Genomic DNA, 72,089 nt, shown 5'->3' with positions numbered 1-72,089 from the left:
GATTGTAACAATATTGCTCTCCTTTCCAAAACCTTGTCCCCAATGAGCTTCAAAACACATTCACTTGCAAACAAAAGTCAATTCCTCCTTACACAAAGAAAACCATAGCTCTGATGCCAACTTGATATGAATTGTGGTAGATTAGTAATGTTGTGCTGATTCCCCTCATCAGAATATAAAAACGTACTTGAGGTTTGACTCCAAAAAAGCAAGTAAAAGCATGAATTTTATGTTTTTCTACTTAAGTTAGTTTCATGAAGAAAACTTAAAACATGAAACCAAAACACTGAATGGAAGCATGCATCAAAAAAATAATACACCAGCCATTGATAAAGGAGTTCACCCCTCCTGGGCGACATCTCCTTGGGTCAGCTCTAAAGGCATGACCCCTTCTCATTATGCTCAAAATTCTTCAATGGTAAAGAGTACATAAATGTGATGACAAAAAGAGTGGCTAGTTTCTCCTTCAAGGAAACATTATTCTGTAAAGAATTCTCACTCTCAACATATGACAACTTACAGTTAGTCATGAAAAAATCAATAAGCTGAGGGGTCTCAAATCAAGACCCCATACTCCAACTACCAAGAGCATAAACAAGTACAACAATCCACTTGAAGTACTTAAACAAGTCTCTTTCTCCCTACACATATAGAGCAAAGAAGAAATAAAGCTACAACACTACTGCAATGGTTGTGGTAGAAATTACATGGAGGTTGGAAGACCCCTGCAAGGTCATCTCCATCTTCAAACTCCTCCATAAACTGAATCAACACTCTGGTTGACTGGGGCACCCGTAGGCTTCAATTTACAAAAATCCTATCCATAAGTGTTCCTTCAATCTTGAAACTTGTTCCAATGGGTTCAGAATGCCCAAAAATGGAAATCTAGTCTATTTTTTCGACACATTTGGTCGCAAATTGCCCTAGTTATGATTTCTTCTAGTATCTCCACAATTTTCTCCTCCAAATCTGGCTTACTACCAGTTAAATTAAATTTCCACAGTTAAAACTGGAAGTTCCACTAAATTCGACAGTTCCACCATCATTCCTGCCTATCTTGTAGTTAAGGGTCAGGTGGTCACATGCGGAGTGGTGGTCCAGCGGTTAAGGCTATGGTTCCGAAACCCTGTCAGATATCACAATTGCAATCAGTGCTTGAACCTTCAATGTATCAACCCATCTTGCATTCTATAATAACACGGTCCCACTGGGATTATAAATCTCAATGCATAAAACATCGCATCCAACATCCCTATCATAATCAGCACTTTACCTTGTTGGATATCAAAGTCCATACTCTGTGAAAGCAGTGGATCCGTCGGGGCTATAAAATATAGTGTATAACATTATCAGGTCTAAAAGTCCCCCCATCGCAAATCGTAATCATTTTCTGAATAGGACTTTTGTAAAGTGAAGCCTATGGGTTCCCTGGTCAACCAAAGTGTTGATTTAATTTATGCAAGAGTTTGAAGATGGAGATGACCTTGCAGGGGTCTTCTAGCCTCCATGTGCTTTCTGCACTAGCCATTGCAGTAGTGTTGTAGCTTTATTTCTTCTTTGGTCTATATGTGTATGGAGAAGGAGAGTTGTTTAAGTACTTCAAGTGGATTGTTGAAATCTTTTATGCTCTTGGTAGTTGGAGTATGGGGTATTCAGTTGAGATCCATTAGCTTGCTGACTGTTTCATGGCTAACTATAGGTTTTCATATGTTTAGAGTGAGAATTTTTTATAGAAGAATGCTTCCTTGAAGGGGGAACTAGTCACTCTTTTTGTCAGCACATTTATGTAAGTCTCTTTACCATTAAACAATTTTGAGCATAATGAGAAGGGGTCATGCCTTTAGAGTTCATCCAAGAAGATGTAGCCCAGGAGGAGTGAACTCCTTTATCAATGGCTAGTGTATTATTGTTTTGATGCATGCTTTCATTTAGTTTTTGGTTTCATGTTTTAAGTTTTCTTCATGAAACTAACTTAAGTAAAAACACATAAAATTCATTTTGTTACTTGATATTTTGGAGTCAAACCTCAAGCACATTTTTATATTATGATGAGGGGAATTAGCACAACATTACTAATATGCTCCAATTCAAATCAAGTGGTCTGGAAGTTAAGGCTACGGTTCCGCGTCCCTATCGGATATTGCAATCTCAATCGGCAATTGAACCTTCGGCATATGAACCCATCTTGCGTTGTGCGATAACACGGACCGGCTGGGATTATAAATCTCAATTCATAACACATCACATCTGATAGTCCTGTCGCAATTTGCATGTGCTCTCGGCAGATATCAAAGTCCATACTCTATGATAGCATCAGACCTGTCAAGGTTATAAAATACAACATATAACAATATCACGCCCAAAATCCCCCCCATCGCAAATCGCAATCAACTATCGGTGGAGAGATGGACATCAACACTCCTTCAGAAACTAGATTGTTGATCTAGCGAACCCGACGAGTAATAAATTAAAACTATAAAAACATATCATGTCCAGGACTTATCACAATCAGAACTCATCGCATTTTACTATCGGCGATCATTGCTGGAACCATATCTCAAATCGCAATCATTTTCTCTGATTTCATATGCGATAAATCACATCATAGCTGGGCTTCGTCGGTGGCCGATTTTAATCATTACACGATATGCGATTGCGATCGCATCGCATCGCAACCTGCTCTGCACCGAGGGATGATTCTTCAGTACTTGTCCACCTCCTATATGTGATTTTTGGGGGCCAATGGAAACCTGCCACTTGGTGCCTCCTAATTTGTCGGGGCATTTGCCATGTCATCCAATTAACCCTGAACTTTGACTTCCTCTAACTTCTGCATACGAGCTTGGATTTGAGTTTCGTTCACACCTTTGGATTCAGGATGACAAGATATTCAATATGAATCTAAGCTTATCAAGATTCTAATACTTTGAATTTTTCGCAAGTTTTGAGCTCCTGATCAACTGTGTGTTTGAAATGCTTGAAGACAACACTGCTCGATTAGTTTTTTGAAGCTGACTGCCAACTCTGTAGACTTGAGAGAGTTGAGAGTTGATCTGTGACCAGGAGACTGAAAATAAGGAACCACGATGACAATGGTTAGGTTGTCCCTTCGGTGTCTTGTTTTTGGAGATTTGTGGGTAGAACCAATGTATGATAATGGGAGGTCTGTCCCTATTTGTAAATTTTGGTGTGAAGACTGGTGTCAAGCATACTGAGTCATCTGTGGCTTGGATGTTGAGAATGGTGTGTGGATTGGAGAGCCCTTCTTATTCGTTGATTAAAGAAGCACATTTCACATGTCCATGAGAAGACAACAGTCTACTAAGGAAAGCTAAGAGAGAGCTGCTCAATGGTGAGAGGAGACCTATGTTTTCTGTGTGTTGTTTTTATGTGAATTAAGGGATCTAATTATGGCTTTAGTTGTTGTTGCGATCCGCATTGGTGTGGCTGCATTTTGCTACCATAAAGTGGCCCTTTGAAGTCACCCGCCGCTGTGTGGAGTTGTTGTCAAATTGGAGTTGAAGCTTCAGAACGTTGTGCTGAGCGTGAAGGTATGTGTGAATTTTCACCTTTGGTGAAGTTTGTATTTTTTATTGTTGTTGATAGCGCACTTGATTATCCGTTAAGAGGAGTCTACATCGCGATTTGAAGCTCGAATGGAGGAGCACACCATCTCTGTTATGTGGAGCCATATTGAGCGCTCTCGTGCCGCCGAATAAGAGATCTCATTCAAGAAAAGGTTGCATCATTATACTTTAGCAAAAAGGCAAAAACGAAAGCCCTGTTATCAAATTTTTTATGTACTGTTGTAAGCCTTAGCTGAGACTGAGACCAAGAGGCATGTTAAAGTTTAGGTTGTGATTAAGGGGAGGTGTTAGAGTATTAATCATGACATCATTCGTGATTGTTCATGTGACGACAAACCCTGTTCATATGACAACAAGTTTAGTATTAGTCGGTTAGGTAATTAATATCCGGTGGAGATCATAGTTCATCCTATGGCTCATGGATGTATAATAATGGTGATCACTTTGTGAGGCTTCAAGTTCTAATTGAAATTAATAAGTAGACTTCAGTGATATCTAAAATTGAAATTTCATTATTTTTGTTGCGTTATGTCTCGTCCAAGCAATAAATATACATAAAATAATAGGTAGAATTCACATGTATAAATTAATAAGTAGACTTTAGGATTTAATGTAAGATACTTTTGCGTTTTATTCACATCAAATAATTCATAGTCAAATCGCTTTCCTTGAAAGAAATATGTTGACTATTTTGAACCAATGAGAAACGTGTAGACTTGTGTTGGTCTCTTCGAGGATTAGGTACCTTGTTACTAGTAAGGGTGTGTTGTTTGATTCTAAGGGATTTGGATTCCGTGTTCCTAGAATAAATCATATGTACCAAATCTAGAGCGTAGTATGCCCTAGTTTAACGAATTCGTCTTTTAAACTTTTTAAATATTTTTGTGGAATTGGGCAATTCAATTAGAAGGGTGTTGTTTTTTTATTTGGGTGTGTTTTAAACTTTATGTTTTAAATATTTTGGTAGAATTGGAAAATTTTATTTAAAATGGTTAAGAATATTTTTCTAAGAGATTATTATTGGATATATTAGGAACTAAGATTTCAAGAATATACTGAATTGGAAATACAACAGTGAGGTTGGTAAGATTTTGGGATATTCCAAGAATTTATAATCTCATGCCTAGAAATTACAGGTTCAAATCTAGAGAGTGGTACAATATGTATACTTTGTGAATTTTAATAGTCAAATCCCTGTATAGAGTCCCATAGGATATCATACACTATTTAGAGTCCCATAGGATATAATACACTATTTGGATGTCTCGCTAATGTCTACGTCTTATATTCAAATGTAAATATTTTGGAAAACAATTTTTGAAATGATTGTAATTTCTTATTATCAGTCCTTGCCAAGACGAGACTCTAGTAATAGATTTTTCCAGTTGATAACACAATGTAAATTATAATGTTTTATTTTAAAAAATAAATATTTAATTTTCAATATATTAAAAAAATCAAACATTTAATTATACCATACCTTAAAGGTCTTATTGCAACCTTTGCACAATATAATGCCATGTGGATAACTGCCTCAGATATTTTATGTTATAATTTATGGATATAGTTGCAATATTCATGCATGGTTTTTAGATATTTGTGTAGTTGTTTTTTATTCTTAAAGCTTGGTAGGAAAACCATCCAAAAATAAATTCCTTAAAAAGAGTTTATTTACCATCTTTATTTATAAGATGTAAATAAATATATTTACGAGTTATTTGCCATCATTATTTATGTTTTCCGCACTCATATAGGAGCAAAATTGTAAATGTGTATATTTACTAGTGATTACTATCCACCAAACATTTTTTCTCAAATCATAATTTCTAAATTGAGTGGGAGGGAGTAATTTTCCAAGAAATACTTGTTTAAAATGAGATTTTAAATGGGAAAATAATTCAACATTGTGAAAATATTTAAGCCCCTTAAATTTGGCAAACTACATAACTCAGACTTATTATTTCAGCAAATTCCTATTAACCAAACAAAATATTTAAAAATTGAATTTATGAACAACGAAACCACATGATATTAGTAAAACCTAACGTTATTCTCGATCGTAAAAGGTGTATAAAAACCGAAGAAAGGATTTTTGTAGCCCACGGAAAGCCCAACACATCATTTTAATTTTTAACAATTAATTTATTAAGGCACATCCTTAGTGTGAGCTCCACATTTCATCCTTATTCGAGAATGATTTCAACTTTCATAATATGTTGTTATTCCTATCTCTACACACCACACATTTTCCTTCACTTCCATACAACTATTTATGTACAACTAGTCATTTCGGTATTCATTTGTTATTAATCGCTAACCACCATACAACTATTTATGTACAACTAGTCATTTCGGTATTCATTTGTTATTAATCGCTAACCATTTTGCCTCTCGTTCATAATTATTAGTTGTTTTAATTAAGATGCTTAATATGAAGTGTGAAGCATCTACAATTCTTTGAATCTCCACACAATGAGTCATCCTTTGCATTGTTATCCTCCACATTGTTCATATGATTTCACACTAAAAACTCTGCATCTAGATATATATATGTTTTTTGGAACAACTATGGGAGTGAAAATTTTTGTTTCAACTCGACAAAGAAGAACACATGAGATGATACTCATTTTCCCCATGGTCATACACAGATTCTCCGACCGCAAGTTTTTGCTTTCTGAATCCACTAAAATTTGTCAATACGCATAGGATTAATGCCTCAAGAAGTAGTCTATGACTTTCAATGATATTTCTTTGGATATCATAGCACCGTGGAAATTTTCTCCATTGAGCCATCTCACAATTCTAATTTGTTAGGTCCCTATAATACTAGTGTATTCCCTCATTGTTATTCTGAGTGTAGTGCCCTTATTATTATTGTTGCACCCATGTAGTCCCCATATTGCTATTATTGTGCCCCATAGAAGCCCACTGTTGTTATCGTTGTGCCCTTACATTATTATTGTTATGTCGACTCTGATTATATTGTGACCCCTTAGACTCTTATATATAGAAAGGAGGTTTTGTCTTTTTAATCATCCAAGAATTTTTCATTTATGTAATGTGAAGGAGGTTTCCCCCTCGAAGACGATAATTTTTAAGCTATTGATCTATCTATTTGTGAGTTGGTTGCATAACATTTGGTATTAGAGCTTTGGATTCTTGGGTTTCACTTCTTCAAACATGTCATCTTGGAATTTTCTCTATAAATTTTCTCTATGAGGCTTCAGAAGCTAAACATTTTACCACGTGGAGCCAAAATCTCATAGAACTTCGTGTAAACATTTCAGAGTTTTTTCCCTATATTTTCGGAGATATTCTGTGAGGAAGTTTGGGTTGTTGTGGGCTCCATAATTCTATCTCAAACAGGTGAGCTAGGGAAAATTGTCATAACTTTCGTTTCAGGCATCAAATTTAAATTCTATAATAAGTGTTTGAAAGTGCACAAACTGTTATTTTATGTGTAGCAATTTCAGGGCCAAAGGTTGAAACAGTGACACGTGGCATACCGTACAACTTCGCTCGACTGAAGTACTCCATAATCAGGTCATCGTGGGAGATTTGGCATAACTCTTTCTTGAAGAATCCAATCTCAATCAGACTTGTGGGGTTGGAAAGAGGACTTAGAGAGCTACCACATGAAGAAATTTTAGAACTTGGAGATCTAAAATTACATATTTACAATCATTTCAATATCGAGCTCCTAAAAGAAAGAAAAATATGTGTATTTTTTTTTTAAATTGCATTACTTTTGTTTGAAAAATCAATTTGAAGTGATTCAAAGGGCATAATGAAGCATAGATATCATTGTTTGATTTCAAAATGACTCGAATAAGGAAAATTAAAAAACCTAGTAAGCAACCATAAATCTCTACTATTATGCATGAAGAAGAGGAAGAAATGCAACATGATATATCGAAATTACGAGACCAAGTGCAACAAATTTCGCTCTCACAAATAGTAACCAAAAATGAAATGGAAGCTAAGATGTATGGTTTGAAGAATAGTTTAAAATCAGACATGGAAGGTTTGAAGGATGATATATAAGAAAAAATGAAAGGTAACATGGAAGATTTGAAGAATGAGACCCCCATGCTCAGTTCTCTTGTTAAGACCTATAGATTTCATATTTGTGATATGTTTGATGAAATGCATGTCATGGCTAATAGGTGTCCAGTCTAGTCCTTGTTGGTGTTTTTGCAAATGTATCTTTGTTCTACTGTGAAATTCCATTTTTGAAGGTGTCATTGAGTTCTGGGCAGTGACTTGGGCTCTGGGCCTGAAAAAGTGGCACAATTCCAAGAGTCGCAGGCACAACACTGGTAAAAAAATCGTCGGAAACACCCTTGCCCTTGCTATGGAATATTCTAGAGCCTCTGAGATGTACCCTTGACCATATTAAGGGAGCATCTAGGGGTTTGATGCACTAAAAATTCAGTTGGTCTCAGGGGCTGGTTACCTGAGTGGTTGGGATGGCTCCTGAGAGTTCTGTTGCCAATGTGGAAGGTTTGTGTGATGTTTTCCACTGATTCTACTTTCTTAACTAACACATAGGGATTTGAATCATATCATAGTAACTTCTTGTCACATGTTTACACTAGTTGGTCAGTTACTTGGGTAGATATGGGAGGATGGCATTACACACACATTTTGTACTATTATCTCAAATAGAGCCCGAAAGCTTCAATGACGCTACATAAGATAAATTTTGGGTCATAGCAATGAATAAAGAATTAGATCAAATTGAGAAGAACAATACTTGGGAGCTTGTGCTAAGGCCAAAGGACAAAATCATTATTGGAACAAAGTGGGTGTTCAAGAACAAGATAGATGAAGAAGGTAAAGTTGTAAGGAGCAAAGAAATACTTGTGTTGAAATGGTATATTTAGGTAGAAGGTATTGATTTTTATGAAAATTTTGTACCTATAGCTAAATTAGATGCTACAAGAATGTTTTTATCCTTTGCATGCTACAATAAAATTAATGTTTATCAAATGGATGTAAAATCATGTTTCTTGAATGGTGATCTAGAAGAGGAAGTTTATATAGAGTAGCTTGAAGGTTTCTTATTGGGTGATGATGAGAACCTAGTGTGCAGGTTGAGAAATGCTCTTTATGGCTTGAAACAAGCTCCAAGAGAATGGTATGCAAAGCTAGACAAACATTTACAACAACAAGGCTTCGAAAAGGGATCACGGACATCAATTTATATATCAGATTTGAAGGTGATTATTTTCTAATAATTTTTGTGTATGTAGACGATATTATTTTTCGAAGTGATTTGGAGAATATGTGCCAAAATGTTTCACAAGAAATGAAAAAAGAATTTGAGATTTCAATGTTGGGTGAGCTTACTTTCTTTCTTGGCTTGCAAGTTACTCAAGATGATAAAGGAATTTTCATTTCTCAATCAAATTATCTTAGAAAGAAATTAAAACAATTTGGCATGGAATATTTAAAACTAGTATGCACCCCTATGGTAATCTGTTGTAAATTGAGCAAAGACGATGAATCACTAGAAGTAAATTAGTCCATTTATCGTTCCATGATTAGAAACTTATTGTATCTAACTACTTCTATACCTAATATTATGTAAGTTTTAGGATTGGTCTCAAGATTTCAAGCTAATGCCAAGGAGACTTATCTTAATGTTGTAAAGAGGATCTTCAAGTACTTTCGAGGCACTCTTGACTATGGATTATGGTATACCAAATGTAAACATTTCAATTTGATTACTTTTGCTAATGTTGATTGGGTTGGTAGTATTTATTATAGGAAAAATACTTCAAGAGAAACTCACTTTTTTGGATATTGTTTGGTCTCTTGGGAAAGAAATAAACAAAATTCTATCTCTTCGGCTAATGTTGAAACTAAATATATAGTAGCAAGCACTTATTGCACACACATTTTATGCATGAATCAAACTCTTCAACACATGCATGTTGACTATGAAGAGCCTCTTCCCATTATGGTAGACAACACAAGTGCAAGAAGAATCTCAAAAAATCTGGTTCTTCATTCCAATACCAATCACATACGAAGCACATACCAATCAAATATCATTTTCGAAGAGAATAAGTGGTCAACAAATTTGGAAAGTTGGAATATATTGCTTCAAATGAACAAATTGCAGATATCTTCACCAAGGCACTTCCAAGGGATCCAATTTGAATATGTTAGAGAGAAAATGGGTGTTGTGCCTTTTCAAAGGTATTGAGGAGTTTTTGATGGAGTTAGTTGTTGTCATATGGATGCCACCAAGAGCACTTTCAACTACAAAATTTGTAGAATGGGTGGTGATTATTTATTTGCATTATTTTGAAGGAATTATGAATTGTTTGCTTACTTCTTCTTGCTTCTTCTCAAGATGGATTTCTTCTTCATGTATATTACTTCCTAAAGATGGTGTGGTCCCATGTATATTCAGGGGGAAAATTCTCAACATATCATGGGGGGTATTTGTTGCACCTCTTCAGGGGGAGTACTTAATTTTTCCTATGTATCACATGGTTGTTATGTATTTTCTCTTGCCATGTAAAACCCTTTGTCATTGATGTAAAAGGGGGAGAGAGATTGAGTTATGTATGTGCTCAACTTAAAATTGTTGTATGTGAATGTCGTATTTATTTTCCAGAAGCTATAAGTTGACATCATTTGAAAAGAGGGGGTTTGTTCACATGTCTGTGTTTCCATTGATGTCAATTGTTGAAGTTATGCACTCATGAGTCTCTATGTATCATCTTGAGTTTGTTTTATACTTATTGAGAGTTTTCATGCTGATGTAAAATGTTGTCATAGTCTCAGAAGGTCTGTAGGGGAGGTGTCATGAGGTAATAAGGCCTCATGTGAAGCTGAGCTACATGATTGCTAGAGGTCTAGTTGATTATATGTGTTAGAGTCTTGTTGAAGTGATGCAGTTGGTTTCTTGATGAGAATTTGGGCATGGAAGGATAGTTTGTAGGTCATATCAATCCCCTAAAGTATTTGCAAGCTCGAGGACAAGAACCCTTGCTTTACCTTATGCTCTGCCCTAGTCATATGGATAAATGGTTATGGAAGTGACTGAAACTTCCCATTCATTGGTTTGATGTGTTGTCTGAGCGACTAGTCAGATTTTCTCAGTTTTGTCCATGCGATTGAAGAAAAACATGAAAAAATCTCAATATTTCGTGCGCTCATTTGGAATTAAATTATTTTTTGTGAATTCTATTGTTGGAATTTTCTAGAAAACGATCGAGACAAGTTGTGGGGCATCTGGAAGGTAATCAAAGTTTAATTTATCAAAAGGCTAGTGGAATGAGTGGCTTGATTTGGTTAAAAAATCCAACTCAATCAAACCTGAAGCATGTGAACATGTTTTGGGTGAGCTCCATTACCTGAAGAATTAATTAATCTCAAATATTACAAATATGTGGAGAAAGGTTCCTAATTTGGTTGGTTCTCTAGTACTGTGAGTAAGTGATTGTGTATGAAGTGAAAGTGAACAACTAGTGAGTTTTTTAGCGAGTTCAGAATTTCCAGAATTGAAGTTTGCTTTAGAGATTATTCTTCAGTAGTGCTTCATATTTGTGAGCAAATATTGAAGATTCGTTTGAAGAGTGTGTGTGGAGAGAATTGTTCTCTCATTTGGAGTGTGAAATTATGTTGCATGAGTGTGCTCATTTGTTTCTATTCTTATTTATGCAGTTGTATTTTTTAGTTTTGAATCATATTTTCTTGTAGGAGAATTTTTTTACTTTGAGTTGGGGCTTCAAGCTAAGTGTATGTTGATTTTCTATTGTAGGAGTGGGTGTTGTAAGTTGGTTGTGGCTAGAATTTATCATTTCAGTCAAGGGGTGGGTGCTCCATTGCTACTGGTGGCTAGCTGATGAAATGTAAATGAGAATATTTTGAAGAAGTAGATAATAAGAAGAAACAACAAACAATTTGGTGGATTTTTTCCCTAGAGGGGGGTTTTTCCACCTAAAATACAAGTGTCTATATGTGATGTTTTCTTTTGTTTTTCATGTGCATGTTATTGTTAAATTTGTTGAAGTGAATTTTTGAATAAGTTTTTAATTGATATTTTTTTTTATAATATTCTCATAATACTGACTCATCCCCCCTCCCCCCTCTCAGTATTACTTTTATCTAACATAAATAATTGTACATCATGAATTACTACCATAGATAATGGAATAATGAGTTTAATTTCCTCATGATCAATGAAAATTATACTAGAAGTGAATATAACCATTCCTTGTACCTCAACAATTTGAATTTTATACTCATTATCCTTGTGTTAAATGATGACATTATGCATGTTGCAAAAAAAATAATGGATGAGATCAATATTTTAGAGCCTTTGATGGATAGGACCTTTGATATCAAGGATATAGGAGCAACAAAACAAATCTTGTGCATTAATATACACAAAAAAAAAAAAATGGTAAGCTCAAGTTTTCAAAAAGGAAGTATATTCAGAAAATACTTGTAAAATTTGTGATAAATAACGTGAAACCTATGAATATCAATTTTTCATCCCATTTTAATTTTTCTTCATGTTTATGTCATATTAGTGTCGAAGAAAAGGATTATATGACTTATGTACCATATGAAAATGCAATAGGAAGGTTGTTCAATTCCACAATATGTACTAGAACAAATATTTCACACGTAACAGATGTTGTTAATAGTTGAATGGAAAAACTAGGAAGACACAAGTGATTATTGCATTACCTTTAATGGTAGTATTGATTCTATATGTGCTTATGTTTATCCATATTTTATAAAGGTTTTGGACAAGAGGAGATCTACTTCAAGTTACTTAAATTTAAAATATTTAGGAAGTAATTTCATTATCCACTACAGAAGAAGAGTATATTATGGTCTCACATGGTTAAAAAGTGGCAATTTCTTAGAAGCACCTTTTGGCTAAGATTGGAGGAGCACAAAATATTTTAAGTGTGTCTTATGATTGTTAGAGTGTTACTCATTCTACAAATTCTTCTTATCTTAGAATGAGTAAGCACATTAATATTAAGTACCAGTTTGTAAGATAGGTCATTGATTAAGGTTGATTAAAACTTAAAAAGGACGACATTCAAGAAAAATTTTCAAATATGTTTACAAAGCCAATGTTATTAGATAATCAATGATGGTGTTTGGATCCTATTGGCTTATTGAAGAGGTGATGAATGGACTTGGGCAAGGTATCAACTAAACTTTTCTTAGGGTGAAGAATGTTAGAATGTGACAACATTTAGTTAAATAAAAATATAAAATGTAAATTTACTTAAGAAAAACAAAATTTAGGACCTGATAGAACTTCCTAAAGATATAAAAGTTGTTGGATCTAAACTGTTACACAAATTGAAAAAAGATGTTGGTACCAATGTTGAAATGTGTAAATATAGAATAATTGCAAAAGGTTACTCTCAGATGGAAGATCTTTTTGGCAGTTGTTAAACTTGCATCTATTTTTAATATGTTGGAGCTAGTTTTTTGCTTCATTTGGACATAGAGAAATTAGATGTTAAAACAACTTTCTTACATGAAAATTTAGATGAAGAGATACATGGAATACCCATAATGTTTTTTGCAACATCAAGAGAATAAGTTAGTTTGTAAGTTGAAGAAATCAATGTACATCATCGTGTACTTCCATAGAGAATGGCATAAGAAGTTTATTTTTGTAATAGCCCTCGTGAAAATTCCATGTAATAAAAGTAAATAAAGGAAAAATAATAACCACAGATGATGGAACACTTATTCCAAGCTGAATGTTGGGTAGAATCCTAGTGATGGGGATCACTTTTGATTGTTTATGGCTAAGGAAATTTGCAAAGGCAATGGCATTTTTGGCACAATTATTTATGAAAATAATGGAAACTAGGAGAAAAGGGAGGTGAAAGGTCATAGGTTGCATGTGAGGAGGAAAATGAAGGAAAATAATGGAAAATGAAGAAAATATAGGCTCGCCCATAAAAAGGCTTCTGAGGGTCAGTTGGTAACCTTTTGTTAGTTTAGTTTTGGAGCTTTCTCATCATTATCTCTGTTAGGTCCCTATACTACTAGTGTAACCCCTTATTGTTATTATTACAACTCCCTTATTATATTGCTTTTCCCATGTAGTACCAATATTGTTATTATTGTGCCCCATAGAAGCCCACTATTGTTATTATTGTGCCCTTACATTATTATTGTTATGTCAGCTATGATTATATTATAACCCCTTAGACTCCTATATATAGAAAGGAGCTCTTGTCATTTGTATCATCCAACAATTGTTCATTTGTGTAACGTAAAGGAGGTTGCCCTCTCGAAGAGGCTAAATTCTAAGGTGTTGATCTATCTTTTCTATCCTTTTGTGAGATCGTTTCATAACATTTGGTATCAGAGCTTTGGATTCCAGGGTTTCGCTGCTCCAAACAGATCATCTTGGAATTTTTGTTATAACTATTACGCTACGAAGTTTCAGAAGCTAAAAAAAAAAAACCATTTTAGAAGAGATAGGTCTAAACCTCGGGTCCGAATTTTAGATCTTGTCTCGCTATATTTTCGTAGACATGATCTAAGGAAGTTAGGGTTTTTGCAAGCTTCGGAATTTCATCTAAAACAGGCCATCGTGGAAGTTTCGCTATAACTTGTTCGCTACGAAGTTTCAGAAGCTAAAAAAAAAACCATTTGAGAAGAAAGTGGTCTGAACCTCAGGTCTGAATTTCAAATCTTGTCTTGCTATATTTTCGGATATATGATCTGAGGAAGTTAGATTTTTTTCAGACTCCCGAATTACATCTTAAACAGGTGACCTTGGGAAAAGCGTCACAACTTTCTCTATGCACATCAGATTGAAAGTTCGTAAGAAGTTACAGAAGGAGGATGGACTATAGTTTTCTGTTTATATTTTTTAGATTCGAAGGTCAAAAGAGTGACACGTGGCTCTTCATACAAGTTCACTCTTCTGAAAAGGTATATAATTAGGTCATCTTGGGAAATTATGCATAAATCTTTCTTGGAAAATTTAATTTCGATCAGAATAGTGGCATTGGAAAGAGGATGCAGAGGGCTACTGCAGGTCGTGATTTCACAACTGGAAGATCCAAAATTAAAGAGTTACAGTCATTTCAAGATCCGGTAGATTGGATACTACAGATGGAGCGATATTTTAATCTACATGAGGTGTAACTGTTATAAAAAGTACGTATTTCATCTTCATATTTAGAACCAGATCAATTTTTATGGTATAAAGGGCTTTGTTCGCGTAAACCACTTGTTATGTGGTCAATTTTCACAGAGGAAATGATAGCACATTATGAGGATACAAAGAGAAACAACTTCTTTAGCCAATTAATAAATCTCAAAAAAAAGTTTTCAATGGCAAAGCACATTGAGGACTTTCAAAAATTGAATATAAGGGAAAATGATATTCCAGAGAAGCATAGGATTGATGTCCCCATAGGGACTTTAAAGGATAACATTCAACATGAGGTTTGTCTTTGGGAACCTGATTCTTTAAAGAAGGCATTCAGGTTGGCAAGAAAAGTGGAAAGCAAAATTATGGCAACAAGAAATTCTACCCCTCACAACTATAAAGATGGAAGTGTTGTTTCTCCTAGCATTCCACAACCTACAAGGTTGACACCACAACAATTGGAAGAAAAAAGAGCAAAGGACTTTGTTACAATTGTGATAATAAATACATTAAAGGTCATAAGTGTGCTGAGAAAAAAATATTTTACATTGATTGTGAAGAGGAGGAAGAAAACAATCAAGAAACATCAAAAGAAGAGGATATACACCAGGAACCAACCCCAGAGAAATAAGAAATGAATCCAACCATATCTTGTAAAGCATTGGCAAGAATTACCACTCCTCAAACTCTGAAGATAGAAGGACATGTCAAGAAGAAAAAGGTTCAAGAAGTGAAAGATCACATCAAGAAAGAAGAAATGAATCCGACCATATCTTGTAATGCATTGGCCAGAATTACCACTCCTCAAACTATCAAGATACAAGGACATATCAAGAAGAAAAATGTTCAAGAAGTGAAAGTTCACATTGAGCATCAAGAAATGAATCCAACCATATATTGTAATGCATTGGAAGAAATTAACGCTCCTCAAACTCTCAAGATAGAAGGACGTATCAAGAAGAAAAAGATTCAAGCAGTGAAAGATCACATCGAGCATCAACAAAAAGTTCTCCAACTTTTAAATGATAACACCACTTTGGTGCAGAATCAAATGAAACAACAAGTAGATCAACATCACAGTGAAAGAATTTTTGATGTAGGTGATTGGGTATTTTTACGGCTACATCTCAAGCAAGCTATTTATGAGAAGGAAATGTTGGCAATACTACATGCACTTAAGAAATGGCAACCTTACCTAATGGGAAGATACTTCAAGGTAAAAATGGATCATGATAGTATTAAATACTTTTTAGAACAAAGATTATCTTTAGAAGAACAGAAAAAATGGGTCACAAATATGTTGGGTTATGACTTTGAAATCATCTACAAAAAAGGGAAGAGAAATGTTGTTGCAGATGCACTCTCAAGAAAGGATGAGGATGTGGAAGCATTGTTTTGTGTTACTTCTATTATCCAACCAGATTAGATAAATGAAGCAAGAGATGAATAGAAGAAGGATGAATAAGTGTGGCCACTTATTCCAAAGTTGCAGAAGATCCCAATTCAAACAATATTGCCAGAACTTGACGAGGAAGGAAAAATAATATTGGAACCTGGAGCAGTCACAGAAACAAGAACCCAACAACTACAAAATCGATCAATTTTAGAGTATCTCATCAAGTGGAAGAACTTACCCACTGAAGATTCCACATGGAAGGACAAGAATTTTATACAAAAGCATCAAGAACTACTCAAGCGTTGAGGACAACACTTTTTGAAGGAGAGGGGCATGTTAGGTCCCTATACTACTAGTGTAACCAATTATTGTTATTAGTACAACCCCCTTATTATATCATTTTTCCCATGTAGTCCCCATATTGTTATTATTGTGCCCTTACATTATTATAGTTATGTTGGCTCTGATTATACTATGACCCCTTAGACTCCTAAATATTGAAAGCAGGTCTTTTCATTTGTATCATCCAACAATTGTTCATTTGTGTAATGTAAAGGAGGTTGCCCCCTCCAAAAAGCTAAATTATAAGGCGTTGATATATCTTTTCTATCTTTTTGTGAGTTGGTTTCATACTTGGATTCTTGAAGAAAGAAGGCAAAGGAAGAGAAGGAAAGTGTAAGAAGGCATCAGGATCAACAACTACATGAGATTTTCTTGAAGGTACCAAGTTGCATGTATGTTTCCTTAACTAGTTTTGGCATGCATGGCACATGCATGTGGTTTCTTGGTTGTGATTTTCATTGGCAAGGAGGATTGCCTGGATTGATAGTGGATTTCCTAGCCTTGGAATTTAATGGATAGCCATGGTGATTATGGGTTTACTTTCATTGTATGTGTTTTGTTAGTTCTCATGTTTCCTTAGCTTGGGTTAAGTTATTAGTTCTTGGAATCCCTCATTGGACAAATGCTCTAGAAGCCCTATAATAGCTTGGTTTGAGTTACTAGTCATGGAAGCCTTGGTTGGACAATCGATTTGGAAGCCCTTGGTGGGTTGACTTACTAGTCCTCGAAGCCTTGGTTGGTAGTTGTGGGTTGAGTTACTAGTCTTTGAAGCCTTCGTTGGAACAAACACTCTTGAAGCCCTAGAAGGCTTGGATGGAGACTAGTCTGGTGATGGTTTTTTGATGTCTGGTCGTGAGGTTGAATCACTGTTTGATGGGTTGAGGTGGATGGCCTCTGTAAGCCCTGGATGGTTTTTTATTGATGTGCTCTATGAGATCCCATGATCATGCTTGGAATATGGCATGAGAGTGAATGGTTGAAGAGCTATTTGGCTCAGCCATTCTACAGTCGGGTGGAAAGTGGAAGTCCCATCCCAGGTTTTGATTTTGCATCATTAAAGAAAAGTTATTTCTCCTTGTATTGCTATGAGAATTTTGATGGATTATATGTGTTCTATATGGCAGTACTTTCATGAGTATTTTTTGTTGTTATTATGCTGGTCTTGTATGTGTTTTATGACAGCAGCCATGTGTCCCTCTCATCATATGTAAATGAATGATTAATGTATCTATGAACTAATGGATGGAATGGTAGTTGATGAGTTGAGGCATCAATGGTTCTTAACAATTCTTAGCTAAGTATGAGACACATATGCTCAGAATTGTTAATTGCACCTGTGGATTACACATTTGCAATATGTTTGATGAAATACCTATTGTGGCTAGTAGGGGTCCATTCAAGGTCTTAAACAAGTATTTTCTTTAGTACTATCATTTCCATGTTATTTTACTGATCTGAAGAGATGGTTCAACTCTGGGTAGTGACCTAGGCTCTAGGCCTTAAAAAGTGGCCCAAATCCTGGAGTCACTACCATAGCACTGACAGTTTTGGTCTCTGGTCACGGGCAGCCAAGCCTGTTAGAGCGAATTTAGGTTTTTGGTCGCCCTCATGCCCATAGCATGGAAGTGACTAAGGCTGAAGTTGTCCAAAATTTTAGTGGGACCCCAACATAAGTTTTCTAAAGTATTAGATTGGTTCACTAGGGTCCTCTAGTTGATGATTAATGTCTATATGGTGTGTTTCTGTCGGTCCTACTTCCTTTACGTGACTTAGGAGGTCGAATCCTTTCATAGTGGCCTCTTGGTGCATGTTTACGCCGGCTGGTCAATTGCTTGGGTAGATGTGGGAGGAGGGTGTTTTAGAGTGGTATCAGAGCATGATTCACCACTTGGACTTAATGGGCTATGTGTTGGTCATGTATGCATGTCAGGTTGATGTGTGTCTCTCGCACTTTCATTCCATGTGCTTGTTGCATTTGACTGATGTTGTTCATGCTTGTAGTGACGTCGTCATGTGAAACTTGAGGTTTTTCTGGTGGAATGCAACGTCGTGAGTGTATGACTGGTTACATCTTGATTTATCTTTCTTACATGTATTGTTGTAGTATGCTTGATTACATTCTTTGTTGATTGGTTACATTCTTGTGTGCTTGGTTGCATGTACCATTCTTGTAGGTTTGATTTCAAGTATTGTTCATTCATGCTTGATCATACATGTTTAAGCATATGTGTGGATGGTTATTCATCACTTATGCATGTTCATGGTTGCATTTGGTCAAGTGTATAGTGACTTAATGATGTTTGTTTTCATGCATGAGGTCGTGGCTTGTGTTGTTATTGAGGTCATGCATTGATGACTGGACCCTAACTAGAATGATGGTTGCATGGTCATATTCTTATGTTTTATGTTTCTATATGCTATCATGATTATGCTATACATGTATCATGTTGATTTGATGATCTTGCAGATAAGGTATCGTCCCCAAGCTATACTAAGGTACGTTGGTTTATTGTAATTTTGTTTAGCTATAATGATACACCTTGTAATAAGTGTTGGTAAGGTAAATCCCCTCTGCGGACAGAGGCGATCCCACTAGCCTATCACAGAACTAGCCACAAACAAACCACGCTGCTACGCAAGTTCCTAGTTATGCATCAAGGGTGAATCAAGAAGACTAACCTAGAGTCCAATGCTATGATTGAAGCAGAGTTGATATCCTCGCTCCCTTGCTCCAACATATCATAAACGAACACCTGCACATGCAAAGGAAGAGACAGATACCAACATAGAAACTACCAAGGCACAACTATATTTCAGTCAGAAAGGAAATAAATCAACATATCACCATGACAGATAATGAGATTGGAACTATAATAGCAGTCGCTCATCAATTAATAAACAGGAAAAGTTACAACCATTGTTCTGACGTCGACCCTTCTCCTGGCTGGGTGAGTAACTATATGTGTCTTGACATGCATCTCCTCTCCGGCAGCATAACCTCTCTAGCACTCATTAGCATTCCTCCAAGAACTCAACATCTAACACTCCATGACCAATAATCATCACTATTATAACTCAATCACCAAATCACTAGCATAACACTAACACCAACACTCTCTCTGGTCCAATGCATAATGACAAGCTTATATAGATGGAGAAGGGAGGAGGATGCAATGATCCTGGACACCTTTCGCGGATTAGCAAAAGCCATAAAGATGGATAAAGCTCGACAAAAGACTGATTTTCTATCCTCAGAAAAGCTCCATGTAATGAAGGAAACAACAGTCAGACGTGCATTAAGGAAAAAAGCATGACTAAATTCAGTTGGTGCGACTGTTGCTCTAAGACAGAGCGCCAATGGTTGCGCCCCCTTTTGAGGATCTCCATCATTGGCGCGAGTAGAATACTGTGGACTTGCGCCAATGGAAAAATAGCACTTTTTAGGGATGATCTGCAGAAGGTGTCTTCAGGGAACATGGAGTACATACTCAGGGGAACATAATGCAAGTGTTTTTAGCCTTTGTCCCTTCTTATAACTCCCGGGATGTGTCCTCCAAGGTACGACAAGAGGAGTAACACGGATGGTGACAAATTACTGTGTAACAATAAGAAATATAAAATGGCTAGCAATATGGTTGACTACAAAGACTCTCCCTATGAACCCGAAGAGTAGTATGGTGTTGGGAACTCTTCTAATTTGATAGTTACAATGAGAATATTAAAGGAAGAAATAAGGAGTTGTAAGGCAACTAATGATAGAATCATGCAGACGCATGAGAAACAAGCAGAGGTAAATGCAGTAATACTTCAGAGTTTCTCAGATTTGTAGCGACAGGGACCACATCAGATCAACTGTGAGGAGTATAGAACTAATGGGGCAAATGGTATTTAGTTGCATGGTGGTCACATATCAGATACAGATGACACAATTAGAGACAGAATATTGTTGGACACTCTGAGTAAGAGAGGTGATAGACATAGGTGTTATTCTAGTTTTGATTCAAATAGGCATCACGATTATCATTGTTATCATCTTTAGAGGAGGAGTGATAGGGGATATTTACCAGACGATTTTAATAAAGAAAAGCCACCAAAATTTTATGGATATATGAAGAAACCATAGGATTCAGAGGCATGTTTGCTTGGCATGAGAAAATTCTTCAGGTTGCATGACAATTCAGAGAACATGAAGGCTAGAGTGGCTACCTTCGGTCTCAAAGAAGTCCGAGAGGTGGAGAGGGGTGAAATGCTTTACAAGAACACACATAAGAGCACATATAAGAGCACATATAGTTACTGCCGCCGAGGAGCCGTATTAAGAGACATGACTGATAGTTCAATTACAAGATGTACGTGGTATGGTCGCAGCCATCCATAAGAGAGTACATAAATAATCTAGATCCATAGTATGGACGCAGCCATCTGGTTAGGATCAATGAACTGACTCAGGTATGGTCGCAGCCATCCAGTGAATGAGTCAAGTACCAAGAATCACGCCTGGACTACAACAGACACAATCCAGGGTCTTGCGCTCCATCTCGACCCGAACAAGAGTACAAGTTCAAGCATGTGAATTTATGAGCTGAAGTCGAACATGCATGAACATCGTCTGATTACCAGTCAATGGTGGGAACTGTTAACAGACGCGAGAGGTACCACCAATAATGACAATGGCCCTCAAGGTACTATAGGTACAATCTACGGCGTGTGAATCAATTAGCTGAAGTCGAACACCCGTAGAATCATTCGATCGGAGGCCAATGATGAAAACCTCACGTCGAACACGAAGAACCTGCCATTGAGGCATGCAGGCTCCAAGGCACCGGAAGGGAGTCTCTAGGTCAACTTCCTGGATAATGAGCTGAAGTCGACAGGGAGTGACCTTGATCGAAGGTGGGCCATAATGTTTCCCACATCAGCGACACGAGACAGAGAGATAATGTCGTGAATCAAGATTGTACGAACTATCAGAGGGAGGTTGTTTATTCAGAGGTCAACTTCTCTTGAACATATCGGCGGCACATTAACAGAATTGGCAGTATTTGACATCAATGTATCAAAGGTCATTATGGCGAGGAAATGAGTGAATGAGAGGTCAAATAGGGTACCCAAATACATGGAAGCAAGTGAAAGATATGAGATGAAATATCCCCACCCCGGACACGAAAACAAAAAGTGCCATGTTCAAGAGCGACATACTGCCTTTACGGTAATAATTATGGTTCAAAATTTTCTTTTCCCCCCGCCATTTCTGGCGAGTACCCCAGTTATTTTTAACAAGCTTGATGGGGATAGAATATGCTTGTATTGTGATAAAATCCGATGTCATTAAGTTTTAACGAGTCTGACAAAGGAAGAACTCGGCGTCTTTTCATGTTTAGAGAGTTTGAAAAGACAACAGAAAAGGAAACTCCAGGGATGTCCTTTTTCGTAAAGTTGTGTCTCTCGGGCCCGAAAAAGTATAAAATAATACTCGAAAGAACCGCCCGATCATTACGATCGAGGAGTACTTTTCATGATTAGTGACTTTGACCTGAAAAAGTAAAAAAGTGGTCAAAATCACGTCGTTTCGTAACCACTAACGAGTTTGAAACGACAAAAACTCGGTAATCTTTTTATGTTTTGACGGTCGACAAAAAAAACTTAAAACGACCACCCCTTATCATCATTTAACGAGTCAAGAGGAGCGACTCGGCAATCTTTTCCTCTTTAAATGGTCAGAAAAGAGCTGAAAGCGGACCTCCATTTTTATTTTCTTTAACGAGTTAAAAAGGGAAAAATACTCGGCAATCTTTTCATATTTTACGAGTCAGAAAAGAGCGTAAAGGTGACTCGTCCTGAAGGAATGAGTGGTATAAGGGATAGCAACTGGTTCCGGTAATGGTGGAACTTTACTTGAAACACGCAAAGGTTAAGAGGCTGGCTAATAAGACCACTCATCGTTGCGGTTCCTCAGGAAAGGAGAAACAACCAAGTGAAAGCATATGATCGGCCAAAAAGATGGTGGCGAAGGAATGAAACAACCAAGGCTCATCTAGCAGAATTTTAGTGGATAAAAGGCAATCACGGGATGTAAATGGGTTCATTTTTACACAAGCTTGAACCATGGAGAACTTTGCTTGTTAAAAAATTTTGTTGCATGCCCCTAGCATGATTATACCAATCGAGGTACATGCCCCCCAAGCTTCATGGCATTCACGGAGTGGATGGATTGAAGGTTTACTTGGAAAGACTCGATTGGAGGATGCCCACGGGCTTCAGTCACGTGCCCGGGTGAGCTGCCGTCATCAGAATGACGGGGTGGGTGCTGGGGCATTTCCTGTGGAAATAAGACCATTTAGGAATGGCAAATGGCTATATGTGAAGTGTGAACCGGGGAATGAAAGTTGGTCTATGACTTTGATCGTTCTTCCTTCATGCGGAAAACACATCACTTTGAAGAGTGAGGACACAATAGCACGTATGCGATAAATATAGTCTCGTCCAAGGAGTAAATTGTAATCTAACGGACCTTGGACTACCATGAGACCCATTTGGATAGTCTTCCCTTCTAACGTGATAGGTACATTGGGAAGAATTCCTAAAGGTCGAGTGATTTCTCGATGGAAACCTACAAGGCTTCTCATCTCAGGCAGAAGCAGTGGGGAACCAAGTGCTTCCCAAGCTGTTGAAGAAAGGATACTCACAGGAGATCCTTCATTAATAATTGTACCAGCCATAACCATGCAATAGACTTGAACTATAATTCGAAATGGTATGGAGGCTGGTAACCGAGGATTGACTAGTTGATCCCAATTAAAGGAAATAACTAGGTTGCTCGGAGGTGGGACTGGATAGACAGCCGGATATGCCTCTAATGGACTTTCTTCCTGTTGTGAAGAAATGAGAGGGATGCTCACTTGATCATTAACGTCTATGTCAATGAATAGAATTTGGACGGTGGGTTCGTCATTCTTGGCAGTGATAACATCATCTGAGGAGGTAACTTCTGAAGGCGAAACCGGGTCACTTGTAATCCGGACCGTTTGACTGTTGTCTGGTTTGGATTCAGATGTAGGATCATCTAGGGGTGGAAGTTCTGAAAGCAAAACCGGGTCACTTGTAAGCCGGACCGTTTGACTTTTGTTTGGTTTAGATTCAGATGTAAGAGCAGCTAAAGATGGAACTTCTGTAGGCAAAACCGGGTCACTTGTAAGCTGGACCTTTTGAAAGACCGGGTTACTTGTAAGCTGGAACTGTGGACTTTCGGTTGGTTTGGACTCGGGGGGTTCATCTTTGATGATCAAGTGGTGTGTAGATGATGAATATAAATCACTTGTTCCGACCAGGGACTAGTCTGGAGCACGCGGAGCACAGGTAGGTTCAGGAACAGAAAGTTGGAACAAAGAGGAATCATGTTTGATCACTTGGTTAGTGGAAAGACGCTCTGCGGGTGTAAAAAGACGCTGATATCCAACGGGTAGTTGGGGTAAGGAATCCGACAGACTTGCCAAAAGACGGGAAGCTTCATCCATAAGTGGACAAAGGCGAAGGAGGTGATTACCTTCACAAAGTCGACAAGGGAAACGAACCTTCCCTCTTCTGTTACCAACTAGTAAGGTATCGTCGATTTGCGACAGTAAGGGGAGAGTCGGGTCACGGGACCATATATCTAGGATCCTGGGAATGCCAGGACAATCAGAAAGAAAATGGTCCCCTTTGCATAATCGACAAGGAGACCGGAGCTTCCGCGGAGGAGCAGAAGGTGGTTCCATTTCTGATAGTTTCGTGGTAGATACGACCTTTCCCTTAGGAGACTTCTTCTTTTTGGTCTTCTTCTTCTTCTTCTTAGCCACCTGGTTAGCGAAATCCAAGGTTTCACCAGGCGAAGTAGAAGATGAGGACGCAACAATAGGCGAAGAAGGGAAGGGGTCCACCTTAGAATCAACATGGTGTTGTTCGGGTGGAGGAGGTGGTGGTGGGACAGGAGTCATCACACTTGAGACCACCGAGTTTGAAAACAACCATACGGGTAAACCAATGGTCAACCCAGGCAAAGACAATGTTGCGATATACTGAACACCAACATTTCCAACAGAAGGAAATGGGCGAGGGTTCCCATCAGGAGGAACACCTTGGCCGGTGGGCACCGGAAAGGCTGCCATTGAACGAGAAATAACCCTACTCAAGCTAACGCAAACAAAATCTAATTGGGTAATGTTATCGTGGCCAATAATTTTTTAAGACACTGAACTTAACCTTTTCATTTTTTAAGAGTCGAGAAAAGGGTAAAAGATGACTCTAGTCTCCTTCGAATATTTAATGAGCACGAAGTGACAAGACGCTCACAGGCACCTTTTCGTTTAGGGAGTCCGAAAAGGATCAAAAGTGACTGCTCTGGAATTCTAGGTAGAGGGTGTGCCAAACTTTTCGCAAAACCACAGAATACTTTTTAGGGTACGGGTGGTCGATCTTCGTGAATGTTGTGTTCACTGCATTGCGAATCGTAGGGCGGCTGACACGGCTTCCTATGGATAAAGGCTTTATTCCTATAGGGGTCTCCCAATATATACTCGACGGTACGTGGGAGCACAGTCCGTATTGGCACCTATCGTTTCACCGTGGAGTAATCACCCAACCACTCGACGATAAACTACCAGGTTTAACGACGCCGGAACACGTCTCTAACCTAGACCTCTAGAGTGTTTGCGTTATGTCCCAATGCGTTGTTATGTTCATTTGGTTCATTTTAAAGTTTATCTTTGATTATGTTTCAGTTTTTTGGTCCTACCGTATGTGATATCTCGAAAACTTTTTACATGCAAACTATATGCCAAAATTAAATCATTTGATTCAATGAATTCTATCTACAGGAAGGTTGAGATCTTTTTAACAAACGAAACGATCACTTCAACAAAGATCCTAATGCAGCTAATAACAAGAAACGAAATTTTGTCTTTTTCTTTTTAATAGCAACAAATAACAATAAATGCTAACTACTATGATGCAAGAGATTTTTTTTTTTCTTTCCTTTAAGATGGCATGATGCATGTAAACAAATTCTAAGAGATATGCACAATCCAAGTTCAGTCAATGAAATAGAACCAATTCTAAAACACAAAATGAACCATGCAAGCAAGGAAAAACACAAAGACTAGTGAAATCCAAAGAAGCTAGAAGTGAAGTATTCAGAGTATAGAAGATCAAGCTTTAACAAATCACTGGATAAGTGTAGAACAATCAACAAGCTGACTGGATGATCAAGAGACCGAAACTTCCCACAGAAGGCTAGACATGCAAAGTCACTGGAAATAAGCACACAGCTGAGGGATACAGGCTAAGACCAGTCAAGCAGAGGTTCAACACAGTTCCAGAGGCTGAAAGAGATATATAAAGAGACTGAATGAGCTTTCCACCCACACACAGGCAAAATTTACAGAGCTGGCGCGACTGTCAGCCTGCAACTTGCGCTACCACAGAATTGGCGCGAGTTGCTTTTGAGCAACGTGCGCCAACTGGCGCGACTGTCAGAGAAATAACCGCGCCAATTAAGCTTGCCAACTAAAAAGATAAAAGATACGACCTCAGGTCGGGTTGACAGTGCTCAGATGGGTCAAACAGTAAAGAATCAACTCAAAGCTGACTCAGGAAGCTCATGCACTCAAGCAAGATGAAGAAAATTAACATGCAAGACAGAAATCAAAGAGTTACTCCCCAGCGGAGTCGCCAATTTGTTGGTAAGGTAAATCCCCTCTGCGGACAGAGGCAATCCCACTAGCCTATCACAGAACTAGCCACAAACAAACCACGCTGCTACGCAAGTTCCTAGTTATGCATCAAGGGTGAATCAAGAAGACTAACCTGGAGTCCAACGCTATGATTGAAGCAGAGTTGATATCCTCGCTCCCTTGCTCCAACAGATCATAAACGAACACCTGCACATACAAAGGAAGAGACACATACCAACATAGAAACTACCAAGGCACAACTATATTTCAGTCAGAAAGGAAATAAATCAACATATCACCATGACAGATAATGAGATTGGAACTATAATAGTAGTCACTCATCAATTAATAAACAGGAAAAGTTACAACCATTGTTCTGACGTCGACCCTTCTCCTGGCTGGGTGAGTAACTATATGTGTCTTGACATGCATCTCCTCTCCGGCAGCATAACCTCTCTAGCACTCATTAGCATTCCTCCAAGAACTCAACATCTAACACTCCATGACCAATAATGATCACTACTATAACTCAATCACCAAATCACTAGCATAACACTAACACCAACACTCTCTCTGTTCCAATGCATAATGACAAGCTTATATAGATGGAGAAGGGAGGAGGATGCAATGATCCTGGACACCTTTCGTGGATTAGCAAAAGCCATAAAGATGGATAAAGCTCGACAAAAGACTGATTTTCTATCCTCAGAAAAGCTCCATGTAATGAAGGAAACAACAGTCAGACGTGCATTAAGGCAAAAAGCACGACTAAATTCGGTTGGCGCGACTGTTGCTCTAAGACAGAGCGCCAATGGTCGCGCCCCCTTTTGAGGATCTCCATCATTGGCGCGAGTAGAATATTGTGGACTTGCGTCAATGGAAAAATATCACTTTTTAGGGATGATCTGCAGAAGGTGTCTTCAGGGAACATGGAGTACATACTCAGGGGAACATAATGCAAGTGTTTTTAGCCTTTGTCACTTCTTATAACTCCCGGGATGTGTCCTCCAAGGTACGACAAGAGGACTAACAGGGATGGTGACAAATCACTGTGTAACAATAAGAAATATAAAATGGCTAGCAAGATGGTTGACTACAAAGACTCTCCCTATGAACCCGAAGAGTAGTATGGTGTTGGGAACTCTTCTAATTTGATAGTTACAATGAGAATATTAAAGGAAGAAATAAGGAGTTGTAAGGCAACTAATGATAGAATCATGCAGACGCATGAGAAACAAGCAGAGGTAAATGCAGTAATACTTCAGAGTTTCTCAGATTTGTAGCGACAGGGACCACATCAGATCAACTGTGAGGAGTATAGAACTAATGGGGCAAATGGTATTTAGTTGCATGGTGGTCACATATCAGATATAGATGACAAAATTAGAGACAGAATATTGTTGGACACTCTGAGTAAGAGAGGTGATAGACATAGGTGTTATTCTAGTTTTGATTCAAATAGGCATCACGATTATCATTGTTATCATCTTTAGAGGAGGAGTGATAGGGGATATTTACCAGACGATTTTAATAAAGAAAAGCCACCAAAATTTTATGGATATATGAAGAAACCATAGGATTCAGAGGCATGTTTGCTTGGCATGAGAAAATTATTCAGGTTGCATGACTATTCAGAGAACATGAAGGCTAGAGTGGCTACCTTCGGTCTCAAAGATAAAACACACATTTGGTGGGAAGATGTGAAGAACGTCAGAAGTATTCATGAGGAGGATTTGACTTGGAATTATTTTGAGAGGATATTTGAGAAGAATTACTTGTCAAGGAGATACTTTGATGACAAAGAAAAAGAATTTTATGAACTAAAGATGGGTTCCATGACAGATGATGAGTACACTAACAAGTTCTTGGAGTTGTTGAGGTATGTCCCTTATCTCATAGAGGAAAAGGCCAAGATTTAGAGGTTCATTAGTGCGTTATGGGTTGCATCTAAAGATAGAATTGAGTTCGATGATCCTAGATCATTTGAGGAGGCCATTCGGAAGCTATGGAATTTCTATGAAAAATCGAAGCATAGAACCGAGACTAATCCATGGTTGAGAGGTAATGCAAAGGACAAGGGAAAATGGGATAAAATGAGAGAAAGGCCTTAGGATATAGGTGATAAGGAGAATGACGCACCACCTAAGAGGTTCAATGCACCAGATAGAGTACATGGACACTAATCTGAGGAACATAATAAGGAGCTCGTGCGATGTCCAACTTGTGGAGGAGATCATCACATGAGAGATTGTCCACTGTACTAGAGTAGTAGGCTTATGATATACAATGTGCAGGAGGCACAAATTGTTGGAGATGTTGGTTAGAGTATTCCATGTATCTATGCAAAATTGGATAACAAACAGGTAGAGCATCAAGCATCGATCATTGAAATGGATGGTAAGATTTGTGATCAAGTTATTTCTATTTTGATTGACCCAAGATCTAATTATAGCTATATTAGTCCTGACTTGGTGGATAAGTTTGGTTTGAGTAGCGAATTGCATGAAGAGTCTTGGTTAGTATAGTTGGCTACATGTGCAATGAAATGAGTTCATCATTGGGTATTAGCTTGTGCATTTGATTTGAATGGTATGCCTACCACAACACATTTGAATGTATTACCATTAGGTTCATACAACATGATGTTGGGCATGGATTGGTCGTATCTTCATAGAACCAGGTTAGACTGCTATGATAAATCCATTGAGTGTGTTGATGAAAATGGAGAACTAAGAGTCTTGAAGGGTAAGAATAAATCTACATTAGTTAGGATGGTGACAACTATGCAATCAAAGCGTAGTCACAGGAAAGGGTGTAAGTTATTTGCAGTGCACATTTCTAGTGGTAAGGGTAAGGAAGTTGAGGATATAGATGTGTTGAGTAGGTACCTAGTTTTACACTAGTTCAAGGATGTATTTCCTGAGGACATTATAGAGTTACCACCTCACAGGGAGGTAGAATTTTCTATTGAGTTAGTGTCAGGGGCAGCTCGAGCATGAAAAGCACCTTATAGGATGAGCACAACTGAGTTGGTTGAGTTAAAATTGCAGCTAAAGGAAATCTTGGACAAGGGATACATTAGGCCAAGTCTATCACCATGGGGTGCACCAGTATTGTTCATAAAGAAGAAAGATGGGACACTCATATTATGCATTGATTACAGTCAGTTGAACGAAGTGACTATCAAGAACAGGTACCATTTGTTGAGGATTGATGACTTGTTTGATCAGCTTAAGGGAGAAATAGTGTTCTCGAAGATCGACTTAATATCTGGATATCGTCAGGTACGCATCAAAGAGGAGGACATTTACAAGACCGCATTCAGGACTAGGTATGGGAATTATGAGTTTGTTTTTGTTCCATTTGGCTTAAATAATGATCGAACTACATTCATGTGCTTGACGAATAGTGTGTTGCGTCCATATTTGGATAAGTTTGTTAGTGTGTTCATTGATTATATAGTGGTATATTCTAAAAGAAAGGAATAACATGTTGAACATTTAGCAATAGTGCTGAGGTTGTTGAGAGATCATTAGTTGAATTCTAAGCTCAGAAAGTGTAGCTTCTTTCAGACTAAGGTACACTGCTTGGGTCACGTTGTCTCCAAGTAGGAAATTGCAGTAGATCCAGAGAAGATAAGGGTCATCATGGAGTGGGTAGCTCCTAAGAATGTGGATGAGATGAGATATTTCATGGGTTTGACAACCTATTATAGGAGGTTCATTAGGAACTTTTCGCAAATTACTTATCCTATCACATCATTACAAAGGAAAGTTAACAAGTTTGAATGGACTGAGGAGTGTGAGGCTAGCTTTGAGAAACTCAAGCAGTTGTTGACACATACACCAGTGCTACAGATTGTATATCTGGACAAAGAATTTACAGTATGCACAAATTCTTGTGAGAGAGGACTTGGTGGATTCCTTATGCAGGATGGACAGGTGGTATGCTATGAGACCTAGAATCTAAACAATCACGAACATAACTGCCCCACACATGATTTGGAGTTAGCACCGATCATAGATGCATTGAATATGTGGAGAGATTATCTTCCTGGCAGAAGGTTTGTACTTATGAGTGATCACATTGGGTTGAGGTATTTGTTTGACCAATCAAATATGAACACCATGCAGACTAGATGGTTGGCCATGCTTAACGATTTTCATTTCAAGATTAGGTACATCAAAGGTAAAGAGAACAGGGTGGAAGATGCTCTCAGCAGAGGTAAATCACCCAGTAGCTATGAACTCCTATGGGATAGACTTATAGGATAGGATCTTTCAGGTAGGTCAGCAGGATGTCAAGTATACGAAGATTGTGAACATGTTGCAACACGATTCTAGTACAGGTAGTGGGACAGGTACACGTGTCAATACAGGTACAGGTCTAGGTACATGTGTAGGTTCACATGGTATTGGATATTGTCTTACAACAGATGGGATGGTCAGGTTCCGAGACATGATATATGTACCAATAATAGTGAGCTGAAGAAAGTGATATTGAGGGAGTTTCATGCAAAACCTTATTCAGGTCACCCAGGTTATCAAAACACATTAACCGCACTGAAGAGATTTTACTATTAGCCGAATCTGAATTGAGATGTAGCAGACTTCGTGGCTAGATGTTTTGATTGTCAGTGAGTGAAAGCAAAATGTAAGCATCCAGGTGGACTACTACAGCAGATTGTGATTCTAGAGTGGAAATGGGAAGTTATTTCCATGGACTTCGCCACAGAGTTCCTGAAGAAAGTGAGACAACATGATTTCAATATGGTTATTGTGGATAGGTTGATGAAGGTTGCACATTTCATTGTAGTGAAGTATACATTTTTAGCTAGAGATGATGCACTGATATTCATCCAAGATGTGGTCAAATTTCATGGTGTTCTAAAGAAGATTGTGTCAGACAGGGATGTGAAGTTCACCTCCAAGTTTTGGAAAGAGTTATTTTTAGGTTCGGGCACAGAGTTGGCCTTCAATATGGCTTATCATCCGCAAACAGATGGACGGACAGAGAGGCTCAACAGGATATTGGAGGACATGTTGAGGATGTATGTGATGCATCAACAACGAAAGTGGGAAGCATACATTCCATTGGTAGAGTTTGCATACAACAATGGGTATCAATAATCTTTGAGAATGAGTCCTTTTGAGGCATTATATGGGTGAAGTTGCAACACTCCCATCAGTTGGAGTTATCAGGTTAATAGGGTATTGATTGGACTAGATATGTTGGCAAACATGGAACAAGAAATGCAGGTGATCAAGAAGAATTTAAAGAAAACATAGGATAGGAAAAAAATCTATGCAGATCAAAGAAGGTTGTTCAAGGAGTTCCAGGTTGGGGAACATGTGTACTTGCGCATCAAACTGAAGAAGAGATCCTTGCAGTTTAGATCATGTTTGAAGCTGACACCGCGATTTTATGGACCCTTCAGTATCGTTGAGAGGATTGGGTCAGTAGCCTATCAACCTACACTGCCTCCAACAGTGAAAGTCCATGATGTTTTCCATGTATCATTTCTTAAGAAGTATGTTAAGGATGTTGGTCATGTGATTGACTGGTTTGTATTGCAGGGGGAACCAGATGGAGAATTCCAACTGGAGCCTCAAAGTATATTATAGAAAAAAGTGCTCATGCTTCAGAACCGAGCAATCAAGCAAGTTAAGGTGCAGTAGAAGCACTTTGGTCCCAATGAAGCTACATGTGAGATGGCGAATCAAATGCAGGTTATGTATCCTTCCTTGTTTTTCAATTGAGGCAAAGCAATTTTGGCTTGGTGTTTTGGTATATGCTTTGGTATATGTTTTGATATACGTTTTGATGATGTTTGTTTATGTGCATATATATATGGATGTAAATACTACCACGAGATGTGTTATAAAGCTCCACTATTCAGTATGTTATTATGATGTCATGTTATTATGTTTTTATGTTGGTTTTCTTTCAACGGGGTGATCATTGTAAACACTACATCAAGCTAAGTTATAAAGCTCCATTAGAAATATATTTTGCTTACAACAGTTTTATGGTTATAGGTGTTGTTAAACATCGAGGATGGTGTTCCATCAAGGGGGAGGTTTCTGTAGAACCCTGGTGAAAATTCCGTATAATAAAATTAAATAAAGGAAAAATAATAACCATGGATGATGGGACACTTATTCCAAGCTAAATGTTGGGCAGAATCCTAGTGATGGGGAACAATTTTGATTGTTTATGGCTAAGGAAATTGGCAAAGGCAATGGGTAAGGTTTTGTAAAGGCAAAATGGAAATTTGGGCATAATTATTTATGAAAATAATGGAAATTAGGAGAAAAGGGAGCTGAAAGGTCACAGGTTTCTTGGCAGGAGGAAAATGAAGGAAAGTAATGGCAAATGAAGAAAATAGAGGCCTCACTCATAAAAAGGTTTCTGAGGATCAGTTGGTAGCCTTTTGTCATTTCATTTTTGGAGCTCTCTCATTATTCTCTCTGTCTCATACTCTTTGAGACTTGGAGTTTTCTTGGGGCACTCCTGGATGGTGTGGCATACTTCGATTCTTGCAGCAAGAAGGAAAAGGAAGAGTAGGAAAGCACAAGAAGACATCAGGATCAGCAATTAAATCAAATTTGATTGCAGGTATTGAGTTGCATGCATGTTTCCTTCGCTAGTTTTGGCATGCATGGCACATGGATGTGGTTTCTTGGTTGTGATCTATCATTGGCATGGAGGATTGCCTAGATTGACAGTGGATTTCCTAGCCTTGCCATTTCTTGGATAGCCATGATGATTGTGGGTTTAATTTCATTGTTGGTTTTTGGTTGTTTCTCATGTTTCCTTAGCTTGGGTTGAGTCATTAGTTCTTGGAAGCCCTGGTTGGACAAACGCTTTAGAAGCCCTGTAACAACTTGGGTTGAGTTACTAGTCCTGGAAGACTTGGTTGGAAAAATGCTTTGGAAGCCCTTGGTGGGTTGATTTACTAGCCCTGGAAGCCTTGGTTGGACAAACACTCTGGAAACCTGGTAGCAACTATGGGTTGAGTTAGCAGTCCTAAAAGCCTTGGTTCGAACAAACGCTCTAGAAGCCATGGAAGGATTCGATGGAGACCAATCTGATGATGGTTTTGGGATTTCTGACTGTGAGATGGAATCATTGTTTGATGGGTTGAGGTGGATGGCCTCTGGAAGCCCTAGATGGTTTTTTATTGATGTGTTCTATGCGATCCCACATTCATGCTTGGAATATGGCATGGGGGTGAAAGGCTAAAGAGATATTTGGCTCAACCATTCTACGGTTGGGTGGAATGTGGAAGTACCATCCCAAGTTTGGATTTTGCATCATCAATGAAAGGTGTTTTCTCCTTGTATTTATTTGAGCATTTTGATGGATTATATGTGGTCTATATGACTGTACTTCCATGATTATTTTTTTCTACTATTATGTTGTTTATGTATGTGTTTTATGACAACAACCATGTGCGGCTCTCATCATGCTTTTACTTGTAATTGAATAGTCAATATATGCATGACCTAATGGATGGAATGACAGATAATGTATTGAGGCATTAATGGTTTTTAACGATTCTCAGCTAAGTATGAGACCCCTATGCTCAGAACTGTTAATTACACATGTAGATTACACAATTGCAATATGTTTAACAAAATTCCTATCGTGGCTAATAGGGGTTCAATCAAGGTCTTGAATAACAATTTTCTTTAGTACTATAATTTCCATGTTATTTTATAATATGAGCAGATGGTTCAATTCTAGGCAGTGACCTAGGCTCTAGGCTTGAAAAAGTAGCCCAAACCTTGAAGTCACTGACAGGCAAGCCTATGAGAGCGAATTTGGGTTTCTAAAGTATTGGATTAGTTCATGACTATCTTGTAGCCAATGATTAATGCTTGTATGGTGTGTTTACATCAGTTCCACTCCTTAACATGACTTAGGAGGTCAAATCATGACATAGTGGCCTCTTGTCGCATGTTTACCCTAACTAGTCGGTTGCTTGGGTATATGTGGGAGGAGTGTGTTAGAATTTCTTCATGATCGCTCAAAAATATACTAGAAGTGAATATGACCATTGTGTTTACCTAAACAATTTGAATGGTATTTTCATTATCCTGGTGTTACATGATGACACTATGCATCTTTCAAGAAAAATAATTGATGAGATTAGCATGTTGGAGCCTTTCATGGCTAATACATTTGATATCAAGGATCTAGGAGTAGCAAAACAAACATTATGCATTAATATACAACAAAACAGAAAAATGGTAACCTCAAGTTTTCAAAAAAAAAAGTATATTGAGAAAATAGTTGTAAAATTTGGGGAAAATAATATGAAACCTATGTATATATATTTTGCATCCCATTTTAATATTTTTTCATGCTTATGTCCTAGTATTGTGGAATAAAGTGATCATATGTCTCATGTACCATATGCCACACCATAGGAAGGTTGTTGTATGCCATTGTATGTACTAGAAAAAATATTTCACATGAAACAAGTATTGGTGATAGGTGCATGGAAAAACTAGGAAGAGATATTGGAATACAATGAAACAGTTATTTTGGTATCTGAGAGACACAATTGATTATTGTATCACTTTTTATGATAGTAATGACTCTATATGTGGTTATGTTTATTCATATTTTATACGGGATTTGGACAAGAGGAGATCTACGTTGAGTTAATTAGATTTCAAAGTTTTAGGAAATAATTAATTTATCCACTATAAGATAAGAGTATATTACTGTCTCACATGCTTAAAAATAGGAAATTTGGTTGAACTTCGTTTTTGCTAAGCTTGGAAGAGCATAAATAGTGTAAATGCATTTTGTGATTGTTAGAGTGCTATTCATTTCACTAGAAATCCTACTTATCTTAGCATTAGAAAGCACAATGATATTAAGTAGCATTTTGTAAGACAAGTCATTGATTAAGGTTGAGTATATATAAAAAGGTTGACACTCAAGAAAAAATTACAAATAGGCTTACGAAACCAATGTTATTAGAGAATTCTTTATGGCGTTTGGATTCTCTTTGCTTATAGAAGAGATGACGAATGGGCTCGGGAAAGGTATCAAATAAATTCTCTTAGGGTGAAGCTTGGTAGAATGTGACAACAATTAGTTAAATAAAAATATAAAAACTTAAATTTAATTAAGAAAAAAAAACATAGGACCTGGTAGAACATCCTGAGGATAGAAACCTTGTTAGATATAAATGGTTGTACAAATTGAAAAAATATTTTGATATCAATGTTGAAAGGTATAAACCTATAATAATTTCAAAAGGTTACGCTCGGGTGGAAGATGGACGATACCTTTGTTGTAGCCTCGAGAATAGATATAAATAAAGGCAAGTCTCAAATTTTCTTCTTTAATGCACCACATGCCATTCAACTTCATATCTCTCATTTTATGGGTTTCAAGAAGAGATTCCTTTCCTAAAAATATTTAAGCCCCCCTCTCACTGCCAATCCTCTCTACATATCGGTATGAGAAGAGCTACTTCTTAAATTTGAGACAAAACTGTCAAGTTGTACCTTTAGGGCCTTGAATTTTGTGGAATGGTTTATTCTTCTAAAATTGATCGTGCAATCTATGCCCACCAACATTCTCTCAACATTATCTGCTTCAAAATCCATTATTAACAAGATTTGTAGACTACAACACTCCTTCCTATAGGGGGATGCCCATCTGGAGAAAAAATGGTTCTTAGTCACTTGGGACAAGTTGTTCCTTCCCAAAGTTGCAGGGCATCTAGCATTACACGGTGCAAGTGCCTTGAGCCAACCTCTAAGTGCAAAAATATGTTGGAATTGTTTAAATAACCCCTCAGTAATATGGTGCAAAATATGGACTAATAAATATGTTCAGGGACTTCTATCTTCTCAACTTTTTCGAATTTGAGAAGGCCCACGAGAATCTCCAATATGGAATGCAACTTGGAATAAAAAATCTCTAATCCAAGACCATTTTTTCTAGGAAGTGCGTAATGGAATGAAAACCTTATTTTGGGATGATTTCGAGAATCAATGGCCTAAAATCTCCTCTTTTCCCAACTCCTCTCCTAATATGAGACAGTCCCCATCAAGGAGGCCTTTCATTGGTGACTCATTATTGAGATTCATATTCCCCCAACTCTCATTGGTGCTCTTAGAAGACCCAATTCCCAACCTATGTAAGAACGCATTGTAATGATAAAGACCTCCTTTAATAGGCACTGGCCACTTAAAATATCGTAGTGAAAATGGATGATGTCATTCTATGATGTGGGTATGATCCATCAGGGGTTTTCAATCTGAAAGAGGTCTGCCTAATCTTAACACAAGCATAACTAGAGGCACTTAGTCCTACATGGAAGCATCTTTGGAGACTCAAGCATTTGTAGGAATTTACAGGGTAAGTTCCTCAGACAGAACACCAAAGGACACCGCTCACAACCAGATCGCAGATCAATACACCAATATTTTTGACATGGTTAAAACCCTCAAAGAGGGAAACAGTCCATGGCCTGAGCCAACGCGGCCACTTTAGGCAATTTATTAATAAAAGAATAAAAATTTACATATGCTTCTCTCATGCACGGATTACCCTACAAATGACCCTCCATGCGCTTTAAATAGAAATCATGGACCAATCCGGTGTCAAGCCATGTATCAAGTGTCAGTAATACCGAGGAGAGAATGAACCGTCGGATCACTACATATCGTGACTGTTGGATTGTAAGTTACAAAATGTACAATGGTAAAGAAACACACTTTACCTAACTCTATACCTAACTCTATACTAGACCAAGTTGTACTTAACTACTTCCTATGTGTCGGAATATCCTAACATCCCCCTTAAGAACAACTTGGGATAGGATTGAAGGATTTACAAATATGACACAATAGGAGAAGGAAGGAGGCCCTGGAGCCTATCCCCCCTTAGTGACAACTTCCTGAACTCCAACCATAAATCGACGTTTAGTGAACTTCGCCTCTGTGAGAGCCTTTGTGAAGATGTCTGCAACTTGATCATCTGTTGAACAATATTGCACTTCAAGAACATGGTCATGAATGAGCTTTCTGATGAAGTGCATGTGCAGCTCAATGTGTTTGTTGCGCTGGTGTTGGACGGGATCTTTGCATAGTTGAATGGCACTTTGATTATCACACCAAAGTGTAGTCGGATGCTGCTGCTGAAAGCCAAACTCTGACAGGATCTGACGAAGCCACAAGGCTTCCTTACTAGCTTCTACGGCACCATGATACTCTACTTCTGCTGATGAAAGAGAAATGGCAGCTTGTTTCTTGCAAGCCCATGTAATAGGTCCTGAACCAAGAGTAACATATAACCGGCAGTAGACTTCTGATCATTAGGGTCACCAGCCCAATCAAAATCAGTGAAACCAACCAATAGAGGAGCTACTTCAGCACTGTAATGAATCCCAAACTGAACTGTACCTCGAACATAACGAAGTATTGTTTTAGCTGCTTTCCAATGACTTTCACGTGGGTTTTGCATAAACTGAGCAACAAGGCCAACAACAAAGGAAAGGTGAGGACGAGTATGGGTTAGATACAAAAGTTTTCCTACAAGTTGACGGTATAAGGTAGCATCAACTTCAGGAGAAGTACAAGTGACTGAAATTTTGACTCCAGACTGAAAGGGAGAAGGGGCTGGCTTACAGTCTTCCATGTGAAAGTGGCGTAGAATATCACAAGCATACTTGGACTGCGAAAGGGAAATACCTTCCTTGGATTGCAAGACTTGAAGACCGAGAAAATAATGTAAGTGTCCTAAGTCTGTCATTTCAAACTTCCTTTTAAGGCTAGACTTCACATGGTTTATAAGGTTGGGATCACTACTGGTAAGGATAAGATCATCAACATAAAGAAAAAGAATGATAAGAGACTTGCCCACTTACTTGGTGTAGACAGTATTGTCAGAATGACACCTAGAAAAGCCAGATTCTAAAAGAAAGCTATCCATTTTGGCATACCAAGCTCGAGGAGCTTGCTTGAGACCATAAAGAGATTTCTTAAGCCAACATACAAGGCTGGAGTCTGTTTTTATGAAGCCAATGGGTTGTTCCATGTAGATTTCTTCATGCAAGTCCCCATGCAAGAAGGCAGATTTAACATCCATCTGATGGACTTCCCATTTGAACGAGGCAGCAAGGGAAAGAACAAGGCGGATAGAGTTCATTTTGGCAACAGGGGAGAAGGTTTCAGTGTAGTCAATGCCTTCAACCTGTGAAAAATCTTTAGCAACAAGACGAGCTTTATGTTTATCAACTTTCCCATCTGGTCCATACTTGGTTTTGTAAACCCATTTGCATCTAACAAGTTTTCGTCCCTTTGGTAGAGGAACAAGATCCCATGTATCATTTGCCAACAATGAATGATATTCTTCATTCATAGCTGCTTCCCAACCTGGATGGCCTGAAGCTTCTACAAAGGTATCAAGATCATAATTTACTGGAGCTTGAGCCAGTAAAGAAGAGGCTCTCTCGAACTGAGAATGTGTATGTCACTGATCTGTAGGATCACCGACAAGATCACCTGCTGCATCCCAAGTAGCACGGACCCATTTTGGAAGCTGAGGAGTTGAAGGAGGATCCTGAGAAGGTGGGGGAGGATTGTCATCCTCACTATCATCATCTGAAGAAGAAATGTTTTCAAAAGTAGAAGAGATAGGGAGAGGTGGCACATCCGCCGGACTAGGCTCGCAAGCCGATATATTTTCATCAAATTTTACATCTCTTCTAATGATAACATTTTTGGACTTAAATGGAATAAGTCTATAGCCTTTGACATCTTCAAAATATCCAACAAAAGTACATTTTTCACTCTTAGGTTCTAAAGCTTTATGCTTTTCATCTGGAATATGGGCCCACGCTTCACTTCCAAAAACACGAAAGTGACTAACATCTGGTTTGATTGAGCTCCATGCTTCTTCTGGAGTGATATTCTTTAAAGCCTTAGTAGGAGTGCGATAATTTCTTCTGCCCAAAAACTAAGACCAAGTCCTTTAGATTGTAGCATACAATTAGCCATTTCCTTTAAGGTGCGATTCTTCCTTTCAGCTACACCATTTTGTTGTGGAGTATATGGAACAGTATGTTGCATTTGAATTCCATTCTCAGTGAAAAAGTTGATGAATGTGTTTTTAACATATTCTCCGCCATTATCAGATCTTAGCTTAAGAATTTGATGTCCAGATTATTTTTCAACAAAGGCTTTGAAGGCCAAAAATGTGTTAAATACTTCACTCTTGAGTTTTAAGAAGTATACCCAAGTGCGTCTGGAGAAATCATCAATGAAAGTTAAGAAATACTTGCAGCCAGAGAATGAAACAATAGGAAGTGGACCACATAAATCACTATGCACAAGCTTTAAAGGGGCTGAGGCGTGCTAAGAGGCACGTTTTTCAAAAGTGTCCCGATGATGTTTTCCGAGTACACATCCGGAACAAACACCATCTCTGCAAGATACCATAGGAAAAACTGTCACCATATTTTCTTTACATAGATGCTGAAGGGAGCGATAGTTTAAGTGACCAAATCGCTCATGCCAAAGTTTTCTCACTTCATCGTTATGAGCAACAAATACTGAGGGAAGATTTGATGACCCAAAGTTGTGAAACGTATACAACCTTGTAGAATCATCATCAATGCCAGTAGCCAAAATCTTTTTAGGATCTCTTAAGTCCTTGATTACAACATCATGAGGTGAAAATTCAACGATTTTACCTTCACCTGAATGAGTTATCTGATATATAGATAGAAGGCTGCAGGATAAGGTTGGAACACATAATACATCATTAAACTGACCATTGTCTAGATGAACAGTTCCAGTCCCTACAACACTAAGAGATCTATCATCACCAACATATATATTTTTGGTGTTACAATCATTTAAAGAAGAAAACATGGCTTTGTTTTTGGCCATGTGATAAGAAGCTCCAGAATCAATGAGCCACTCATGAAAATGAGAAGAAGAAGATACATTTAATGCATAACCAGACCGAGATGATTGACAACCACATGCAGAAAGTGCCATTCCTGAAGATGAAGTTGAAGGTGAAGAATGCTCCAAATGGATGTTATGTTTCCTCATCGCTGCTTCCAAGGCTTCCATCTTCTTAAAGCATTTGGATTCTAAGTGGCCATCTCGATTACAAAAGTTGCAATGTCTATCAGTCTTCTTCCATTTGTTTTTATTTGTCTTATCATTTTATTGAAATGATTTTTCATTTTGAGGCTGAGATTGCTTAGGACCCTTGTTTGGTTTAGGACCATTCTTTTTAGGATATGACTTCTTAGGATTCTTTGAATTTGGTTGCTGTTGGGCGGCTAATGCTTTCTTGGAAGAGTTTCCAAGATTAAGAAGACCAAGGTGTAAGAGTTTTTCTTTTTCTCTTATTAAAGAATCACAAAAAGTGTCAAAGGAAGGGGACTTGTAGTCTGTTCCTTGAGAAATAAAGGCTTCTCTTGTAGAATGGAAGGTGGAAACAAACACAGAGTAGGCTGGTCCCAACTTAGTAAGAATGGAATAGATAAGGTTACTATCTTCTTTCTTAACTTTAACACCTTCGAAGAGATATCTAAGAGTCTTGAACTTGGACAATAAATCTTCAATGCAAGAAAAATTATTAGGGTCCAATGTAAGAAACTCATTTTCAAGTTGATGGGATCTAAGTTCATTTTTAATCCCAAAAACTTTATTGATTTGTTTCATTGCTTCATCAGGAGTATCAAGTTCTGCAATATGGAATCTAAGATCTGGAGAAATAGACATCCCTATCAATCCACGTGCTTGTTCTTGCCTATTTTCCCATTTAGCAGCCTTATCTTCATCCTTCGGTTTCTTTTCTTGGCCTGAGGCTATTCTGTAGAGACCTTTACTTCTAAGTAAATCCTCAATGTAGGCCAACCATTGGAAGTAGTTGGTGCTGTCAAGGGTAACTTGGTATTGACTTTCCATTTTAACGGAAATTGAAGCTAAAGATGCTGAAACTAAGTGTTCCAATGGATAGATCTCAAAAAATTAGGCTGGTTTAAAAAACACGGCTCTGAAAACGGCTTCCGGATGAAGTTATGGCTTTTTGAAAAAAAAGTTGATGAAGTTGCCGACGAAGTGCGGGAATGTGCGGAAATGAAAAAGTCTGCCCCCACAAAATGGAGACTTGAACCCAAGACCTCTACTCTCTTAAAATAGCTTTGAACCAATTGAGCTATACAAAAAATTTGAGAGAGAGGGGGGGGGGGTGCTTTGAGTTGCGTGCTTGCTTTGAGAAAGCTCTTTTTCCCTACAAAACAAAAAACACAAAACCCAACACGGACATGCAAAGAAAACGAACCTTACGGCTCGAAGTTAGCTTTAGCCGAAAAACTAAATATTTTCAAAAATGAACCTTGCGGCTCAAAGTTAGCTTTGGCCGGAAACTAAATATTTTTCTCAATGTTTCTGATTTTCCGAGATCACACTAAGGCGCAGGGAAAAGAGCATACGCATGAGAAAAATCCTTCCTTTCTGTTTCTGATTTGCCCAGATCGCACAAAGTCGCAGGGCAAAGAGCATACGCAGAAATGAAAGGTATAGATCCGGTAATAAAAAAAGGCTAAATAAACCGAAACCGAAATAAACAGAGAGAAAATAACTGTAAACTGCAAATAAACACTGTATACCTCCAGATCTTAAAAATGACGCAGCTAGGGCTACCGGAAACCTTTTCGCCTGAAACAAAAGGGGTTCCTCACTGGAACAGATGCTCCCAACACAACAGAGCAGTCCTCTCGGCCTGAAAGCAGTCATAAACATTATATCTAGGAAACGGCAGTCGGATGCAGTTCTACCGGCTTCAGATTTGGATCACCAATGGACGCGGCCCTAAAATAGCTCCGCTACCATGTAGGAATTTACAGGGTAAGTTCCTCAGACAGAACACAAAAGGACACCGCTCACAACCAGATCGCAGATCAATACACCAACATTTTTTACGTGGTTAAAACCCTCAAAGAGGGAAACAGTCCACGGCCTGAGCCAACGCGGCCACTTCAGGCAATTTATTAATAAAAGAATGAAAATTTACATATGCTTCTCTCATGCACAGATTACCCTACAAATGACCCTCCATGCGCTTTAAATAGAAATCATAGACCAATCGGGTGTCAAGCAACGGATCAAGTGTCGGTAATACCGAGGAGAGAATGAACCGTTGGATCACTACATATCGTGACCGTCGGATTGTAAGTTACAAAATGTACAACGGTAAAGAAACACACTTTACCTAACTCTATACCTAACTCTATACTAGACCAAGTTGTACTTAACTATTTCCTATGTGTCGGAATATCCTAACAATGGTATTTACATGGTAATTTCCTCATATTACCTTTTTCCTATGGCTACTCTTAAGAAACAAAATTCTAACCTAGGATAAACTTCGAAGATGTGGCTTTCTAGGTCCCTCAATTTGCAAGTTGGTCAAGCTCAAGAAGAGGATCCGAATCACATTTTCCTTTCCTTCTCTTTCTCCTCAGTGTTATGGGATCAATTTTTAAGCACATTATGAATATCTATTCGTATAGCACAACCCATCTCGACCTCATTAGAGAACTCGAGATGCTCACCCTTCTCAACTCCCATCCTCAATAGAGCTTGGTTGTTAATTCCTGGATTCATAGCCTGGAACATTTGGAAGGAGAGGAATGATCATATCATCAAATGTGTCGCCTCCTTAGCGAAGGATGTCTAACATTTCATCCTCTCGCAACTCCAGGAGACAATCACCTCTACGAAATAGGCCTCTTAAGATTTTGATTGTCCCCTAGCAAAACAAATTATCATGACCCTTCTTGGGATCAGATCTCAATCTTGCATCTCCGTAAGTTCCTTTTTTAATACTAAGCTTATTAATCCTTTGATCAAGTCTCCCCCATATAGGCTTCATAAATCTTAATTTTTATGGAGCATATTGTGACAATCTAGGTCCAACTAGTTATGGCAAAGTCTTCAAGAACAACTCAGGACCAATCCTCAATATTTATGCAAGTAATATTGACACCACCACCAACAATGAAGCAAAACTATGGGGGCTTAAACAAGATTTGATTGTTTCTTTGAAGAAAAATTATCATCAGCTCCTAATAGAAGGAGATTCTTTGCTCATCATTTCCATTTTGAAAAACCTCCAATGTGGCTTGCCTCTCTCCAAAATCTTAGGATTTTTTCTCATTGAATTTCATATCACTAAAGTTTCCTCACTTCTTACGTGAGTCCATGCTCCTTTTCTCTCACATGTTCGTCGTTCAGGAAACAAGTTAGCAGTTCATATTTTTAATCATGTTCTTGATTTGGATGGCCCTTCACTTGATCCTCAGTGTTCCCAAGCTCTTCCAGATTAGTTGAAAAACTCTTTTATCACCATTTCTCTGCAATAATTCTCCCACATAACGAGCGATGATTCTATTAATATGTCATTACCATGATAGGATAATCTGGAACCATAGGCCATCTGTCTTGCTAAACGTTTTCATTTGAGCTAGTGTACAAGTTTTCAAATTCTCGTTCGAGACGAGCATTTACAGACTGAAGGTGGTTGTACTATTCGCCTTACAAAATCTTGATGGTAGTGAAATATGATTCACAATGCCTTCTTGCATGGATGAAAGTGCTCAACAGCACTCAGTGGTGGAGCTCTCCCTTAGATGTGCCTCTGTTTGTAGGAAGAAGTACTATCAATCTTTCGTTGTGTCTACACATGTAGTTATGAGGTAACCATGTTAATAATTTACACTGCTTATATGAACCCCAGGGTCGGTCCAACTATGGGTATCTATTGATTCCCTTGGGCTTGGAAAATTTAGGTTGCGTTGAATTTTTCTTTGGGCCTTCTGTCTCCTGCACAATTCACTTGGTTTCTTTTTGGCTCAAGTTGGATGGCTCACCTTATGCTAATAATCCATCTAACAAATTGCTTCTCCTGCAAAATCTCAATTCATAAACTGCTTTGATGGGTCCTCTTCCTATTTGTACCTTCATTTTAGCTTTGGCCCAAGCTTCATTGACCCAAGTAATAACTATAAGGTGTTCCATAACCCTGGGATAATAGCATTTAAAGGGTCTATCGTCCTGCTCCATAATCAATTAGTTATTCTACTCAGGCTTCAGAGAAATTGGAGTAACGCAGGCAATGGAAACGAGCACATAATTATACCTTTATTTTTTCTTGGTGAAAATTCAAAGTCTCACTGGGCTAGGTGGCAATTCGTGGTCTTTTGCAGGTGACTTCTAGTGGCTCCTAACTCCAGTGTTCATGGCTCATGGTTCGTGGTACCCAATCTCGTGGCTCGTGTTTTTGCTCATGGCTTAATTGTTGGTGCGCGAGTTGGTCTTCACAGGTTGCTCAACATGCATGATTCCAAGTATGTTGAGGCCTCTTAGCTTGGCCTTATTGATGGAAATCCTTTCAACCCACTTGTGCTCTTGCAATGTCCCTCTTTTACATTATGAATATTCTCTATTATCTTAGATTTTGTTTTAAAAAGCAAGGCCTATGTGTCTTCTACCTCTCAACATCTTCTGTAAACATGTGGAATGTTTTCATACTGTCAAATGTCTTGTTTAAGTAGGGACAATGTAACCTCAAGATCTTAAACTTATGCTATTTGTCTGGTTTCCCTTTGGGCAGAATAGTAGCACACGACAACCTCTTATGTATTGCCTTCTTTGAATAATAAGTAACCAAATCAAAAATAGAAATAAAAAATCAATAATTTTTAATAAATATTAAAAAATGATTATTTTTATAATTATTGTAAAATTTTAACTTATACATTTGGTCCAAATATAAAATATATTTATGTATAAAAATGTATCTAGTATCTTTATTTCAACATTTACAAAAAGGATTGTGATACTAAAAAGTGAGAAAATTTCCCTATTTTATGTTATTATTAACGCAATGATATAAATTATATTACTAGTAAATATTAATATACATGAAAAAATACAGGAAAAAAAAAATTGCATCATATATCTCAAATTACCAAAATTTAAAAAAATAACTAAATTATAATAAATTATGACTTTATTATTATTATTATCGTGAAAATATTTAATATCTCATTTAAATAGATATACATTTAAAAAAACATGTAACAGGATTCTTAACTATGGAGATTTAAATCCACTTTATCATGGAGATTCATGTAATAGGCTTTGTTATAATACCAAAAAATAAAACTTATTCCATACTCAAATTATTTTATATGAATGCGTGCATAGGTGGTCCGGCCTCACTCGATGAGGCTTTGAAGTTTTCTGAAAGTGCCCTAATTTGTCGGTTCAATGGTTTTTGGCCGCGACTAACAGCTCTCCACAATTGGATCTCGGAGGTATGGAAGCCTGTCATTTCTAATGAAATTAATATATACCCCTGTGCTAGGGGTTTCTTTATAGTAGATTTTGAAAATCCTGAAAGCAGATAATGCATTCTGGATTCCGGCCCTTGGTTTTGGGAAAAATCAGGCCTATTCATGAAGCCATGGAACCCATCATTCGATCCCTCAACAATAGTGATAACCTCAGCACCAGTTTGGGTGAGATTGCCAAGCCTACCCTTGCATCTCTGGAATCTCTCCTCGCTAAAAGCCATTGGAAATGCGATTGGGAAATTCTACTGCAGGTGTCCAGAAACAGAGGAATATGCCAGAACCACCTATGCACGCATTTGTGTGGAAATGGACTTCAATGCCGGATTCCCAGCGGAAATAAACCTAACAAGTAAAGATTACATGTGGAACCAGAAACTCGATTATGAAAGTGTCCTCTTTCGATGTCGATCCTGCTTTGAGACAGGCCATCTAGACAAAAATTGCCCAAAAGCCTCCCAGAAAAATCCTGGTAAAAGAAACCACCACAGATCTACTTGGTGGGAAGGAGCACAAAAAGAGCACTACACTGTCATCAAAGAAGAATACTCTAGAGAAAACCCTGAATCACAAGAAATTGGGCAAGACAGAAACAACTCTCAAGACAAGCATGGAGAAAGCCCTGCCCAACAACAAAAAAGTGCACTTGACAACCCCTCAAGTATCAACAGTTATGAGGATTCGAATATCGTGCAAAATAAATCTTCATTTAACAACAAAGCAGATCTCCTAGACCAAACTTCTTCTCCTACTATCTTCAAAAGGACGAACACAATTGATCGCGAAGCTAAGACACCATTGTCTCAAGAACCAGAAGAGATGAAGGAGATGCAAGATAAAGGAAGTTGGAAGACCATAGAGAAAAGAAAGAGAGCTACAACACCAATCTCGCCAAGAAATACGAGGAGCCAGACAATTAAAAATTAAAAATATTGTAGGTCTGATAGACCAATTTGGTCTCAGTGGACGGTAACCACTATCATCATCATCATCATATAGATTTTATTTTTATTTAATTTTATAATACTTTTCTAATTATATAGAAAAACAAAAAAATAACTACCTTTAAAATAATTTTCAGCTTTCTATCTATAACTACAACTAAAAATATTCCATAAATATTTTATATAACTTAAATCCTTACCTTACCATCTATTTATTACTCATTGATAATTAAATTAAGATTATAAAACTTCATTTAAAAATAAACATTTCTATTAATATAATTCTAAATTTTCATGGGTTACTTGTATTTATTTGAAACGGCAAGGAAATGATTTAATTCGAAAAGAGTAATACATAAGTTCTCCATTCCATATTTTATAAAGATAATTAATATAATAATAATAAAAATGAATTACATGACATCCTTAACACATCATTCAATTATATTTAAATTAATAGAAATAAAAATGAAGCCAATACATTATAACTGATATTTAATTATTGTTATAATGGAATCCTTCGCATCATTCTGAGAAAGTAACACATAAAATAGCATAGAAAGTTATGTGTACTACACTAATTTCTTTACTACTTTTCCACGGGCAGAATTATTATGCACGTCCTATAGCATACATGAGCAATGCAATGGGTGTACAGACTGGAACATTGGACATAGAAAGGGTCGCTTGATGATAGCATTTAAATGAATATCAGATATCTGGTTTTGTGATATTCATCATATCAATCCAAGGGTAAAGGGAATTCTTGCAGCAGGAATCCACAAATTACCAAAAATGAATTGGCCAACTTTGAATCTAGCAGCTTCAGTGGCGCTTTTGATAATATGAAATCCATGCCAACGGACACGTCTTGATGTTACTGCACCGACGCCTCTGTTCATATACTCGCCATAGTACAATTTTTGAAGCGCAAAGCTTCCTTTCCACTCGGACCAACCGGCGGGATCGATCAAATCGTCCAGAATGGATTGTATGAACAGTGTGCGAGAGTATTGCTTCCACGGTCTTCCGAGGTATGTTTGGATGGACTTTTTAACAGCTTGCAGATCGGGAGCTGGGCTTACCCTGCAATTATGAATGGAAATTCCGGTGTTTTGATTGGGATCAGTTCTTCCTTGAGCTGTAATTGTGTTCTTTTGTGGTCTCATAGGCCTTCTAACCAAGATATTGCTATTTTGGATTACCACGGCTGCGTTGCCAAAGATAAAATCAACCGTTCCATAGATATCTACTACTCTGTAAAATTGGTGAAGGGAGTAAACATATAAAGTGTCCTGGTATCCTTTGATGCTGCAACGATATACCACCGAGAAGTCTGCGCCTACTCGAAGTGCTACGGCCTGGTGCTTTTGAGGTCCAGCGGTGTTCTCGAACGTCATGTCTCGAGCAATGAACCCTCTTCCAGAACCAGCTATGGCACTAAAGACAATTTGTCGTTTAATATGGGAAAAGCAAGAAGCGCTAATGCATTTGAGAAGTTATACATTAGATCCTGATTCAGAAACAGCTATCGTACAAAGTCTAAATATATTTGATATGTCATACATTACAACCTGATTCAGAAACAACCATTGCACAGAGGCAGTTCGTCATTGCACACAAAACAAACGGGAAAAACAACTATTGCACACAGGCAGTTCGTCATTGCACACAAAACAAACGGGAAAAACCTTACCTAAATTTATGAATTGTTTAGAGTCTAAGTATGGTTTGAAATGCAATTATATAAATTAAATAATTACAAAAATAGTGTGTTATTACACTGATATCATATCATGTTTAGTATGTAAATTTTATAATGTTACCTAATTGATTTAATAGGTAAAACAAATTTTAGTATGTAAATTTTATAATGTTACCTAATTGATTTAATAGGTAAAACAAATTTTAAAAACATTTGGGAATTATACACTATCTAAATTTATGAATCATTTAGAGTCTAAGTAGAGTTAACAATATCAAATATTTTTTGAAATATAATTATATAAATTAAAGAAATCGTGTGTTATTACATTGACATCATATCATGTTTAATATGCCAATTTTATAATGGTAGTTATTAAATATAATTATATAAATTAAAGAAATCATGTGTTATTATATTGATATTATATCATGTTTAATATGCCAATTTTATAATGGTACTTAATTGATTTAATATCTAAATTTTAAAAACATTTGAGAATTATACACTATTTAAATTTATGAATTGTTTAGAATCTAAGTAGAGGTAACGATATCAATTTTTTTTGAAATTCAATTATATAAATTAAAGAAATTGTGTGCGTTATTACTTTGATGTCATATCATGTTTAATATGCAAATTTTGTAATGGTACCTGATTGATTTCATATGTAACTAATTGATTTAATATGCAAATTTTAAAAACATTTGAGAATTATACACTACCTAACCTTATGAATTGTTTAGAGTATAAGTAGAGTTAACCACATCAAATCTTTTTTGAAATGATATTATACATATTAAAGAAATCATGTTATTACACTGATATCATATCATGTTTAATATGCAAATTATATTGGTTGCAAATTTTAAAAACATTTGGGAATTATACATTACCTAAATTTAGGAATTGTTTAGAGTCTAAGTAGAGTTAATGACATCAAATCTTTTTTGAAATGCAATTATATAAATTAAAAAAATCGTGTGTGTTATTACACTCATATCACATTTAATATGCAAATTTTATAATGGTACCTAATTGATTTACCTAATTGATATATTTGGATTAATAACATTTTTTACATTGCAATTTAAATCTTGAAAAGATAAAATATAAAGTAATTAACATTTAATATTTTGCGTATGGATGTAAATATGCTAATATTTTTTATTTATGGATATAAAATAAAAATCTTGATTAGCTTAACCATATATATATAAATTAAAGAGTAAATAAATATGGATAGGCATTAATTTATAATAAATTTTAAAATAGTTAGTTCTCCATTATACATGGCTAATTTAATAAATTAATTTTAAAAAATCATATATATTAATTAAATTATAATTTGATTTTATATATATAGAAATTATAATTTCTATATATATTCAGCAAATAAATTTTATTGCAAGAGTTATATTGTAATATGATAATTTATCAATAAAATAAATTAAAAATATTTTGTAACCACATATTTAAAAAACAAAACAATTATACAATTTAATATTAATCCAATAGAACAATATACAGAGCGATGTATAATAAAACAATATCCAGAGTAATGTATAAATATAAGAAAGAATATTCGAAAAACTATTTTCAAATTATTACCCAAAGTGGCAGACTTGAACGTAGTTGAACCATCTCGAACATTCTTGCTTCCAGTGAGGATATCGATATCGTAGTCCTTTTTTGTCCTTTTTTATTACGGTAATGCACGTAATCCGTAAGGTACAAGATACGTGAATCACTGTAATAAAAAAGGACTAGACGGTAAAAGTCACAGACTAGCGAGATTCCATGCCTTAGCTCATCCTTTTGATTTGCCTCGTTTCATTCAGCAAGTGGGCCAGTTTTGTACTTCGTTTGTACATCGAAATATTGGAAAGTCTTTTAGAAAAAATCGAACATAGAGTAGATTTTGGAATTAGTTTTTTTTTTTTTCAACTTAAAAAAAAAAAAGCCAATTTTGTAGATTTGGGGAATAGGTTGTACACGAACTATGAGTAAATTCTATTATTATTCATCAAATGTAAAATATTCCAAAAAACTATAATTAATTGAAAAATCCACTTTAAACAAATTAATAATAAAACTGAATTTTTTACTTGCAAATACGTTTGTAAAAGGTTATCTTTTCATGAAGTTTCTATCATTGTTTGTTTTTGGTTGGTTCTCATGTTTCTTTAGCTTGGGTTGAGTTATTAGTTCCTGGAAGCCCGAGTTACTAGCCCTGAAGGACTTGGTTGGAAAAATGCTTTGGAAGCCCTTGGTGGGTTGATTTACTAGCCCTGGAAGCCTTGGTTGGACAAACACTTTGGAAACCTGGTAGCAGTTGTGGGTTGAGTTAGTAGTCCTAAAGCCTTGGTTCGAACAAACGCTCTAGAAGCCATGGAAGGCTTCGATGGAGACCAATCTGATGATGGTTTTGGGATTTCCGACCGTGAGGTGGAATATTTGTTTGATGGGTTGAGGTGGATGGCCTCTTGAAGCCCTAGATGGTTTTTGATTGATGTGTTCTATGAGATCCCACATTCATACTTGGAATATGGCATGGGGGTGAAAGGATAAAGAGATATTTGGCTCAGCCATTCTACGGTCAGGTGGAACATGGAAGTCCCATCTCAGGTTTCGATTTTGCATCATTAATGAAAGGTGTTTTATCCTTGTATTTATTTGAGCATTTTGATGGATTATATGTGGTCTATATGACTGTACTTCCATGATTATTTTTTTCTACTATTATGCCGATTATGTATGTGTTTTATGACAACAACCATGTGTGGCTCTCATCATGTTTTTACTTCTAATTGAATAATCAATGTATGTATGACCTAATGGATGGAATGGCAGTTAATATGTTGAGGCATTAATGGTTTTTAGCAATTCTCAGCTAAGTATGAAACCCCTATGCTCAAAACTGTGAATTACACATGTAGATTACATAATTGCAATATGTTTAACGAAATTCCTATCATTGCTAATAGGGGTCCAATCAAGGTCTTGAATAACTATTTTCTTTAGTACTGTTATTTCCATGTTATTTTACTGATATGAAGAGATGGTTCAATTCTGGGAAGTGACCTAGGCTCTAGGCTTCAAAAAGTAGCCCAAATCCTGAAGTCGCTGGCATAGCACTAACAATTTTGGTCTCTGGTCGCTGACAGGCAAGACTATGAGAACGAATTTGGGTTTCGAAAGTATTGGATTAGTTCATGACTATCTTGTAGCAGATGATTAATGTTTGTATGGTTTGTTTACATCGGTTCCACTCCTTAACGTGACTTAAGAGGTCAAATCATATCATAGTGGCCTCTCGTCGCATGTTTACCCTAGCTGGTCAGTTGCTTGGGTATATGTGGGAGAAGGGTGTTAGAATTTATTCATGATCGATCAAAATTATACTAGAAGTGAATATGACCATTGTGTTTACCTGAACAATTTGAATGGTATTTTCATTATACTGGTGTTACATGATGACACTATACATGTTTCAAGAAAAATAATTGATAAGATTAGCATGTTGGAGCCTTTCATGGCTAATACATTTGATATCAAGGATCTAGGAGTAGAAACACAAACATTGTGCATTAATATACACAAAAACAGAAAAATGGTAACCTCAAGTTTAAAAAAAAAAAAGTATATTGAGAAAATAGTTGTAAAATTTGGGATAAATAATATGAAACCTATGAATATCTATCTTGCATCCCATTTTAATATTTTTTCATGCTTATGTCCTAGTATTGTGGAATAAAGTGATCATATGTCTCATGTACCATATGCCACACCATAGGAAGGTTGTTGTATGCCATGGTATGTACTAGAAAAAATATTTCACATGAAACAGGTATGGGTGATAAGTGCATGGAAAAACTAGGAAGAGATATTGGAATGCAATGAAACGGTTACTTTGGTATCTGAGAGACATAATTGATTATTGTATCAAATTTTTATGATAGTAGTGATTCTATATGTGGTTGTCTTTATTCGTATTTTATACGGGATTTGGAAAAGAGGAGATCTACGTTGAGTTAATTAGATTTCAAAGTTTTAGGAAATAATTTATCTATCCACTATAAGATAAGAGTATATTATTGCCTCACATGCTTAAAATAGGAAATTCGGTTGAAATTCATTTTTGCTAAGCTTGGAAGAGCACAAATAGTGTGAATGCATTTTGTGATTGTTAGAGTGCTATTCATTTCACTAGAAATCCTACTTATCGTAGCATTAGAAAGCACAATGATATTAAGTATCATTTTGTAAGACAAGTAATTGATTAAGGTTGAGTAGATCTAAAAAGGTTGACACTCAAGAAAAAATTACAAATAGGTTTACGAAACCAATGTTATAGAGAATTTTTTATGGCATTTGGATTCTCTTTTCTTATAGAAGAGATGAAAAATGGGCTCGGGAAAAGTATCAAATATTAGGGTGAATGTTGGTAGAATGTGACAATAATTAGTTAAATAAAAATATAAAAACTTAAATTTAATTTAGAAAAGAAAACATAGGACCTGGTAGAACATCCTGAGGATAGAAAGCTTGTTAGATATAAATGGTTGTACAAATTGAAAAAATAATTGATATCAACGTTGAAAGGTATAAATCTATAATAATTTCAAAAGGTTACTCTTGGATGGAAGATGGATGATACCTTTGTTGTAGCCTCGAGCATAGATAAAAAATAAAGGCAAGTCTCAAATTTTCCTCTTTAATGCACCACATGCCATTCAACTTCATATCTCTCGTTTTATGGGTTTCAAGAAGAGATTCCTTTCCTCAAAATATTTAAGCCCCCCTCTCATTGCAAATCCTCTCTACATATCGGTATGAGAAGAACTACTTCTTAAATTTGAGACAAAATTGTCAAGTTGTACCTTTAGGGCCTTGAATTTTGTGGAACGGTTTATTCTTCTAAAATTGATCGTGAAATCTATGCCCACCAGCATTCTCTCAGCCTTACTTGCTCCAAAATCCATTATTAACAAGATTTGTAGACTACAACACTCCTTCCTATAGGGGGATTCCCATATGGAGAAAAAATCCTTAGTCACTTGGGACAAGTTGTTCCTTCCCAAACTTTCAAGGGGTCTAAGATTACGTGGTGCAAGTGCCTTGAGCCAACCTCTAAGTGCAAAAATATGGTGGAATTGGTTAAATAACCCTTCAGTACTATGGTGAAAAATATGGACTAATAAATATGTTCAGGGAATACTATCTTCTCAACTTGTTCGAATTTCAGAAGGCCCACTAGAATCTCAGATATGGAATGCAACTTGGAATAACAAATCTCTAATCCAAGACCATTTTTTCTGGGATGTGCGTAATGGAATGAAAACCTTATTTTGGGATGATTTCGAGAATCAATGGCCTAAAATCTCTTCTTTTCCCAACTCTCTCCTAATATAAGATAGTCCCCATCAAGGAGGCCTTTCATCGGTGACTAATTATAGGGATTCATATTTCCCCAACTCTCATTGGTGCTCTTAGAAGATCCAATTCCCAACCTATGCAAGAACTCATTGTAATGATAAAGACCTTCTTTAATAGGTACTGACCACTAAAAATATCGTAGTGAAAACGGATGATGGCATTCTATGATGTGGGTATGGTCGATAAGGGGTTTTCCATCTGAAATAGATCTACCTAATCTTAACACTAGCACAACTGGAGGCACTTAATCCTACTTGGAAGAATCTTTGGAGACTCAAGCATTGGCCCAAGATTACCTTTTTCCTATGGCTACTCTTAAGAAACAAAACTCTAACCTAGGATAAACTTCGAAGACGTGGCTTTCTAGGTCCCTCAATTTGCAAGTTTGTCAAGCTCAGGAAGAGGATCTGAACTACATTTTCCTTTCCTTCTATTTCTCCTCAGTGTTATGGGATCAATTGTTAAGCACATTATGAATATATATTCTTATAGCCCAACCCATCTCGACCTCATTAGAGAACTCGAGATGCTCACCCTTCTCAACTCCCATTCTAAATAGAGCTTGGTTGTTAATTCCAGGATTCATAACCTGGAACATTTGGAAGGAGAGGAATGTTCATATCTTCAAAATTGTCTCCTCCTTAGCGAAGGATGTCTAACATTTCATCTTCTCGCAGATTCAAGAGACAATTGTCTCTATGAAATAGGCCTCTCAAGATTGTGATTGTCCCCTAGCAAAACAAATTATCATGTCCCTTCTTGGGATCAAATCTCAATATTGCATCTCCATAAGTTCCTTTTGCACTCCTAAGCTTATTAATCGTCGATCAAGTCTCCGTGCTATAGGCTTCATAAATCTTAATTTTTATGGAGCATATTGTGACAATCCAGGTCCAGCTAGTTATGGCAGAGTCTTTGGGAACAACTCAGGACTAATCCTCAATATTTATGAAAGTAAGCTTGACACCACCATCGACAATGAAGCAAAACTATGGGGGCTTGAACAAGGCTTGATTGTTGCTTTGAAGAAAAATTATCATCAGCTCCTAATAGAAGGAGATTCTTTGCTCATCATTTCCATTTTGAAAAACCTCCAATGTGGCTCGCCTCTCTCCAAAATCTTAGGATTTTTGGGCACTAAATTGCATATCACTAAAGTTGCCTCACTTCTTACGTAAGTCCATGCTCCTTTTGTCTCACATGTTCGTCATTCAGGAAACAAGTTAGCAGATCATATTTTTAATCAATCTCTTGATTCAGATGGCCCTTCACATGATGCTTAGTGTTCCCAAGCTCTTCCAGATTAGTTGAAAAACTCTTTTATCACCATTTCTCTGCAATCATTCTCCCACATAGTGAGTGATGATTCTATTAATATTTCATTACCATGATGGGATAATCCGGAATCATAGGCCATCTATCTTGCTAAACGTTTTCATTTGAGCTAGTGTACAAGTTTTCAAATTCTCGTTCGAGACGAGCATTTACAGACTGAAGGTGGTTGTACTATTCGCCTTGCAGAATATTGATGGTAGTGAATTATGATTCAGAATGCCTCCTTGCATGGATGAAAGTGCTCAACGTCACTCAGCGGTGGAGCTCTCCCTTAGATGTGTCTCTGTTTGTAGGAAGAAGTACTGTCAATCTTTCTTTGTGTCTACACATGCAGTTATGAGGTAACCATGTTAATAATTTACACTTCTTATATGCACCCCAGGGTCAGACCAACTATGGGTAACTATTGATTTTCTTGGGCTTGGAAAATTTAGGTTGTGTTGAATTTTTCTTTGGGCCTTTTGTCTCCCCCACAATTTACATGGTTTCTTTTTGGCTCAGGTTTGACAGCTCACCTTATGCTAATAATCCATCTAACAAATTGCTTCTCCTGCAAAATCTCAATTCATAAACTGCATTGATGGGTCCTCTTCACATTTGTACCTTCGTTTGTATCTTTGCCCCAAGCTTCATTGACCCAAGCAATAACTATAAGGTGTTCCATAACCCTAGGATAATAGCATTTAAAGGGTCTATTGTCCTGCTCCATAATCAATTAGTTATTCTACTCAGGCTTCAGAGAAATTGGAGTAACACAGGCAATGGAAGTGAGCACATAATTCTACCTTCATTTTTTCTTGGTGAAAATTCAAAGTCTCACTGGGCTGGGTGGCAGTTCGTGGTCTTTTGCAGGTGACTTCTAGTGGCTCCTAACTCGAGTGTTCATGGCTCATGGTTCGTGGTACCCAATCTCGTGGCTCATGTTTTCACTCATGGCTTAATTGTTGGTGCTCGAGTTGGTCTTCACAGGTTGCTCAACATGCGTGGTTCCAGGTATATTGAGGCCTCTTGGCCTGGCCTTATTCATGGAAATCCTTTCAACCCACTTGTGGAATGTCACTCTTTTACATTATGAATATTCTTTGTTATCTTAGATTTTGTTTTAAAAAGCAAGGCCTATGTGTCTGTTGCCTCTCAACATCTTCTGTAAACATGTGGAATGTTTTCATACTGTCAAATGTCTTGTTTAAGTAGGGACAATGTAACCTCAAGATCTTAAACTTATGCTTTTGGTTTGGTTTCCCTTCAGGCAAAATAGTAGCACAGGACAACCTCTTATGTATTGCCTTCTTTGAATAATAAGTAACCAAATTAAAAAAATAAAAAATAAAAAATAAATAAAAAAAAAAAAACCTCTTATGTATTGCCTTCTTTGAAAATATATATATATATATATATATATATATATATATATATATATATATATATATATATCAATTTTTTTTTTAATAAATATTAAAAAGTGATTATTTTTATAGTTATTGTAAAATTTTAACTTATACATTTGGCAGCTTCCTTTCCCAAATATAAAATATATTTATGTATAAAAATGTATCTAGTATCTTTATTTCAACATTTACAAAAAGGATTGTGATATCAAAAAGTGAGAAAATTTTCCTATTCTATCGTTATTATTAACGCAATGATATAAATTATATTACTAGTAAATTACCAAAATTTTAAAAATTATAAAAAATAGCTAAATTATAAATAAATTATGACTTTATTATTATGATTAATCGTGAAAATATTTAATATCTCAGTTAAATAGATATACATTTAAAAAAACATGTAACACTATTCTTAACTATGGAGATTTACATCCACTTTATCATGAAGATTCATGTAATAGGCTTTGTTATAATACCAAAAAATAAAACTTATTCCATACTCAAATTATTTTATTATAGATTTTATTTTAATTTAATTTTATAATATTTTTTTTAATTGAAAAAAAAAAACAAACAAACAAACTACCTTTAAAATAATTTTCAGCCTTTTATCTATAACTACAACTAAAAATATTCTAAAAATATTTTATACAAGTTAAATCCTTACCATTTATTTATTACTTAGTAATATTAAATTAAGATTATAGAAATTTTATTTAAAAATAATCATTTCTATTCTAAATTTTTATGGGTTACTTGTATTTATTTGAAATTGCAAGGAAATGATTTAATTCGATAAAAGTAATACCTAAGTTCTCCATTTCATATTTTATAAAGATAATTAATATAATAATAATAAAAGATGAATTACATGACATCCTTAACACATCATTCAATTATATTTAAATTAATAGAAATAAAAATGAAGCCAATACATTATAACTGACATTTAATTGTTGTTATAATGGAATCCTTCGCATCCTTGTGAGAAAGTAAACACATAAAATGGCATAGAAAGTTAAGTGTACTACACTAATTTCTTTACTACTTTTCCACGGGCAGAATTATTATGCACGTCCTATAGCATACATGAGCAATGCAATGGGTGTACAGACTGGAACATTGGACATAGAAAGGGTCGCTTAATGTTAACATTTAAATGAGTATCAGATATCTAGTTTTGTGATATTCATCATATCAATCCAAGGGTAAAGGGAATTCTTGCATCAGGAATCCACAAATTACCAAAAATGAATTGGCTAGCTTCAGTGGCGCTTTTGATAATATGAAATCCATGCCAATGGACACGTCTTGATGTTACTGCACCGACGTCTCTTGTCACGCCCCTACACCTACGGTGATCTTCCAACCGCTTGTAGCGAGGTGCGGCACCACCGAGCGCTTTCGTTTTAACAATACTAACACCCATAGACTACGCCTACTTCAAGATGAACATACTTAGTTTATGCAACTGAATAAAACATTATCTTTTATACTTTAGTGAAGACCATTCTCAATTATTAACCATGAACAATAAACCGAGAACATCAACAATAATCAAGTACAAAGGGAGGGGCAACTCCCAGAAAGTCTGCCCAACAATGTATTATAACAGCTTTTCTTCAATAGTAAAAATACAAGTGATGCTTGACAATCTTCAAGCCAACACTTAGAATAATTTTACAACAAGGCATAAACCAACCTTCTTACAAATTATGTGCACCTTTGCACAAAGTGAAACGCTCACCCGAGCCTCCTAATTCACCTTGCCAAATCCTGCACACAATTGCCTGTCCAATCTCCACCTCTCAACCCGGGTCAAAATTCCATCTCCACACAAGGGAGGAACTACACATAAGACATGTGTATTCCCCTTTTACCCCTGCGCAGCCTTTTTACCCCTTTCGCCGATTTAGAAGTGTGAATGATTCGATGATGAAATGAGGTGCAGCCACCTCTCATATATACGCTTCATACCTTAGCACATAACTTTGGGCCGACATGTAAAATAATTCCATGAAGCCCTCACGTCATATTTTATGTGTGTCGGCTTGGTATATTTTGTTGCCCATCGTTCCATGCGTATAAACTCCTTGCACGCTCTCATAATGTATGCGTTCACGTGTGATAACACTTAGCCAATTTTCGTGAGTTTTACTAACGTCGCAGGTTTTGTCACAAGTCCTACTGCAGCTCGTCGCAATCGTGTCGCGTTCCATCGCAGCTCGTCGCAATCTTGGCTATCGTGTGCGCCCATCGTGCGCCCGTGCCCGGCGCCCGTCGCACCATCACCCGAAGCCCTGACATTCTCCTCCACCTGAAATTGTTGTCGTCCTCGACAAAATACCATCATTCATGATGTTGTCTCCTCCACATAAGGCAAACATCACTGCAACATATGTAGAACCACTGTCTCCACCATGTCTCGACCTAGTGACCAACTGCCACTAAGCTCACTATACCAAAGTATGTATCTCCATGATCCATGTCCAGGTCCATGAAAACTCCATCCATCTCATCTGCAACATGCCATCATCAATCATACCTGCTCCATATGCTTCAGGACTCACTGCCATGAGTAGCTAACAATGAGCCCATCTTCTTACTCATCTAAGAAGATGTAGAGGGAGTAGAGCCTAAAGGCTCTCCCTCACTAATCAACTCGATCCATCTATCAAGATCCTCAACCTCCATCCTTTGTAGATAAGCAACCCGGTCTTCCTTCTGGACATTCGGCCTCACATATACCTCATCATCATCATCATCTTCCACCAGCTCTAGCCTTCTTGTTAAGTCCAAGATGCTATCTGAAAGTGTCTTGATGACCAATGACTGTTCCACAAGCTTTGCCTCAACAGTGGACAACCGCTTGTTCTCTTTTTCCTTATCCTCCATTTGCATCGCTCCCACTTTACAATGAGGCCTTGTTGCACCAATGGTAGGCACACCAATAGGTACATCTTCCCTTCCATCATAAATGTAGAGCTTCTTCAAATGTGGTAAAATCATAGCATCAAACTGCTTCATAAACTCCATCCCCAATACAGCCTCATAGTCATCAATCCGCACTATAGTGAAGTTCACCTTCCCGGTCCATTCACCAAGTGTAGTGTCCACCTTCTCAACTATACCAAGGATGTTCATAGGAGGAGAATTCACTGTCTTCATTTGCGCCTTTGCCGGTACAAATTTCAGCCCAATTCTTCTTGCAGTATCTTCTCCCATGAAGTTGTGAGAAGCCCCACTATCTACCATAGTGAGCACATTAGTATCTCCAATCTTCATTCGAACATACTCTAACTTGTTTCTTTCTGGATCGTCCTTAGAGACTGCTTTTGTAGTAGCAGAAGCACCAAGTATCTGCATCATCCCCACAGAAGCATCATTATCCTCATCATCAGAATGTGCAACTGTAGCCACCTTTAGTTTAGAGGGACAATTCTTCACTGTGTGTGGTCCTTCACATAACCAACACTTCAAAGGATTCTTCATCTTTGCACCATCATCTGATTTTGGAGTATCATCTTTCTTCTTCTCTTTTGGCTTTTCAGACTTCTTCTTTTTGTCATCATAAGTTTCCTCAAAGTGATCCACCATCCTATCAACTGTAGCAAAAGCTTCTTCAAGTGTTCTAATCTTCTGTCTCCTCACCTCATTGCGTGCCCAAGGTTTCAATCCCATAATGAAGTTGAACACCTTGTCTTTTTCTGCCATGTCGTGAAGTTCCAAAGCTACAGTTGAATACTCTTGCTGGTATGCTTGTAGGCTTCCTGTTTGCTTTATGTACTTGAGTTTGGTCCTTGCTTCCCATGTGTCATCCTGAGGACTGAAGTGGGTCTGCAAAGCCTTCTTCAAGTCTTTCCACGAAGTGATGTCATTAGCACTGCCATTGGCAATCTGGTCCACCCTCCTTCGCCACCACATCTTAGCATCCTTTGCCAAGAACTGAGTAGCTACCTTGACTTGTGTCTCACCATCAACCAGGTTCAACCGCTCCAAGTACTGCTCCACGTCCCACAAGAAGTTGCTAAGAATTGCGGCCTTCCTTGTTCCATCATAAGATTCTGGTTCCTTGACCTTCACATGAGGCACTCCTCCACCTGAGTTATGCCCCATGGCCTTCTTCACAATTGTAAGCTCATTCTTTGTATCTTCAAGAGTCTTCTTCAAGTTCTCAATTTCTGCAAGACCTTGATCCCTTGATTCCTTGACTTCCTCGACCCTTTGTTCGAGTTGTGCACACCTATATTCAGTGTACTCATTTTGTGTCTTGAGCTCATGATTCTGTATTCGAAGTTCATCGAGTTTCTCTTCAAAAGAAATCTCCATATTCTCTATCTTTTCTGACATCTTTTCAAGGAACCCAATAGTAGTATCCTTCATAATGTGACTAGACCCAGCCTGAGATTCAGTTTCCATCTTTAAAAACTTCTTTCTCTTTTGTAATCTAGTTTCGACCATCCAACAACTTCACCAAGTCACCTGCAATTAGAACCAACCCTTGTTCCACTTCGTGTGAAACGGTTTCCTTCACCTGTAAGCACTCTTTCCACCGTCACGAGCAACCTTTGCTCACCAGCTCTGACCGAGCTCTGATACCAACTGTCACGCCCCTACACCTGCGGTGATCTTGCAACCGCTTGTAGCGAGGTGCGGCACCACCGAGCGCTTTCTTTTTAACAATACTAACATCCGTGGACTACGCCTACTTCAACATGAACATACTTAGTTTATGCAACTGAATAAAACATTATCCTTTATACTTTAGTGAAGACCATTCTCAATTATTAACCATGAACAATAAACCGAGAACATCAACAATAATCAAGTACAAAGGGAGGGGCAACTCCCAGAAAGTCTGCCCAACAATGTATTATGACATCTTTTCTTCAATAGTACAAATACAAGTGATGCTTGACAATCTTCAAGCCAACACTTAGAATAATTTTACAACAAGGCATAAACCAGCCTTCTTACAAATTATGTGCACCTTTGCACAAAGTGAAACGCTCACCCGAGCCTCCTAATTCACCTTGCCAAATCCTGCACACAATTGCCTGTCCAATCTCCACCTCTCAACCCGGGTCAAAATTCCATCTCCACACAAGGGAGGAACTACACATAAGACATGTGTATTCCTCTTTTACCCCTGCGCAGCCTTTTTACCCCTTTCGCTGATTTAGAAGTGCGAATGATTCGATGATGAAATGAGGTGCAGCCACCTCTCATATATATGCTTCATACCTTAGCACATAACTTTGGGCCGACATGTAAAATAATGCCATGAAGCCCTCACGTCATATTTTATGTGTGTCGGCTTGGTATATTTTGTTGCCCATCGTTCCATGCGTATAAACTCCTTGCGCGCTCTCATAATGTATGCGTTCACGTGTGATAACACAGCCAATTTTCGTGAGTTTTACTAACGTCGCAGGTTTCGTCGCAAGTCATACCGCAGCTCGTCGTAATCGTGTCGCGTTCCATCGCAGCTCGTCGCAATCTTGGCTGTCGTGCGCGCCCATCGTGCGCCCGTGCCCGGCGCCCGTCGCACCATCACCTGAAGCCCTGACACCTCTGTTCATATACTCGCCATAGTACAATGTTTGAAGCGCAAAGCTTCCTTGCCATTCGGACCAACCGGAGGGATCGATCAAATCATCTAGAATGGATTGCATGAACACTGTGCGAGAGTATTGCTTCCACGATCTTCCGAGGTACGTTTGGATGGACTTTTTAACAGCTTGCAGATCGGGAGCTGGGCTTACCCTGCAATTATGAATGGAAATTCTGGTGTTTTGATTGGGATCAGTTCTTCCTTGAGCTGTAATTGTGTTCTTTTGTTGTCTCATAGGCCTTCTAACCAAGATATTGCTATTTTGGATTACCACGACTGCGTTGCCAAAGATAAAATCAACCGTTCCATAGATATCGACTTCTCTGTAAAATTAGCGAAGGGAGTAAACATATAAAGTGTCCTAGTATCCTTTGATGCTGCAACGATATACCACCAAGAAGTCTACGCCTACTCGAAGTGCTACGGCCTGGTGCTTTTGAGGTCCAGCGGTGTTCTCGAACGTCATGTCTCGAGCAATGAACCCTCTTCCAGAAATAGCTATCGCACAAAAGACAATTTGTCGTTTAATATGGGAAAAACAAGAACCGTTAATACATTTGACAAGTTATACACTAGATCCTGATTCAGAAACAACTATCGCATAAAGGCTAAATACATTTGATAAGTTATACATTACAACCTCATTCAGAAACAACTCAGTTGGTCATTTCACGCATAACAAACAAAACAAACTGGCAAAACAAACCGGAAAAACATTTGGGAATTATACACTACCTAAATTTATGAATTTATTAATTGTTTAGAGTCTAAGTAGAGTTAACGATATCCCATCTTTTTTGATATGCAATTATATAAATTAAAGAGAAATCATTTAAAGACAAATTGTTGTTTAATACATCTGAGAAGTTATACATTTGTCGTTTAGTGTTTTTTTATTTATGGGTATAAAATAAAATTTTTAATTAGCTTAACCATATAAATTAAAAAGCAAAAAGCAAAAGATAAATAAATATTGATAAGCATTAATTTATAAAAACTTTAACCATTATACATGTTCAATTAGATAAATTAATTTAAAAAGATCATATATATTAATTAAATTATAATTTTATTATATATATATATATATATATTAAATTATAATTTCTCTATTTTATATATATAATTTTAATATATATATAACAATATTCAACTATAAATATTTATTCTCAGCACATAAATTTTATTGCAATATAATGAGTTATATTTGTAAATAAGTTCTATTCCAATATGATGATTTATCAATAAAATAAATTAAAAATCTTTTGTAATGATATATTTAAAAAACAAAACAATTATACAATTTAATATTAATCCAATAGAACAATATCCGGAGCCATGTATAAATATAAGAAAGTATATTCGAAAGACGTAGTCTTTAACGCGACTTTTTGAAAGCCTTTCCGGCGATTTTTTCCGGTGAAAATCCGGCAGTGATTTATTGGAATCCAAGTTTGATAGCTAATTTCTGCACAATGAAACCGTCCCAGGGGTTTTTTAGGGTGCTGAATCGGAATATGCAGTTAAAAAACCATTTTAACTGCAACACATCATGATTTCTTCTCAATTTCTTCCGCCGGATTCCGCCACCGGAATCTCAAAAAGTCGCATTATAGACAACTCCTATTCGAAATACCAATTTTAAATTCTTACCCGAAGTGGCAGACTTGAACGTAGTTGAACCATCTAAAACATTCTTGCTTCCCGTGAGGATGGTTCGGTCCTTGCCATCACCAATTAACATCAAATTGGTTTTGGTCTTCAATATGTCCACGTTCTCCTTGTAAACTCCGGCTTTGACGTAGATGACATGTCTCCTCTTGGACTCGGAAGGCGCCGCGTTTACTGCTTCGGTGATCGTCAGGTAATTGCCAGAACCATCTTTGGCAACAACGACGTGCGCTTGTCTGGAGGATTGTAAGTGCCTTCGGTCGTCGGCTGATAACCATCCTGGAAAACCATCTCTCTCGATCAGACTCTAGTGAGAGTCCAACTCCTCCTCTCTTTCTGAACTCAACAGACGGCGATTTTTGAAGCTGGAAAGCTTGTACATGCAAAGCAAATTGCTCGTTAATTCTGACACATTAACAGCTCTGGACGACATTAGAGCTTTTATATTACTGCTGTCTGTTAAATTGAAGTCACGAAAACCATTCAAGCAGGTTTCCTGGTTCGTCAAAGCCGCGCTCAGCAAATTTGGGATATCTTTCTTGACTGAATTGCTGCTTAAACAAACGTTGAGACTGTCCAACGTATCTTGGAAAAGCTCAACACAATCTTGCCATGCCGCCCGTTCTCTTGCATTCATCATATCACTGTCTAGACTCATGGACAATTCGTAAGCATGTTGTGCCTGTTCCATGCTCTCCGTCAAGGCTAAACTTATCAAAATATCGGGTGATGCTGTCTCGAAGCCACGATATGATGCCAAAGACGACACACATCGTTGGGGAAATCTTGTCTGGCTACAGACCGACTTTACTAAATTAGACAATACTTTCCTACCTTGGGGATCGTCGGGGACTTCACTGGAAGTAACAGGAGTTCCCATTGACACACCAACGATGTCAAGGAGCAGCATAATTAAAGTCAGGGCAGCAAGGATGGACCATTTTTTCGAGTTTGGAGCCTTCCGTTCTTCGTCGCAGTAGACTCGAACGTTGCTCCTTACAAAACTCGTCATGTGGACGCTAGGTCAAGAACTTTCAGACCGATGGACCCTAGGAAGTACTAAAATAAATTCCAGCCAAATAACTCGAATATAAATTTGCACACTTCAGAACGGATCGGCTTCGCTCGGTGGGAATGAACTCTTCAAGGAGTGCTCTTATGGCATTGCAATTTTCGGTTATGTGGCTAACATTAATCTACTGTTATTCTCTTCTAGGGTTGCAATTTTATCATTACTGTGTGGCTCACACATCAAATCAGCAGGTTATTCTCGCCCTAAGGCTGTGATTGTTTCTTATAGTATTGTTCAATTCGAGGATCAATTCAGCTTTGATCGTTGACACTGCAACCAAACTCGCAATGGATTTCAAGATTGATTTTCATTACGTGTTGTTCTCTATAATCTAAAAGGTCACTTCTCAGATTCGATATCGTAGTCCGTTTTTGTTAAGGTAATGTACGTAATCCGTAAGGTACAAGATCCGTGCATCACTGTAATAAAAAGGATTAGTTCGCACTTAACAGTTAGATAGAAATCTAGACGGTAGAAGTCACAGATTAGCGAGATTCCACGCCGTAGCTCATCCTTTTGATTTGCCTCGTTTCATTAAGTAAGTTGGCCTTTGGAAGTCTTTTAGAAAAAATTGAAGTGGTGTAGGTTTTGGAATTAGCTTTTCTTTTTTAACCTTTTTCAACGGTTAAAAAAACCAGTTTTGTAGATTTGGGAAATAGGTTGTACAAGAACTAGGAACTAGGACTAAATTCTACTATTATTCATCAAATGTAAAATATTTCAAAAAACTATAATTAATGTAAATATCCACTTTAAACAAATTAATAATAAAGCTGAATCTTTTACTTGCAAATACGTTTGTAAAGATTATCCTTTGATGAAGTTTTTATCCCTTTTCATATCTGCCTAGGTATATGATTCCCAAGAAGTAATCCTTACGATACATCATTGTATCTTCAAAACAAAGAAGTGATTCCAAAAAATAAAACCTTACTGAAGTGATTCCAAAAAATAAAACCTTACTGCGTGGCTATGAGAAATGGCTAATGCCATAGTAGACTACTCAACGGATGCACTAGAGTACATAAAAGGAGGTTTAGATCGATTTTTTTTTTGTAGGGAACTCAATTTCTAGGAACAAGATGAATCTAGATATAGCCATCGAAGTTTGGGGATAGGCATTGATCAAGTCTCTTCGATATTGCTAGTTGCACATGAGTGCAGTTGGAAGGTTGACCAGGGTCGTACCTCCGTGAAAGAGATTGGATGATAACCCAAGAATAGGGTTTGGTGTCCTTTCATTTAAATTTTTAGATTGGATGATAACCCAAGAATAGGTTTGGTGTCTTTTCATTCAAATTTTTATATCCACTTTGTGTATGGAATTTTTATGTAAGTGGGACATAAATTAATGTAGGTCTAATGGTTTTTGCAAGGTGAATTTAGGTAGGTAGCCAGGATTTTGGAAGTAAAATTAAATTAATTTAGGGTTTTTAATTATTTTATTTATAGAGTTTTGATAAAAGTATTCATTTTAGGATGAAATGTTTGAAAAAGTGTGCAAAGAAGGTAGATGAGGGCGTTTATGCATGTAAAATTTTATCTAAGTGGATTCACTTTAGTACCAAGGTTATTGGAGGTAAAGTAAACTTGATTTAGGGTTTTAGTATTAGAGTTTTGACCAAAAGTACTTAATTTAGGAGGAAGCATTTGAGAAAGGCTCCAAAGAAGGTAGACAATGGTGCTAGCTCCTCCACCACAACAAAAGGATCGGATGTTCGTCCAAGTATATGGTTTGGTATTATATCATATAAGTGCCTGGATCCATTCTATACATGCAAAAGTTTTCATACCCTTTAAATAGCCATAATAGGTAGCTTTTTAGCCTAAAGAAATTAACATCGGGCTAAAAACTTAAGCGTTACTGAAATTGAAATTTAAAGGGGAAGGAAACTTTTAGATATAAATTCCGTTTGGAAAATAATAGGATAATATGGTGTGGAGGTGAAAAACATTGAGGATTTATTAAGAGTTGATATACATCACTTTGGGAATGTTTACAAAGAAGAAGAGATAGTTAATGATTTTTTCTTTTCCAAGTTTTATATATGAACCTCATATTGTAATTCTAATTAAAGATATTGTAATGTATAAGTTCAAATAGTTTTTCATTGTTTTAAAGGAGAAAGAGAGTAGGATCTAATGGTTAGTAAATATAATTATGCTTGTTCTTCTTGAAACTCATTGAAGGGGGTCTTATGAAAACTATGAGAAAACAACTTTCCATGGGATAGTGTTAGCTAACTTTAATGCTACATTTATTTCTCTCATAGTAGAGAGTAATAAGCCTTATACATTTGAAGAATTCAAACATATTTCTCTCTATAATAGTGTTTATAATATTATTACAAATATTATCTCCATGAGGTAAAGAAGTTTCTCTAAAAGTAAGTCTCTAGATCCAAATGATATATATATATATATATATATATATATATATATATATATATATATATATATATATAAGAGAAGATATACACAATGTTTGAATTATATTAAAATTAATGGTTGTGGGAGTCTCTTAAATGGGAGGTGGTTTATTGTAGAAGATGAGGAATTGGGTGAATGTTGAATTGGTGGACCAAGCGCAAAATATTTTAGGGTTTTAGGAAATATGATTTAACCTTTGTAAAATAGAAAGTTTCCATGATAAAACATTTTTTTTTTATCTTAATTGACCACCATATTGGCGAAATAATAACTTTGAGTGGTAAGATTTGAACTTATAGGGGAGGATCAAACAAAAATTTCGGGGTGGATTTGTGGAAAAACTCAAATATCATGTGAGATATATGGAGCTAGTTGATAAGATTACTTTGTCAAAGAATCCCTTGGATGACTCTACTATAATGTTTAAATAGCTTGTTATAAAGAATCTCAAAAGAATTATATGTGATGCTACATAAAAATATTTAAATTTATTCGTCTATCAAATAAGTTTTTATGTTGTTTCTACTGAATAGTAAAAACTTTACATGTGATCATATATAGAAAAGAAATAAAGTTAAACCTAATAAATTTCTTTTATTTAAGAGTTATGATGATACTAACAATCATCTTCTAATCAAATGTTCTTTCGGGGAAGAGTGAATTTTAGTTTTGTCTTAATGTGTTCGATAGAAATATAGTGTGATAATTGTTTGGTGAAAGCATACAAAGCTTTCTTTGTGATTCTAGCATGGGTATATGCTTGTGAGAAATGCTAGTGCTACTGAAGACATGCAAACCCTTTTTTTGTAATGTGCCCTATCTTTGTAATGTGCATCCAAGGGTCTTAGCATATTAAAATGTTTCTTCATTTGATGTAGGTAAAACAACCTATATGGACTATGTCATTGTGAATTGCGATAGAGCATGGGATATTGTGAATAAAAATAAAATATGGTTTTTTTAATGTAGTTGCATGAAATGATTACTTTTGTATAAGTAATAGGGTGTTGTTTTCTTAACGATCTTCATTTTCTAAATTTCCGGCCTAATACAAAAAAATGATTTTGATTTTCTAAAATTCTAAACTTAATTTTAGAAATTATATTATATCAAATGAAATTTTATGATATAATTTTAAACATTTTCCTAAGTATAATTTTAGAAATTATATGATATTAAATTTTTTTTTGTTGAAAAGAATAAAGTGTTTCAATTACAAACATTTAGTGTTTTTCTTTTAAAGTTTATGATAAATAGATGTGAAACAAAACTCTATCAACATTTTTCCTTGGAGTAATTTCGGGAGATTCAAAACACATATATTGTTCTTAACTCCATATCTTTCAATCATTTACACAAAGGAATACAGATATTAATACTATATATGTGTAAATGAATACATATATTAATACTATATATTTAAAGGAACATTCAAATAACGCAGAGGATAGCGGTATACCTAGCGAAAAAGAGGTGGTCTGGTTTTAAAAGTAAACACTACCATTCTCCATTCGAAGGCATCTGAAAACTCTCTCGTTCAGTCTAGAAAAATCTTTTATGATTTATAACATTTTGTTTTTGTTGAAAACGTTTCTTTTAGCTCGCCTTGTATTCGCTGTTTTTGGGGTTTCTAAAAGTAATATGTTGTAGCTGAAGTTTGTTTTTAAAAGTAATATCATGTATATGAAGTTGAGGGGTTTATGTAATTGCGTTGGGATTTAAAAGTGAGAGCTGTCCATCCTGTTTTGACGAGATAACGAGAGTCTTTCAACATTAAGTTTTGCATATGAAATGCCAGAGAATTTTCAAACATGTAAAGTTACAGAAAAGTGCGTCAAAGCTTCGAATTGTCCTGTGTCTTATTAGACCCTTACAATGTAAATGATTACAGTAGACTTACGCATCACCAGTAACATATGCCAACAAAACATAACTTACGCATCACCAGTAACATACAAATTGCTTAATTAATATAATTTAAGTTTGGCTGCATACATTAAATGATTGAAAAAGTTCCAATGGTATTTAATATTAGATAAGGAAAACACTTTTGATGGTCAAGTGTGGCATGAAATAAAACGCTGAAAGGAGAAATATAATATTGGAGGATGAAAAAAGTGATGTGAGTGGATATTTGTTTTTTTGGTTGATTAGCAAAATCGGGAATGTCAGTGACATTTTATTTGCGTTATACGGGGTTGAATCTCATCCGCTCCCACAATAATTTTTAGGAGGAACTGCTTACGGCCTTCGGTTAACAATGGCACGAGGACTTAACAGATCATCCACTGGTCACAAGACCAAACCTTTGCGGGCAATGTGAATGGATATTTCATTAATATATATATATATATATATATATATAGTTTTTCCAATTATAAATATTCAGTAAAAAGTGTTTATATTTAAAAATATTTAATTCTTAATTAAATTTAAGAATAAATTTATTACTTATTATATTATAAATTATAGTATTTTAAATTATAAATATTGGGGAAAAAGTGTTTATATTTAAAAATATTTAATTCTTAACCATATTTAAGAATAAATTTACCGTAATTACATTATATAGTTTGTTTTAATCATAATTATTATATAATATTTTTCAATTATATATATATATAATTGTATTTTTTTTCTTACAATCATGATTATTTTATTCATATAATTCACTTTATTTTAATTAATTTTATTTTGTTATTTTACATTTTTAATATAATTTTTTTTTTTCATTTGTATTTGGGCGTTCTTTAGTCTGGTGTGGAAGAGATGTTGTAATCTTATGTTATATAAATGTTTTAACAAAGTCAAATTAGATATTTAAAAGAAAAAAAATAAGCTTACGTGTTGAAAAATTTGATCTTCTAAATATTTCATAGATTTGGAGTTAAGATGGATCTAAACTAATTTACCTTCATTTACATTTTGTTTAATGGATATAATTTTTAATTTTAGAGTATAATAATATTAGCCTTATCACATAATTCAAAAAAACAAAAAGTTAGAAGTCAACTAAATGGCTTAAATTTATTTAATAACACAAATAATGATAAGTTTTCATTTATAAAATACAATTAAATTAATAATAATTTTACATAAACAATAACGATAATTTTTTATTATTAAATATAAAACGTATGCACAATATTCTTTTTATTATTAAATATAAAAAATAGACACAATATTTTTAATAAAAAATAAAAATTTTAAATCCTCTTTTCTTAAAATCAAAATTTTAATTATTTTATACTATACCATTAAAAATTAATAAAATTAATTATCATTTAATTAAAATTAATATTAGCAGATTAATATTTTGTGTTATATTCATTATATAATATATATAAACTAAGAAAACTAACCTAAATTGCCTCCCGTTTTCAAACATTTAGGTAAATAGAGTCATTAATCCCGTGTCGTTTTCCGAAAAGTCATTAATCATTTCCTATTTTTGCCTTCCTTGCTTTTTTTTGACAACAAATCTAAGGTCACTCCTCTGTTCATACGTTGTTCAAATGTACAAATGGCATCTACGTAAATTGGTAAAAGATTTATTTGCTTATGTTCCACTCTTAGGTCACTCCTCTGTTCAGACGTTGTTCAAATGTACTAATGGCATCTACGTAAATTGGTAAAGGATTTATTTGCTTATGTTCCACTCTAAGGTCACTTCTCTCTTCATACGCTGTGCAAATACACGAATGGCATCTACGTTTGATGAAATTGTTCTATCGATTGAGGACAGACTTGGACTGCTCAACTGTAACCTTCGCTTAACAGTGTTATAACATACTCCATTGTTACACTCATGTAAAAACGTAAAATCATTTTAATTTTCGACTTATTTATTTTTAATAATCTAAAAATTTAATGATTGACCGTAATGTTATCTTGATTCGCACCGCCAGGTAAGTCAGATAACGATTGATATATTCGATGTATTATTTACGTGTGCAGCTGTCCCAAAAGTGGAAGTCGATTTGTTTTGCTTCGGTGATGGTGAAGATAACTACATAGGTACCAATAACAGAAGTATCATATTCCGTGAATATGTACGTCGCGTGATATCTAAAATTGAAATTTCACTATTTTTGTTTCGTTATGTCTCGTCCAACCAGTGAATATACAGAAACTAATATGTAGAAATTACATAGAAATTGTTAGAGTACTAATCATGACCCCGTCCGTGACTGTTGTGACCGCAAACCTGTTTATATGACGGAGAGTGCAGTATTAGTCGGCCAGGTAATTAATAGTTGGTAGGAGTCGGTTGAGATAAGAGTTGATGCTTCGGCTCATGGATGTATAAATAATGGTGATAGGTATTGAAATAAACAAGCTCACATTCTAAGTTTTCAAATTTTAATATGGTATCAGAGCTCACCTGAGCTTTTGAAACGCTGTTTTGCGTGGTGAGACTCACTGCAAGTGATAGGTATTGAAATAAACAAGCTCACATTCTAAGTTTTCAAATTTTAATATGGTATCAGAGCTCACGTGAGCTTTTGAAACGCTGTTTTGTGTGGTGAGACTCACTGCAAGAGCCTGTGGAGTTGTGTGTGGTTTAGTGTTGTCGAGAAGAGGGCATAAGGGTGATCCTAGGAGCATGTGACCTCAGAGCTAGAGATGTGGGTTCCGGGGTGTCAACATTGAGCGTTACTCTTGATTTGCTGTGCGTTGAGCCCTGTGAGGAAGAGGCATCTCAAAGCCGATCAACCACCTATCTCGTCATTGTTCAGAAGCGTTGTGTGAAAGAAAGAAGTGTATGTTGGAGTTAATGCTTACATTCCATTTTTAAGAAGTTGGTTTGTGATGGTTGAGAAATTCTTTCAACCTCTCTATCTAATTTGGGAATAAGTTGGATTTCAGAAACTC

General features: G+C 36.5%; 1 pseudogene; it reads right to left on the bottom strand.

Moving 5' to 3' along the window:
- Window positions 1-47,294: 47,294 nt before the first annotated feature.
- On the bottom strand, window positions 47,295-64,806 carry LOC149223982 (pectinesterase pseudogene; annotated as a pseudogene).
- Window positions 64,807-72,089: the final 7,283 nt, after the last annotated feature.

This window comes from Pinus tabuliformis, chromosome Q, assembly GCF_031772625.1.
Source record: "Pinus tabuliformis cultivar Carrire ecotype Pingquan chromosome Q, CPIR1, whole genome shotgun sequence".
NCBI lineage: Eukaryota > Viridiplantae > Streptophyta > Pinopsida > Pinales > Pinaceae > Pinus > Pinus tabuliformis.
Note: the sequence above shows the minus strand (reverse complement) of the source record. Positions and strands in the feature narration are given on the sequence as shown.